This window comes from Pristis pectinata, chromosome 14 (assembly GCF_009764475.1).
Source record: "Pristis pectinata isolate sPriPec2 chromosome 14, sPriPec2.1.pri, whole genome shotgun sequence".
Classification (NCBI taxonomy): Eukaryota; Metazoa; Chordata; class Chondrichthyes; order Rhinopristiformes; family Pristidae; genus Pristis; species Pristis pectinata.
In genome coordinates, this window is record NC_067418.1 from 46,624,867 (window position 1) to 46,696,955 (window position 72,089).

A 72,089-nucleotide genomic window follows, 5' to 3' on the forward strand; every position below is an offset into this window, starting at 1 on the left:
GAGGCAAAAGGGACGGTACCACTCCCGTTGCGTGGTACGATCTGAGCCGCAGCCAGTAATTGGTGGAGACTAACGCAATGAACCGCCACCCAGTGCATATGTTTGCAACTTATCCCAGCGTAAAACCAAACTGACTGGCACTTAGCCTATTTTTGCCCTTCCATATTTTCTACACATGGCCCCTGCTCCAACCCAAGGCATTGATAAAGAAAGAGATCAATCTCTAAGGCTGATCGCTCTGAAAGACGACTGCTAATTTGTTTCCCAACCGATCATCTGGGACAGAATGGAAATGGGTTCCTCTGTTAGAAGGCTTGGTGTAGCCGGCTGTGGTTTGTACTGGAAAGGGCGAGTTGTCTTTTGAGGGAAGGTTGGACGGGCTAGGCTTGTATCCACTGAAGTTTAGAAGAAAAGGTGGGGGTGGGGGGCGCGATTTGACGGTAACATATAAGATCCTGAGGGGTCTTAACTGGATGGATGTGGGAGTATGTTTCCTCTTGTGGGAGAATCTAGATCTGGGATCATTGTTTAAAACTAAAGAGTCACTCATTTAAGATAAGAGTTGAATTTTTTTTTGCTCTCAGAGAGTCGTGAGTCTTTGGAACTGTGGAAGTGGAATCTTTGAGTATTTTTAAGGCAGAGGTAGACAGATACTTGATAAACAAGAGGTGAAGGGTTACCAAGGGTAGTCAGGAACACAGCGTTAGGATTACAGTCAGCTCAGACATGATGTTATTGAATGGTGGTGCAGGACCTACTCCTGCTCCCAAGTTGTTTGTGTGCATGAGGAACCCCTACATATTTTCTATAGACATGAACAAGTAAAAGAGTGTTACCGCACTTCAACAGCTCTTTACATCATTTTTCTCACACTACCACAGCTGAGAGAGAACATGAATCAGCACAAATTACAGTGTTACTACATTAGTTGAAAAATATATAAAAAATGGTTTTAACTACTTTCGTCGCAGAAAATTTTATGTATTAACAAGGATTCTTCAGAATAAAATAATCTTTAACCATTTCCATTTGTCATGAAATGTTGGGATCAAATCTTTCCATATGCTGTTTATATAAAAGTTCAGCCCTTGGGATACCACCCACTGTAACAGTTTGCCATTCCTGAAGCACACTTACATGAACTTGAACAACCTAAGACAGAGAAATTTGCCAATACTATGTCAGGTATGTAGTAATTAACCCACAACAAGATTCACGCTTCATATAAAATGCTACCCTATCTCCTCAGAGTGCAAATTACAGATGAAATAAGCTCAGTTGCACATCCAATCATCTCTGTGTTGTGTATCCTGATTCCCCTCATCACAGATCAACTGAGCAGGCCTCAAGCTCTGGAATCCCTCATTCTGCTCCTTTAAGGCACTTCCTTGAATTTCAAACCAACAGTTCAAACACAAGCCTTGATCTCTCTTTTCGTAGTTGGGATTCAGAAGTTTGACTGCACTCCAAAGAAAACCCTTGCTTGTTTTATAATATTGAATGCACTGCGTGATGACAGACATTCTTGCCTTGTGTTTAGTAGTCAAATTATTGCTTTTTGTTTTGGAAAATGCTTTACCTGCTCCTATTTCCTATCCGGCTATCAGGTGTCTCCCTGCAGAGCAGAGACACAAACCTAGCAATATCCTACAGTCAATGGGTGCCAGGGTTTTCATTGGTTGGAATCTGGAGACTCAATCCCCCTTCCCACCCCACACTCCCCACTGATCTCATTTCTGGCAGCAAGGTCTGGAGCGGCAGATGATAGACAAATGGAAAGGATTAACGACCAGCTTCATCATTTTTCTATACATATAAATAACAGCAACCATTCTGGTGTCACTTTCACGAGGTGGAAATCAATCCCACTGTGATCTCCAAGAATCCCGACTATCGGTCACAGTCTCTCCAACCACGAGCATTCTTTCCAAATTTATAGACCAATCTGCGGCCGTCCACCCTCTCCAAGATCTCACGCTTGTAATAATATCTGTCATACAAAAGAGATCCCATCAGTGGCTGTATATGGCTGTATATCTACCATACTGCTCACTCATTTTAACAGGGAAGCTGGAGAGAATGTACTTGGTATCTCTACTGATAAGGGCAAGTAGATAAAGACAGAATACACACTCCCCACCTCCTCTCCCCAGCATCTACTGTACTTGCAGCCTTACTACTTTCACTGTGGCTGTTTCACACCACTGCAATGTCAGGCAAACATAGGGTGGCAAAACTCGTTATCATAAGGGGTGGAAACAGGCTCTTTAGCCCACTGCGTTCCCACTGACCATCAGCCACCCACTTACACCGACCACGTTTTATTCTCCCCACAACTCCCCCCACCACCCCCAACCCACCTTCACACTAAGGACTACTTATTATGGCCAATTAACCTACCAACCTACACCTCTTTGGGATGTGGGAGGAAACCAGAGTACCCAGAGGAAACCCACACAGTCACAGGGAGAATGTGCAAACTCCACACAGACAGCACCGGAGGTCAGGATCGAACCAGGGTTGCTGGAGCTGTTAGGTAACAGCTCTACTGGCTGTACCACTGTGCCGCCCTACATAACTTTAACATTGAGATTGAGTAAGTTTGACAATGAGTACAAAGCTAATTAGTTGGCCTGTTCCAAGAACCTCATTCTGTACCACAGGATGCTCTGAAATGTTGGAGGAAATTCTTTTCCACAAAGGGAGATCAGAGCTGAGTATCCTGAGGAGAATGATTCATCCCTGCCCTTTCTTCATCTCCTACACCTTGTAAGTGTTTACTCATTAGTCAGTCACACCCCAGTATAGTGCATAAAACCCTTTGAATGCTGTAATGCAAGTTCATGTTATTTAACAAGCCCACACATTTCCAGCTTCCAATATATCAAACAGAATTTGTAAAATTATGGAGAAAATTGTCAATTTAAACGTTGTGTCATATACTTGCTGAGCATATTGTTTAATACCTCTTCACTGGATTAACATAACTCCAAGGAGAAAACGAACTAAAGGTTGGATCTGTCACAAACACTCAGCAAAATGTAATCCAAATCAAGATCATAAAAGACGCTTTAGTGAATTTAGTTGGGGCCCCTTGACTTCCTCTATCTAAATGGCGATGGAACTAGTGCCTGGGAATGTGTTCCCCTCCAAGATCCCCTTTTAACTTGGACTATTGCCTTATGGTTGCTAGGCGAGAATCTGGAATTGTAACTAAAAGAAAGAGTGCCTTCCCCACATATATTACAATGGTTCGAGAAGACCCAATAGCTTCTTCGGGAGTGAGCCTGACTTGCTTCCGCTCCAGCTTTGTGGGTGCCAAGGTGGCCAATGACATCGATATGAGACCTGCAGATTCTTCTAAGAGGCTAAGAGGCATAGATCGTGGACAGTCAGAGACTTTTTCCCAGTGCGCCGAGGGGGACATAATTTTAAGGTGATTGGAGGAAGGTATGAGGGGGAAGTCAGGGGGAAGTCAGAGGTAAGTTTTTTACACAGAGAGTGGTGGGTGCGTGGAACGCACTGCCGGCAGAGGTTGTGGGGGCAGATACATTAGGGGCATTTAAGAAACTCTTAGATAGACACATGAATGATAGAAAAATAGGGGGTTGTGTGGGAAGGAAGGGTTAGATAGATCTTAGAGCAGGATAAAATGTCAACACAACATTGTGGGCCGAAGGGCCTGTACTGTGCTGTAGTGTTTTATGTTCTATGTTCTATTCTGCTACAGAAGGGGCAGGAAATGGATGAGATGGCAGTGAGTAATCTGTAAGGTCATGCGTTCCTTCCACTGCTTAGGCAGGGCTTCTGTGCACTCCTGATGCATGGACTCAAGGTTCTTAATACATTTCCAATTGCCTCTCCTCCACATTGAGTGGTCCTGGGCCAGAGGTTCCCAGGAATCAGTAGGGATGTTGCATTTCTTCAAGGAGGCTTTAAGCACATCCTAGGATCTTTTCCTCTGTCTATCTGGTAGTCTCTTCCCACGACAGAGCTGGGAACAGTGTGCGCGTTTTGGGAGTTTGGCGTTGGGCATGCGAATGATGTGGCCTGTCCAATGGAGCTGACCAAGAGTAGTGAGAGCCCCAGTGCTGGAGGTGTTGGCATGGGAGAGCACATTGACATTGGCTGGTTTATTCTTTGGAGGATTTGGCTGAGGTTGCATTAGTGGTATTCTTCCAGTTACTCGAGATGCGGACTGGCCTCAGAAGCAATAAGAGGGCATGGATCACTGTTACCTGATAGACCATGAGTTTAGTGCAAGAGCTGAGGTACTGACCTTCAAACACCATTTCTGTCAATGTCCAAAGGCTGATTAACCCCAGCCCTAACCCTGTCCAGGACCTTCTCAAGGGCAGATACTGATGAACAACAATGTCAGTGGTGGCACCAATGATCCTTTTCTCAAGAATGGATATCTAAATATTGATCCATGTCATTATATGTCACTTATGTCCTGTGTCAATTGAAGTACACAAGTGGACCAGAATTCTTGAATTGCTTTGGATCATGAAAGGCAGATCCATTATTCCAATCCTATAAATAGTTGGAAACTAATCTTTTTATAAATCTCTTCTAAAATCGGCTCCATAATCAATTAGCAAACAATGAAGGGATTACTAGCATTTGGAGTTTCATTTCATGAGAACAATGCATTTTAAAGTATATAATTTGGATGTTGCAATGTTTACCATGTATCGAATCAACACAGTATAATGTCACAACAGGATGCTGTAACTCAGTCGTAATCTCATACAGTACACAAAAACTGAACTGTGTGGACAAGATCTTGCCGCTCACGAATCTCAGCCCCCGTCAGGAGGTGGTGACCATGGTTTGATTCACTGTCAACCTACACAGGTTCTTACTTAACAGGCGTTGGGAGCAGCAGTAATCACAGACAAAGAACCTTCCACTGGTATTGCAACATGGTATATTGTTTCTAGACTGGTGGATGAGACAGTGAGCTGAGCCATGAGTTGGCTTGGGATTAGAGCCCTCACTGAGAGACCTGGGGCTTCCATCTCTGCAGTGAATGGGTGCAATCGGACAGTCAGCTCAGGAGCTCCCACCTCATGGCCCGGCTCAGCTTCTCGTACGTCATGCTGCTGTTGTTTTTCTTCTTCCCCCAGAGCTGAGCCACAGCCTCGGACTTGAGGAAACGAAAAACCCCTTCGGATCGGTCTTCCCACTTGATCAGTCCAGGATTCTTCTCAGAGTCCAGGAGGATGTCTCGAATAAACTCCCACAGATGCGTTCCCCTAGGACCTTAACGGGGGAAGTAGAAACAGGGTTTCAGCAGGACTTTTCACAATATCAGTGCCCTTCACAGCACTTTGAAGCCAATAGAGAACTGCGGTTATTGTTGGAGAGTAGGAAACAGAGCTGACAAACTCAGCAACACTAAGGAAACAGCTGATTAAGTTCTGGCCTAGACATTCTTTAGCGCTTGGGCATAGCCAGCCATTTTTGAGGGACCGCTTACGTGGACGAGAACTGGCCATACATGGCTAATGCACTCAGCTGGACAGATTTTCCTATCAATGGGGTGTGGGAGGGAAAGGTTCAGTGTGGGGTGAGAGGGTAGGTCAGGATGTCAGTCAATAGGAAAAGGTGTGCGCACAGGGTGTCAATCTGAGCCTTGGCGCCTCAGTAATTATCTAAAGATAATAGAAAAACATGCATCAGGAGGCGAGGGTCAGACATGCATACGCAGAGGAAATGTAGTGCAGGTAAACAAGTAAAGTGCAAGGGCCACGACGAAGTAGATTGGGAGATCAAGAGTTTAAGAGTTCATCTTTTAGCATGTGAGAGGTCTGTTCAAGAGTCTGATAACAGTGGGGTAGAAGCTGTCCTTGAGCCTGGTGGTGCGTGTTTTCAAGCTTTTGTATCTTCTGCCTGACGGAAGGTGGGGGGGGGGGAGGGGAGGGAAGAGAGAATGACCAAGGTGGGAGGCGTCTGATTATGTTGGCTGCTTTCCTGAGGCAATGGAAAGTGTAGACAGAGTCCATGGAGGGGTGGCTGGTTTGTGTGATGGACTGGGCTGAGTCCATAACTCTCTGCAATTTTTTGCAGTTGTGGGCAGAGCAGTTGCCATACCAAGCAGTGATGCATCCGGATAGGATGCTTTCTATGGTGCATCGGTAAAAATTGGTATCATTGGGGACATGCTGAATTTCCCGAGCCTTCTGAGGAAGTAGAGGCATTGGCGAGCTTTTTTGGCCATAGCATCCACGTGGTTGGACCAGAACAAATTGTTGGTGATATTAACACCTAGGAACTTGAAGCTCTCAACCATCTTCACCTCAGCACCATTGATACAAACAGGGGTGTGTGCTCCGCCCTGTTCCTTGAAGCCAATGACCAGCTCTTTCGACTTGCTGACATTGGGGGAGAGGTTATTGTCTTGACACCATGCCACTAGGCTCTCTTTCTCCTTCCTGTACTCTTGAGAGGTCCATTTCTTCATTAAGTTGATCCTCCTCAAGCTGGTTCCCAATGCCAGGTTCAACAGCTGAACATGTCCCCAATAACTAACAACTAAACTGTGCTGAGGTGTGTGGTGAAAGTGTACTGAGGCTGCGCTGTGCTCTCTACTGAACAGGTGCCTGAGGGCCTGCTGCATTTGCACATCAGTGGCCAGGAGAGCACAGAAGTCCCTGATTTCCACATTATTACAACGTAATGGTCTATGGTGGATCAGGCTGGGCTTCGTGTTGAGTCAGCTGTACAAGACGTTGGTAAGGACACATCTGGAGTACTGTGTACAGTTCTGGTCACCCTGCTGTAGGAAGGGTGTCATTAAACTGGAGAGGATCCAGAAAAGTTTCCCGAGGATGTTACTGGGTCTGGAGGGTTTGGGTTATAAGGAGATGCTGGATAGGCTGGGGTTTTTTTCCCTGGAATGTGGGAGGCTGAGCAGTGACCATATAGAGGTTTATAAAATCATGAGTGGCATAGATAAGGCGAACAGAATTTACCACAGGGTAGGGGAGTCCAGAACTAGAGGGCACAGGTTTAAGGTGAGAGGGGAAAGATTTAAAGGGGACCTGAGGGGCAACTTTTTCACACAGAGGGTGGTGAGTATGTGGAACGAGCTGCCAGAGGAAGTGGCGGAGGTGGGTACAGTGACGGCATTTAAAAGGCACTTGGACAGTTACATGGTTAGGAAAGGTTTAAAGGGATATGGGCCAAACTCAGGCAAATGGGACTAGCTAGTTAGGCAATATGGTGAGCACAGACAAGTTAGGCCGAAGGGCCTGTTTCCATGCTGTACAGCTCTATGATTCTATGAGTCATAGTCATCAAGCAACATATAGGCCCTTCAGCCCACCATGTCCACGCTAAACACTGTACTTATCCATACTAGTCATTTACCTGCATTAGGTCCTTTGGCAATTCAAGTACTTGTCTGGATGCTTCTTAAATGACAGTATAAACCTTCACCGCTTCCTCAGGCAGAGCATTCCAGATCCCAAGCACCTTCCATGACTCTACTTCAACCAACTCCACCAACCGTTCAACCGACTCTACTCTGTCTATCTGCCTCATAACTGTATAAACCTCTATCAGGTCCCCCCTCAGCCTCCTCCACTCCAGGGAAAACAAACCAGGCCTATCCAGTCCCTCCTCATAACTGAAATCCTTCAATCCAGGCAAGATTGAAGGATTTCAGTTATGACTGCTCTCCAGGGCAGTCACATCCTTCCTGTAGCGTGGTGACCAGAACTGCACACAATTGGTTTGGTGGTAAGGGGATCACTGTCGAGTATCAGGTCTGGGAGACTGACGGCTTCCATCTCTAAGCATCAATTTTCAATTAAAAAGATAGTTTTTTCAAAAAAATTCAATTCTGTAGTGCACACAAACATTGTGTCATGTGAAAAAGTTTCCAGGAGCCACATTTTCACATCACATGAGGGATTTATGTTGGTTACGAAGAGAGCATGAACTTTTTTTTATGAAGTGATGATTCAGGATTTTAAACAGCAAAGTGACTGGGGACCAATGTGTGCCATAACATGGCTGGTTCACTGCTGGGAAACACACATTGAGGGGGTGGTTCCCTCCACTCCCAAGTGGCAATGAGGGACAACAATGATATTACAAATTACGTGTGTGACTCCATGCTGTAAAATGATCATTTTTAAACTGTAAGGACTGAATAATGGGTTAAATACATTTCCTTTATTAAGCCTCTGTGAAGAACAACCTGTTACACTTAACCACACAGAGTAACATCCACAAAAAACAGACATACTCACAGGGAAATACAGCATGAAAACTGGCCCTTCAGCCCAGCAAGTCTACGCCAAATGTCAACCACTAATCTTCCACCAATCTCTTGTTTACTTCTCGCCATGTTCTCCTCACCTTCCCCCCCAGATTCTACCACTCGCCCACACATTAGGGGAAGTTTACGGCGACCATTTAACCTACCAACCCACACGTCTTTGGGATGTAGGGGGGAAACCCACATAGTCACAGGGAGGAGGTGCAAACTCCACAATCCACATCGAACCCGGGTCTCTGGCGCCGTGAGGCAGAGGCTCTACCAGCTGCGCCACTGAGCCGCCCAGTAGTTGGAGGAAGTACCAGCTGGTGGCTTACTGAACAGCTGGTACGTTAAGTGCTGCGGTTAGTGCTTCTGCCTCATAGCTCCAGAGACCCGGATTCAATCCTGACCTCCAGCGCTGTCTGTGTGGAGTTTGCACGTTCTCCCTGTGACCGCGTGGGTTTCCCCCGGGTGCTCCGATTTCCTCCCACATCCCAAAGACGTGCAGGTTGGTCAGTTAATTGGCCGACGTAAATTGCCCCTCATGTAAGTTGGTGGCATGGGGGGAGTTGATGGGGATATGAGAAGGAAAATGGTATTAGTGTAGATTAGTGTTGATGGCTGGCACAGACATGACGGGTTGAAGGGCCTATTTCTATGCTGTATGACAGCCCTAAATTCCCTACTTCCTCTTCCCTAACCAGCAGAACTAGTTTATCTTTATTCAACACAATCTTCCAGATAATATTGTGAAGTATTGATCAAATTACTACTTGCCAATTTTAATGTCTCATAATATTGCATTCCAGGTAAATTTCATTTCTGGTGAATCTACGATGCATGCCAAGCACTAAATAAAGTCTCCCAGATATGGTCTAACCATGGTTTCACACAACTGTAGCACGATTTTAGTGCACATTTGTGCTCATCCTCTGTAAGTCTCTCCAGTTGTGAGCAGGTGAATAGTTCTCTCCCCATTCCAGGACAACAACCTTGCAAAGTGACACCCTGCTTGAGGGGAATGTCAGAGCGATATTATAAATGGATGAATTGAGAGCAGGTATGGAGTAATTCAGTAGCACTTCAGCGACCTTTGGTGAATGAAGTGTAGCAGTGGCCAGCTCAGATTTTGAAAGCCTGCTGATTATAGTGGGTAGAAGGACAGCGAGGTGCTCCAGTAATGGGATTCAGTAAAGAATGAATAGAGTGGGGAAATATGTGTAGTGTTTTGAATTCAAATTGAGAGGAATGATAAAAGTAGGAACTGCAAGGTGAAAATGTATGTCAATACAAAATGACTAATGAATCTTCTCTAACCCATTTTCTGGGATAGTGGAGCCTTCTCTGGGAAACGTTAACCTACATTCATTTTCCAAGGCCGCTTACTAAAGTTAAAATCGGGAACTTCAGCAGCTTGGACAAGGTAAGGGACTGGCCTTTGTGAACATTGAACAAGTCCGCGGGCCATTAACACTCTGTGGGTCAGAGAAGTTTGTTGTGTTCAAGTCGGGTGACATGCTTTGTACATTACAACCGTGGCCACACTTTGGAAGTATGTAATTGGCTCAAAAATGCTTTGAGGCAACCTTAGGCTGTGAAAAGTATTTTGCGAATCCAATTTAACTCATTTTTCCCACTTCAAAGTCTGCATCAATGAATTGGTAATATCAGATCCATTAAAATTTTATCAGTTCCTCCAGCATCTAAAGAATTTAAGTAAGATGGAGGTGCCCCATATATCATACGATAAGGACAGAGTCGAAGTACTTAATATCCTTTCCCTCACCTGATTTCCAACTTCATATTTGTCATTTTTGAGCTGGGTATGACCTCGTTTAACTGGTTTTACTTTTTACTCTCTTACTTCTTGTAAAATGATGAGGGAAAGATCGCATAACCTGTCCTATTTAAGTCGAAAAACAGGAAGGATTTTGAGGCCAATTCTATTAGCAGATGCAAAGCCATCAATATAAGTGCACAGATTCTGTCAACATCTTTCCAAGGCAATTCATCATGTGACGAGCAGGGTCTTGGAAGCTACCTAAACAAAAGGTTAATACTTGAGCAATTTAAGGTAGAACATGTTTCCGTTCCTCAATGAGCACTGAAGAAGGACAAAGTAGTTGTTGAACAACCTTAGCTAAATTCAATGGGCACAATATAGAGAGAACCGTCACTATAGATGCATGTGTAGGGCAGAAACAGAGGACTTAAAGTCCCAAATCCAGCGACATGCCAGATGAAGTGCAGTAGGTTGAATACCTGTCTGGGGTTACCAATCCTGTCAAATTGTCTGGGATACCCCAGAATTAAAGATCCATTGCATTCTGTGGCCCTACCATTTTACTAAACTGGATTCAGGACAGAATTGGCAGCTGTGGCAAGCACGAGGCACTGTGGGCCATCAACATCTCCACAAGCTGTAGCTTCATGGTCTGGCAGGGGCCTCACCAGCCACCTTCTGTCTACACTTCTCACTGCCTCGGTAAAGCAGCCATCATAATTAAAGACCCACCCACCCTGGACATTCTCTCTTCTCCCCCTTCCCATCGGGCAGAAGATACAAAAGCCTGAAAGCACGTACCACCAGGCTCAAGGACAGCTTCTATCTCGCTGTTATAAGACTATTGATTGGTCCCCTTGTATGATAAGATGGACTTTTGACCTCACAATCTACCTCGTAATGGCCTTGCACCTTATTGTCTGCCTGTACTGCATTTTCTTTGTAACTGTGACACTTTATTCTGCATTATGTTATTGCTTTTCCCTTGTACTTCCTCGATGTACTGATGTGGTGAAATGATCTGTATGGATGGCATGCAAAACAAAGTTTTTCACTGTACCACGATACATGTGACAATAATAAACAAATTTACCAATTTCAGTGAGGAGAGCAGATGGGCAGGTTAGGACCAGATACACCAGGAACTGATTGTGAAGCTACAGCAGAAGGACAAATGCATGCAAGGCACTGACATGGATCCGATTGCGGGAAGCAAACCCATATCCAGTGGATCAAAGCTCTGCAATCCTGAGACATCCAGAGGTGGATAATTCACTTCCTAATAGGAGGGGCAAGTCCGTGAATATCCCCATCCCAGTGATAACAGAACCTGGTGTTTGAGTCCAAAAGGCAGATTGCTGCGTTTGCAAACAGCTTCAGCGTTGAAGTCATACAAAATGAAGCAAATTGGCCAAAGACTGACCAATTATGATTGGCACCTCAGGAGAAGGTGAAGGTGAACTGAGATGAAGTTACGCCACTGTCCTACCACCTCTGGTGGGTCACTTCTGCCAGAGGATGGGACATAACCAGGTATCCTGCTGAAGGATGTTTGGGTGATTCCTTGAAGAGGATGACTCTGGTTATGGCTGTGTCAGGGTGTTGCTTGAATACTTGAAGGGACACGACAGCTCTTCCTAATTTTAGACATGTCCCCAGATGTCAATGACTTTGCTAGGGCAACAACACCAGATGTTCTTTCCTATGCTTGAATAAAGTATCTCAAGGGGCCGTAAGACCAGAGGAGGGAGGGGTAAAGTCACGGTGGGATTTCAGAACAAGGACGAGAATTATAAAACTGTAGTGTTGCTGGACTGGGAACCATTAAGTGTGATGAGTGAGTGAGTCTCGGTGGAAGGTATGGGGGCCGCCAGAGTTTTGATTCACTCAAGTCTGAGGCAGCTCTTCGGCTGACCGGCTGAAGTCGGGAGAGCTTCATTTCCAGCGGGCACTGAAGTTATGCCAAGAATTTGGAATTTTTCCCTTGCTCAAGCTTTTAAAATGGTTGCAGTTTGACAAAGTTGGAGAACGGTCAAGATTGTTGCTAATGGAACATAAACTCCTTTAACACTGAAATAAGATGTCAGTGGCATTAAGGCTTTTTGAATCGGAGTTTAATAAGCACAGAAAGTCATTCAGCACAAGATGTCAATGCCAGTTCTTTGAAAGAGCTACCAATAAGCCTGCTACTCCTTCACCATAGACATGCAAGCTAGCAGACATTTAACTCTCTTTTTAAAGTTTGTGTTAAATCTACCTCAGCCACCCTTTAAGCACGTGCATTTCAAATTGTAACAAGCCACTAAGTCACTGAAAATCCACTTGGATTTTTTGCCCTTTATATTAAAACTGTGTCATCTGTCTCCCAACCCTTCGGCCAGTGAGAAGACTTTCAGGGAATTAAGGAATGTCTTGAGGTGATGTTTGGGGGAAAAAAGCATGATGAGCAACTCAGTGATTGCATTTGCAATGGAAAAATTTGGCGGAAGATGTTCTGAATATTGTATTTGTGGGAAAGGTTCCAAACAGGAAGCAGTCTCTGAATTAAATCAGAAAACTCTAAAATATAGAGCTCCTGTTTTCATCTGAAGGTGGCCCTGATAAAGGCTGCTATTTATTGGCATATGGTTAGGTGAACTATCCATTAGATATGGTTACTATTGTATTTAGCGGACCAGACTAACAAACACAGTAAGATAAGATAAGATAAGCTATTTTTATTGGTCACATGTACATTGAAACACACAGTGAAATGCACCTTTTGTGTAGAGTGTTCTGGGGGGCAACTTGCCTGCGCCAACATACCATGCCCACAACTTCCTAACCCATACGTCTTTGGAATGTGAGAGGAAACTGGAGCACCTGGAGGAAACCCACGCAGTCACAGGGAGAACATACAAGCTCCTTACAGACAGCAGCCAGAATTGAACCTGGGTCGCTGGCGCTGTAATAGCGTTACGCTAACCGCTACACTACCATGCCTACCCTCACACTACCGAGTCATAGAGTTGAACAGCACAGAAACAGGCCCTTTGACCCACCATGCCCACGCCAACCTTTTTCCTGAATCTTTACACAACTGCACAAAAAGTACCCTGCAGCTCTCCATCTCAGCTCTCCTTAACTGATGGTCCAAGACACCACTGTATTAATGCAGCTTAACTCAGATTGGAGGTTTTGAGGTCAGTGCTAATAAAATTTAAGGATACCCAGATGGAGTTAAATGAAATAGAACGTGGAGAAGTTCCCACAGAATGGAAACACCAGCCTAGTGAAGACAAATCAAGTTATCTGTCCTTATGCCGTAGATTCTGTTAGTCTATGTAATTTAAGTTTGATGCTTCCAGGGAAAAGCACATATTATCTTTAACACAACTCTTCAATTCCAAGTGGAACTTACAGGGCAACTTTGTCTCTTGTGAGTACCTCACACCATAGGCTGAATTTCTGCTCTGTAAAACCATTGAAATTATAGTGCTTGGAGTGTTTGAAAACCATTAGGTGTTTGGAAAGGTACAACATAAGAAATCGGAATATCTCACAACTTTCAAGGAACATCTGGAAACTACACAACACACACACACACACACACACACACACACACACACACACCTTCCACTTATCGCGTTTCAGCTTGAAAAAGACTACAATTTGTTGGTTTATTGCTAGGTGATCTACTCATTAGAAATGATTTCTGTTATACTTGGTGGATACATGTTCACATTATAGAGTCATAGAGTTGTACAGGACAGAAGTAGGCCCTTCGGCCCACCGCTTCTATGCCAACCTTTTTGCCCATCTACACTAATCCCATTTCCCCGCAAATAGGTCTGTATCCTTCTTTGCCTTGTCTATTCAAGTGTCTGCCTAAATGTCTCGTAAAAGTAGTGATTGTATCTGAATCCACCACTTCCTCTGGCAGTGAGTTCCAGATATCAACCACTCACTGTGTAAAAAAAAAATTCTCCTCAAATCCCCTTTAAATCTTCTTCACCTTGCCTCAAACCTATGCCCTCTTGTTTTTGATATCCCTACCATGGAAAAAAGATTCTGACTATTTACCCTACTATGCCTTTCTAATTTTATAAACCTCTATCAGGTCACCTCTCAACCTCCTTCGCTCCAGGGAAAACAAGTCCAGCCTATCCAATCTCTCGCCATAACTGAAGTCCTCCGATCCAGGCAATGTCCTGGTGAAGGCAAATAAAGACTGTAGGTGCTGGAGTTTGGAACAAAAAACAGAACACTGGGAGAACTCAGCAGGTCCAGCAGCATCTGTGGAGGCGAAAGGTCTATGTTGATATTTCGAGTCAAGACCTTGCATTGGGACTGAGAAGAAAAACAAATCCCCTTAGCACAGGTTCACCCAGTGCAGGTTTGAGAGACAGACACTTCCCAGAACAACAACCACAATAATAACGCGCATTTATATGGAGCCTTCATATAAGGTGCTCCACAGAAACACTAGCAAAGAAAATTTGATTCTGGCTTCATAATGAGATGCGAGGAGACAAGGTGACCTAATATCAAAGACGTTATTGAGTGTACTAAAAGAAGAGACCGTAGTAAAGATGTGTAAAGTATTCATTAGGAAATTCCAGAGCTCCGGAGCTGGTGGAGTTGAAGACATGGTTGTCAATAGCGCAACAAAAAATATGGTGATGTTCAAGTGGCCAGATTTGGAGGATGCAGAAATCTTGTAGGGTTGTTGGCTGGAGGAGCTTACAGAGCCAGAGAGGAGTAGGGCTCTGGAGGGGCTTCAAAACAACTGAGAACAAATGCAGGCAAATAATAAATGAGGGCTCATGGTTATGAACGATAGGAGGCTAGCTGAACTGTTGTGTCTGGTCCATAGCCTCAGCCTGTTGTTCACTGTCCCACCATCACCAAAGCACCACCTGCCCAGTCCGGCATTCTGGGAGATATCTCCACGATCCAAGGATCCTTGAGGATTGCTCCCGAGCCCCTCGCAGTCAGGATTCACACATGCATCTAGTTGGAGTCTGATAAACCCATTGAACAACAAGGCAATTTGAACAGAGATGCTTGAATCTTGATAATGGATCAAGTTTATACATTTACTTACTGTGTTTTTTCCCATTTGGTCTCTGGGACTGGACTTGGTGTTCTTTACCTTGACAATCTATGAGGACACAATGATTATTGGGAAGAGTTTTTACTTTTGTTCAATTGGTTAATCCACTAACTCAGGCCCAATTACTGCAAATGTGGAGTCAAATAATTAGCCAGCACCCATTCCCATCTGATAGAGTCATACAGCACGGAAACAGGCCCTTTGGCCCAACTGGTCCATGCCGACCAAAATGCCCATCCAAGCAAGTCCCATTTCCCTGCGTTTGGCCCGTATCCCTCTAAACCTTTCCTATCCACGTACCTGTCCAAGTGCCTTTTAAGTGTTGCCGAATTTTAGCACTGCCGCGGCTGGAAATCTGGACTTGACTTCAGTGTACGTGTCACTGCTGACGACATCATCACTGCCTCAGGGCGGGGGCCGCTTGTTGTCAACAATTGGAGGAGCCTGGTGGAGCCACACTAAGCCCAAGGACTCTTCATCTCTTCTTTCCCCCCTCATAACGGCATCGTTTCAGGGGTCAAAAGTCCCACTCCCTCCCACCACCAAACCACCAAGAGCAACCCACCACTTGCCTTACGTCAGGAATCACGTGGTCCTCTCTGTCCCCTGCAGTGTGGCTGGCTTGCATCTCAATACCCCCACCCGTCCAAGCCCCCCACCCTCCAGGTCACTGTCACCAACTTCACGGCAGATGATGGTGTCAGGTGGGCATATCTGTCCACTACGCCACAACTAACCGGGTCTCGCCACCTTTGATTCGAAAGCCATGTCAACTTCCCGAGTTGCCATTACCTGGAGTGTCCTGGGTGATAGGCTTCAATTCAATCTCTGCTCTCCCCACCTCTCCCTCGTCAGCAAGATCTGAGGCAATGAGAATACCAAACTTCAGGTCAGGGCCTAGGCTTCCAGCATGGAGAGCTGCTAATAAAATGTACTCTCCAAACTTCCATTGTTACTGTCAAATATCCATCTTCCTTCTAAGTCATGTTGGCAGTTAGTAAACTCAAACCAGACTTAAAAAGTCATTGATATAGCTAACTGTGATCCTGTGTCTTTTTTATTTTATATCTGCTTATAGACTTCTATAGAGACACTGGAGGCCACAGATGCTGGAATCTGGAGCAACACACAAGATGCTGGAGGAACTTGACAGGTCAGGCAGCATCTGTGGAGGGAAATGCACAGTTGACATTTTGGGTCAAGACCCTTCATCTGATCCAGCCTGTCCATTTCCCTCCACAGATGCTGCCAGACCCGCTGAGTCCTCCTCCTCCAACATCTTGTTTTTTTTGCTGTAAACTTCTGTAATCGGGCATAGTGTGACAACAGTTGTCATACCGAATCACCTTCACCATAATTCCACTGATGAGTCAAAGTGTAACCAAATACGACAACATAGAAGGAGGCCATTTGGCCCATCAGATCCATGCTGGCTCCCAGCAGAGCAATCCCAGCAGTCCCGCTCCCCCTCTCCTTATTTCCTTTGCGGACCTGCAGCTTATTCTCCATCACACATGCCAATCAACTTTCCTTTGATTGTGTTTGCCAACTTACCTGCACTAGGAGTAATTTAGAGAGGCCAATTCACCTACCAACCAGCATATTTTTGGGATGTAGGAGGAAACTGGAGCATCCCGGGGGAAATCCATGCGGTCAAAGGGAGAACGTGCATATTCCATGAAGGCAACACCCGAGGTCAGGATTGAACCTGTGAGACAGCTGCACTACCTGTTGCACCAGCCAGCCATGGAGCCACTTAATCATCTGAGCACAGCAGAAAATTTACAAATAGGTAAAACCCAAATCTTAACCTACAGTATCTTACTTTAGCTTGGCATATATTGCATCAACATTCAGCATAACATTGCTTTGTATTGTATTGCACTGGGCCTCACTTTAAGAAACAAGTTGTCATAATGTTACATGCATGGAGGAAGACAGAAAGAATTAAACAAGTTAAAATGAAAGAAAGGTATAAAATTGTGCAGGGCTTTGATTCAACAATAACTTGAATACTTTTCCCAGTTTGGGCACTGAAACACAAGGGAGACATTTCAAACCCTGGCTTCAGCATTGGAGGCTGAGGGGAGACCTAACAGAAAGTTATAAAATTATGGGAGGCATAGATAGAGTAGATACTCTTTTTTCCAGGGTGGAAATGTCAAATACAAGAGGGCATAGATTTAAGGTAAGGGGGGAGGAGTTTAAAGGAGATGTGCGGGGCAAGTTTTTTACACAGAGAGTAGTGGGTGCCTGCAATGTGCTGCCAGGGGTGGTGGTGGAGGCAGATACGATGGAGGCATTTCAGAGGCTTCTAAACAAGCACATGAACAGGCAGGGAATGGAGGGGTACAGACCACGTGCAGGCAGGTGGGATTAGTTTAATTTGGCATCATGGTTGGCGCAGACCTCTTGGGCCAAAGGGCCTGTTCCTATGCTGTACTGTTCTATGTTCTAGACTCTATCCCTTGTAATGAATGATGGTATGAGAGAAAGCTGGGCTCTTTAGCTTTGAAAGGAAGCGAATGAGAAGGTTGAAGAATGAGAAGAATGAATTTCATAGCTGACCATGAAATAATTAACCACAGCCAACTGTGAGATAGTTAACTGCTCTGTGAAGGTGAACTGGGAAAGCTGGTTCAAACAAGAAGTTCAGGTTCAGAGAAAGGCGAATGTAACGCACACAAAATGCTGGAGGAACTCAGCGGGTCCGGCAGCATCTATGGAGGGAAATGAACAGTCGTCGTTTCGGGTCGAGACCCTTCATCGGGACTGGAAAGGAAGAGGGCCGAAGCCAGAATTAAAGGGTGGGGGAACACGAGCTGGTGGGTGATAGGTAAATCCCGGTGAGGGGGTGGGGGGAAGGTAGGTAGGTGGGGGAGTGGGGTGGGAAGTGGGAATGATGTGAGAGGCTGTAAGACTTCAAAGGAAGGAGTGAATTCTCCGATCTCAGTGCTATGGTGTGTTTGGAAACAACTGAGGCTTCCCGGTGCAACAGTCTTACTGACCTTAGCTCCACACACAGCCTTTGAGTAAGACTTATCACCAGGAGTGTGAGGTCCCTGATGGGCATTGGAACCCATGGAGTTCATTTCTTTGAGGTGGGGAGGAGATCAGTCATGGGGTCTGTTAAGTGGTGGAGAGGCTGTTGTTTCCTGCAGTGTGGTCAATGTGGACTGAATGCCTCATGAGTCTCAGCATGAAGGAATCCATTACCATGAATATTCACCCAAACACAATCCAAATATGGGCATTCTGCAAAAGACAAACTGCTGGAGGAACTCAGCGGGTCAGGCAGCATCTGTGGAGGCAGAGGGATGGCCAGCATTTCGGGTTGAGACCCTGCATCAGGACTGAGAGTGTAGAGGGGGGACAGCCAATATAAAGAGGTGAGAGGGACGGGCGAGAGCCGGTTCTGTATACACAGAAGGAGGTTCTTGGGATTGTGCAAGCCGCTTTTGTCAATGAAGAGGTGGTTGGGTGTGGGTGGGGAGGTGTGTGTGTGTGTGGGGAGGGGCAGTGCATGGGTGCGGGGGGGGGGAAGAATGTGGGTGGGGAAGGGGGCACGTGTGGGTGGGGAGGACTAAGTACGTGGATGGAGAGAGGGAAGTGCGTGGGTGGGGAAGGTTCAGTGTGTGGGGATTGGGAAGTTTGTCCTATGGATAAGGAGCATTGTCCTGTCTGCATTGGGAACGTTATCCTGTGGATTTGGGAACATTATCCTCTGTGGATTTGTTTGGTTACAGTGTGTGTAATCAGGTAACACTTGTGTTTTGATTGATATGTTCCTTGTAGTTTAATAACGCTGTTAATTTCTTGAAATTTATTAGTTGTAATAATACACCAGAACAATGAATGAATTGAATGAGTGGGCGGGTACTTACCGAATGCCTGTGATTTAATTGTGTCATTCACTGGGAATACCATGTCAGTGATAAAGGAACCTAAATATAAAAGCACAAAATTACTTCCTTCATTCTCCAAAGTTGATGACAAATACATGTTAAAGTTTCCTTGACGTCTGCACCATTTTTGGCCCTCTATTGCGACTAATACCTTCAAATCGATTAGTTTCTCCAAGAACCCAGACAGAAAATAAAATTATATTAGCTAACAAACTATTTCCACTGATGGATTTTGGAATCACAAGGGGAATGTGTGTAAGCAATGACCGCCCTCTATTAGAACAACACAGAGCAGGGAGCCACTTGACACAAGTGATCTGAAAACCGATCATGATATTTATACAGACAATGATAGGATCTTCATGTGTAGAGATACATTTGTTGGTAGAAATTTGAGGTGGGCCAATCTTGCGAGGGCAGGGATCCATGGATTTCCTCTGGTTGCTCCAGTTTCCTTCCATGTCCTAAGATGTGCAGGTTGGTCGATTAATTGGCCACTGTAAATTGCCCCCAGTGTGTCGGTGAGTGGTAGAATCTGGGGGGAGTCAATGGGAATGTGGGGGAGAATAAAATAGAATTAGTGTAGGCGTGGTCTAAATGGGCACAGACTCAGTGGGCCGAAGGGCCTGTTTCCATGCTGTGTGACTCTAAAACAATACAAATACTCAACAGAAACACGTCATCCCTCCTGATCAAGATGCCTCATGACTGAAAAATGAAGGGAGCATTATTATTGGCTCACATTGGATTGGTATTAATCCAAATTCAGCTGCAGCCTAGGTTAGCGTCACTGACAAGCCACCCCACGTCAAATACTTCACATCGTGAATCACCATGTATACTCTGACTTTGCATTCTTTGTTTGCTTATAGTTTGGAAATAGCATAAGGATAAGGTTCGGTTTTTCTTCCCCTGCTTGTATAAGCCGAGCCTGCCACCTAACCATTAACAACTCATTAGACAGCTTAACTACCCTCATTTTGACTCACCCTATCACAGACATTCCCTTCCACACAACCATCTCCCACCTTCTCCCCGAATGAAAACCAACTAACATCCCTCCCTTTCACAGTTTTGATGACACGTCGCAGACCCAAATCATTGACTGTTTCTCTTTCCACAGATGCTGCCTGACCTGCTGAGCTTTTTGATCATTTTGTTTCAATTTTAGACTTCCAACAGTTTTTCTGTCCTGATTTTCAAAAGAATTGAGTCACCGAAGCACTTAATTCTGGCTCGGAGCTGAGGTCATTCACAACCCTCCCACTCCTGAACGCCCCAGAGATCTCTCAGGCCCACATCCGGATTCTTGCCACAGAGCTAAATTGGTACAGATGGACCCACCTGTACTTCTCATTGACTTTATGTTAAGGATTCCATTTCAACTTGTCACCTCCTCTTCCCACAATAGACCAACTAGATTTCAAAATGTCCATAGTTCGAACCAGATGTGAATCACGCTAAAAACCTGTCAGAAAGACTTTGTAACAACTTCTCACATAAATTTATCAAATTGCGTGTTGTGTTGAACAATGATGAAGAAACAGAGGCTAGGATCAGAGACACTTTGTCCTTGAGAATAACTAGGCCTCAGTGGTCGCACTTTTCTCTCATGGTTATAAGGTTGTAGCTTTACCTTTATTGCTTGGGTACAAAATCTAGAGCTTCAAGATCCTTGGAGTGAACATCACCAATAGCCTGTCCTGGTCAAATTGTGTAGATGCTACGGCCAAGAAAGCTCACCAGCGCCTCTACTTCCTCAGGAGGCTAAAGAAATTCGGTATGTCCCCTTTGACATACACCAACTTTTATCAATGCACCATAGAAAGCATCCTATCTGGATACATCATGGCTTGGTACGCCAACTGCTCTGCCCAGGACCGCAAGAAACTGCAGAGAGTTGTGGACACAGCCCAGCGCGTCACGGAAACCAGCCTCCCCTCCTTGGACTCTGTCTTTACCTCTCGCTGCCTTGGTGAAGCAGCCAGCATAATCAAAGACCCCACCCACCCGGGTCATTCTCTCTTCTCTCCTCTCCCATCAGGTAGAAGATACAGGAACCTGAGGGCACGTACCACCAGACTTAAGGACAGCTTCTACCCCACCGTGATAAGACTATTGAGTGGTTCCCTTATACGATGAGATGGACTCTGACCTCACGATCTACCTTGTTGTGACCTTGCACCTTTAAGCAACTGCACTTTCTCTGTAGCTGTGACACTTTACTCTGTACTGTTATTGTTTTTACCTGTACTACATCAATGCACTCTGTACTAACTCAATGTAACTGCACTGTGTAATGAATTGACCTGTACGAACGGTATGCAAGACAAGTTTTTCACTGTACCTCGGTACAAGTGACAATAATAAACCAACACCAATACTTGCCTCTCTGCTCTATCATTAATGGCTGCCCCATTGGCTGCAGGAACTTGCTGCTCCACTTTAGGTTCTCGAGGCTGCTGAAGAGCAGTGGGCCCAGAGGTCCGGTCGCGTGGCTGAAGATCTCGAAGGACATGGAGCACAGCTGCTCGCCGGTGACGTCGAAGTCGTGAAAACGGATGCAGTTGGCATCCAGCTGGTTGGCATCCAGAGTGTGCTGGAGCCACTCCCATACGTGGCACTTGGTCCATAGATGGGGAGGTGTCTGCAGCCACGAACCCCCACAATACCCACCTGGAGCTGGAGGATACAAAAGGGATGGAAACGTTATGCCAAATTTTGGAATACGTCGAGCACCTGTCCTGAAGAAGGGTCCTGACTCGAAGCATTGACCGCCCTGCTTTTCTCCACGGATGCTGCCTGGCCTGCTGAGTTCCTCCAGCGTCGTCGTGTTTTTCATCCCGGTTCCGGCATCTGCAGTCCTGTTGTTTCTCACCTGCCCTCAGTCACCAGGGGTGACCCAGGGCTTCCTGTTCCCTGCCACTTTAATTCTCCATCCCACTCCCACTCTGAGCTCCCTGTCTGGGACCTCCTGTACTGTTACAACGAGGCCCAATGCAAACTCGAGGAACAGCCCCTCCACTTCCGTCTGGGCACGTTCCAGCCTGCAGGACTCAATATTGAGACACTAGAGGCTGCATGAAGTCATAGAGTCATACAGCACTGAAACAGGCCCTTCGGCCCAACTGGTCCATGCTGACCAAGATTCCCATCTAAGCTAGTCCCATTTGCCTGTATTTGGCCCATGTCCCTCTAAACCTTTCCTATCCATGTACCTGTCCAAGTGCCTTTTAAATGTTGTTAATGTACCTGACTCAACCACTTCCTCTGGCAGCTCATTCCATATACTGACTACCCTCTGGGTGAAAAAGTTGCCCCTCAGATTCCTATTAATTCTCTCCCCTCTCACCCTAAACCTATGCCGTCTAGTTCTTGATTCCCCAACCCTGGGAAAAGCCTGTGTGCATTCAACCTACCTATGCCCCTCATGATTTTATACACCTGTGTAAGATGACCCCTCATTCTCCTACGTTCCAATGATAACAGTCCCAACCTGCTCAACCTCTGTCCATAACTCAGTCCCTCAAGTTCCAGCAACATTCTCATAAATCTCCTCTGCAGTCTTTCCAGCTTAATGGCATCTTTCCTATGGCAGGGCAACCAAAACTGAACACAGTGTTCCAAATGCGGCCTCACCGACGTCTTGTACAACTGCAACATAACGTCCCGACTCCTATGCTCAATGCAGATGCTGGAATCTGGAGCAACACATAAGAAAGCTGGAGGAGGGAAATGGACAGTCAAGATTTTGGGTCGAGACCCTTCATCTCGACTGAAAGATAGGCAGTACAGAATGGTGAAGGGAAAGGGTAGAGCAAGAGCTGGCAGGTGATAGGTGGATCCAGGTGAGGAGGGGGTGATGGGCAGATGGAGAAGGGGAGGGCGGGAGTGGCGACAGAGGCCGGGAGGTGATTGATGGAGGTTACAAAGATGAGGGAGTCTGATAGGAGAGGAAAGTAGACCATGGAACAGAGGGAGGGAGGTGGGGAGGGGAACCAGTGGGAGGATGAAGGGCAGATGTAGAGAGTGGGGGAGGGGAAAGAGACGTGGTGACGGGGGCTAGGTAGACCAGGAGGAGAGAGAAAATGGACAGAGGGGGACCAGTGAGAGTTCTTGTTTTGCTTTCGGGCAGCAGGGGTAAGCCTGCAATCAATTTTTAGTGTAGTACTAAGTCGATTCTTGATAAGGAAAAGGGTGAAAGGTCACCAGGCGAGGCGGGAATGAGAAGAGAAGATCAGCCATCGTTTTATCAAGGGAGCTGCTCCTGTTCCAGATTCAAACCATAAAACAGGAGGCACAGTTTGCTGAACTCTACAGAGGAGGGACACGGGCACTCACTGGTGCCTCACGGTGCCTCAGCTTTTGTTCCCTCAACTGCAGATAAGAGCCCACCTGAGGAAAACTAATCAAACCTCCAGAATTTGCCTGAAGCCTCCAAGAATTAATCTTCAGAACATTGGTTTTAGCCATCCAGGGGGAACATTATCAGACAACTATCATTTTGCATCTTTCTTGCAGGCTTTCATTGATTAGTTTAAAAAACAGGTACCAGCACTGTGAAAAAGAGGTGGTCCAGCCAAGTGTCAAAACTCATGCAATTGGCTCAGGGTGTATTAATGTTCCAAGTGATGGGACCAACTGGTGTACCCCATAGGATGGTTGCATTGGGTGGTCAGGAGAGCTTGGGGTGGAGTTATGTGGCAGCCATAGGCCGGAACTCTGGTGATAACTGGAGGAAGGTATAAGGGGGATCTCAGGGGTAAGTTCTTTTACACAGAGAGTGGAAGGTGTGTGGAACGCACTGCCGGCAGAGGTTGTGGGGGCAGGTACATTAGGGACAATTAAGAGACTCTTAGACACATGAATGATAGAGAAATAGGGGGCTATGTGGGAGGGAAGAGTTAGATAGATCTCAGAGCAGGATAAAATGTCGGCACAACATCGTGGGCCGAAGGGCCTGTACTGTGCTGTGTTCTATAACCTGAATTGCAGTAGCCATATACAGGTAGTTCTCCTATAATGCGATGGTTGCATTCCTAAGAAACCTTGTGTTATAGAAAATCGCATTATTAAAGCAATTGGGTCAATTGGAAAAGGGGCCGGAGAGTTTCAGACTTGCAATAACAAAGTTATTTTTCCCATAGGATTTTCAAAAATAGCGGTGTTTTTTTTAATATCTGTGGGTTGTTACAGCAAGCTGAAAATACCAAAGGCTGTGTGTTACATTGTTTAATGGAACATCACAGGTATCAGTGGAAGGGAGTGCTTGTCAATTTCCACTGGTCTCCCAGGGTGAGACTAGCAGCCTGTGTTCTTAGAGGCAATGGCCTCTGATTGCTGTGGGGATGTTACGTGGAAAGAGGTATTTTTTCAAGACAGTTTTTTCTCTTGATTGTCAATTTGCAAAGTAACTCTTCAGTGGTTCTCTAGTTTCCAATCAAAATTGTGTTGTAACCAATCCGGCCCACGTAATACAAATAGTGTTCCCTAATTCATCAGTCGTGTTGTATCCAATTTGAGTTAGCCCATGTTATAGCAGGATTACCTGCACACAATGGGGCTACAAGAGCAGGTCAGAGGCTAGGAATCCTGTTGTGGATAACTCACCCCCTAACTCCCCAAGGCCTGTCCACCATCTACAAGGCTCAAGTCAGGAGTGCGATGGAACACTCCCCACTTGCCTGGGTGAGTGCAGCTTCAACAACACTCAAGAAGCTCGACACCACACAGTCACTCGATGGGCACCCCATCCTCACCCATTCACTCACTCCACCACCGACGCACAGTAGCAGCAGTTTGTATCATCTACAGGATGCACTGCAGCAACTCACCCAGACTCCTCAGTCCCACCACCTCTACCAGCTAGAAGGACAAGGGCAGCAAAAGCGTGGGGTACCCCCAACTGGGAGTTGCCCCCCCAAGCCACACACCGTCCGGACTAAAATCGCTGTTCCTTCACCGTCGCTGGGTCAAAACCCTGGAACTCCCTCCCGAACAACACTGTGGGTACACCCACACCTCAGCGGTTCAGGAAGGCAGCTCACCACCACCTTCTCAAGGGCAATTCTGGATGGGCAATTAAATGCTGGCTCAGCCTGTGAAGCCGACGTCCCTTGAATGAATAAAAAAAACTCTTCTGGTTACTTAATCTGCCCCCACCCCATCACAGTCTTCTCTGGTTCTTTCCTCCCCTCTCTCTGTATCTCACAACAGTGGAGGTGCAGGTTACTGAGGGAGTGACGTGGGCACCCACTGGTGCCTCGAAGGTGCACAGGTTTTTTGCACCATCAGATCTCTGCACATTCGAGGCAAACCGAAGGCAATGGAGTTATCAAACTTCCAGGGTTTTCCTACAGCCTCCAGGAATTAAAGACCGACCTCCAGGACATTCCAGACCGCCATCCAAGGGAAACTGCAGGGTAAGAGCTACCTTTTTGAATTGGTTTCATCTTCAACTTTCCCCCGTTCTGATGAAGGGTCTCTGATCTAAAACGTTAACTCTCTTTTGTGTTCATTCTCTGAAATATTAACTCTTGAAAGGTTTCTCTCTCCACAGATGCTGTCTGACCTGCTGAGTGTCTCCACCCTTGTTCTGCCTTTCATTCGGATTTCCTGCATTTGCAGTAATGTGCTATTAGTCCTTTGAAACTGGGTCCTGTTTACTGCTGCTCTTGCAATAATTATCAGCAGGGGGAGATTATGCTGAGTTCTTCTGAGCTCATCCTGACCTCCACTGTCCTGAAGGATCAAGGGTTTGTATCAAGCAATAAGGATTGGTTCAACTCACTTTGCTGAGTGAGAGCATCACATGGTTCTTTGCCACTGCATGACTATGCTGCAGGAGACGGGATCAACTTACGGAGTATAGAGTCATAGATTCGTGGAGTTATACAACATGAAAACAGGCCCTTCGGCCCAACTCGTCCATGCTGACCCAAGATGTCACCCCACTTGACACATCCGACTGAACGCCTCTGCCTTGGCTAGTCATGTGCTGCGTTCCATCGCCTTGGAAGACGGGGAGGTTCTTGAAGCCGCCACTCCCTGTTTAGTGGCCTGCTGCTAATCCCAACAGGGTCTGCTGTGGAAACCCTTCACTCTGTCTACTGCATGTGGCTTTGGCTGCTTAACATGCATGCAGTCCTTTGCAAATGCTTTGCCAGCCTTTGTTTTATTCATTTATGGGAATGATGGCATCACTGGCAAGGCCAGCATTTATTGCCCATCCCTTAATGCCCTCGAGAAGGTGGGGGGAGGGGGAGGAACTATTATCTTGAACCGTTGCTGTCCTTCTGGGGAAGGTGCTCCCACAGTACTGTTGGGGAGGGAGTTCCGGGATCTAGACCCTGTGATCATGAAGGAGCAATGACATATTTCCACGTCAGAGTGGTGTGCAGCTTGCAGAGGAAGCTGCAAGTGGTGGCGTTCCCCTGCGCCCATTGCCCTTGTCCTTCTTGTTGGTGGAGGTGGTGGGTTTGGGAGGTGCTGTTGACACTGCACCTTGTAAATAGTACTTACAGCAGCCACTGTGGGCTGATGTTGGAGTAAATGATGCAGAGTGATGGAATGGGTGATAACCAAATGGGTTGCTTTGCCCTGTATATAATTTCATAGATTTTTCATATTTTTTTATGACATAGAAGGAGGCTGTTCAGCCCATTGTGTCTATGCCAGCCATTGGAGCAATCACATGAATCTCATTCTCTCACTTCCCTGTATCCTCTCTCACTGTGTGTTTCGATGTACATGTGACTAATAAAGGTATGTGACTTATCTTATGTCTCTGGGATGTGGGAGGGATCCATATGGTCATAGGGAGAACACTGCAAACTCCACATTGTTCTGGATGGTGTCCAGCTTCTTGAGTGTAGTTAAGAACTGCGCTCATGCTGGTAAGTGGAATATGTACCATCACCTGGTGTCTTTAGAAGGTGATTCATTTGCTGCAGGATATCCAGCCTCTGAACACATCAGCACCCCTTTGTTAGGTGTGCCTGATGCTGCTCTGGCATTCCCTTCATTGGGTAGTTCCCTTGGCTTAATAATAATGATAAACTGGGGGATACGTTGGGTCATTCGCTGTTCTTATTTATACATCATTGCCACTGGGTTTTCAAAATTCATACTTTTAGTAAAGGTCTTGCACATTCAGCTGGATTATGTTTTTGATTCCTTTTTTCATGTGAGTATTGATCAAAGCTGAAGTGAGAGCAGCTGATATCAGTTCATTGGTTTGGTTTGACTGATAGGCTGTTTGCTGAAAAGATTCATTGATTTGGTTTGGTTCACTGGTTCATTGTTTGCTGAAAAGATTATGAGCAAATTGGGGTGCGGGGGGGGGTGGCAGACAGTATAAATGGGGGGGGGTGGAATCTCATCGAAAACTACTGGATACTGAAAGGCCTGGATAGAGTGGACGTGGAGAGGATGTTTCCATTGGTGGGAGAGTCCAGGATCTGAGGGCACAGCCTCAGAATAAGGGGACGTCCTTTTAAAACTGAGATGAGGAGAAATTTCTTCAGCCAGAGGGTGGTGAATCTGTGGAATTCACTGCCACTTGTGGAGGCCAAGTCATTGGGTGTATTTAAGGCAGAGATTGATGGGTTGTTGATTGGTAAGGGGGTTAAGGGTTACGGGGAGAAGGCGGGAGAATGGGGTTAACAAAAAAATCAGCCATGATTGAAAGGTGGAGCAGACTCGATGGGCCGAATGGCCTAATTCTGCTCTTGTGGTCTAAATGAGCTGGACAGAAAAGTGAATGTGTGTTGGCCGATGGGGGAAGGGACTTAATGGCTGTTTTCTGTTGCCAGCTCTCCTCTGGGTCAGAGCTTGATGCTCCGCGATGGGATGAATTGGATAAGTAACAAACTAGCGACTCCCCCTCACATCGCTCCCAAATTTTATTTCTAATGAAACCAAGGGAAATGAAAGCCAGAAAAGACATAAAATGAGCTTCCAATTTGCTTCCAAATGCACGCTGACCCCCGACTAACAAATGGGCACCATTTTTTAGTCGATTTTGTTTCGTAAGTCGGAAAACACACAGAAATCACTCGATAAGGAAGCACATAAGACTGATATGAGAGAACAATTACTAAAAGTGGAGAGAGTGAGGGAACTAGTTCTGCCATTTGTAGGAATTGAGGTATGTACGTACGTCAGACTTTTGAATGTAATAATATTTTAGGAGCTCGCTGGCATGTAGGGATGTCCATTAGCTGGGCATTGGTAATCTGGGAACGGCCAGTTACCATACAGTTGTCACACTCATGTTCCAAATTTTCAACGGGTGTTGTGAATGTTCCGTTTATTTAGCATTATTACATAATCCTACCGTTGCTTTCGAGGTCGAGGTTACTCCAAGCGGATGGTACTTGCTGTGGTGTAGGGTGGTTTCTGAACTGAGCATTCATAATGCTTCTGTCCTGCACCATCATGATCTGGAAACACATGGAGAGAACCAACTTAGCAATGAGCTCCTCTGGGCGGCCTCCCTGTAAAGATGGTTGAAGTCACCGCAACAAAAAGGAGAAAGAGTTACAACAGCTTAGAGGTGAGCAACCAACCAGGTCACCCACAGCATCAGGCAGAGGTTCTGCTGCCACCATTAGACCTGCCGATGATTCTTTCTTTGTCCCAGTAGCGCTGATCCTCTGACCACCATTTCATCTCTCCGTTCTTTCAGAGAATTTTCCTTTCACCTCTTAAAGAAAGACAAAATACACTGGAAACACCCAGCAGGCCGGGCAGCAGCTGTGGAAAGAGGAATAAGAATTCCAGCTGCCTCTTTCTCTCTCCACAGATGCCGCCTGACTTTCTGAGTATCCCCAGCATTTTCTATTTCCATTTCAGAATTGCCGCTTGTTTTCATTTTGGCTCTTTGTTCTATTCTTTCCCCTACCTACCCCCTCCCCTCAGTTTTTCTGCAGGGTAAGAGCTTGTTGGATCTCTAACTTTTTCCATTTCCAATAATGAAGGCTCCATTAGAGAGTAGAGAGACATAGTCAGAGGGTGGATGAGAACCACTGATGTGAGCAAGGACCAGTCTTTAAACCACTTCTATTGACCATCATAGTAGCACTGTCTTGTATTTATACTTGTGAGCAGTGATCGGCTTTCAATTCACAAAGCGCATCTTGTGTAAGTAAAGGCCGCTCTCTATTAGACCATCTACTGTAATGCTAGTCAGTGAGCAACCACTTGACATTAAATCATCTGGCAAGCTAACCATGGTATTTATACAGGCAATTATTTGTTCCTTAGCACATGATATCTGTACAGATGTATTTGTTCAATATTCAGACAAAGCAAGTTTGATGTGACCCTGAGACATTCTGGGATGGTTGGCCAAATGTGTAGGGGTGATGTGGAGACAGATGAGGTGATAGACGTCCATCGAAACTCCAAGACATGATACTCTGATTAGATCAGGGAGAAGAACAAATGGATGCATTGGCCCCGCCACACATTTAGATTCAATGTTGACCCTGGTTCAATCCCGACTTCTGGTGCTGTCTGTGTGGAGTTTGCAATGTTCTCCCTGTGACCACCTGGGTGCTCCGGTTTCCTCCCACATCCACAATGATGTGTGGGTTGACAGGTTAATTGGCCACAGTAAATTGGGGCGGAACAGTGGCGTGGCGGTTAGCCTGACGCTATTACAGCGCCAGTGACCCGGGTTCAATTCCCACCGCTGTCTGTAAGGAGTTTGTACGTTCTCCCCGTGACTGCGTAGGTTTCTTCCAGGTGCTCCGGTTTCCTCACACGCTCCAAAGAATGTAGGTTAACATGGGTGTAATTGGGCAGCGCGGGCTCGTTGGGCTGGAAGGGCCTGTTACTGTGTTGTATAAATAATGTTTAAAGTTTTAAATTGTCCCTAGTGTATAGGTGAGGGATAGAAGCTGGGGTGAGTTGATGAGAATGTAAAGAGAATATATAAAAAGGGGCAAGTGCAAAATGGGTGGTTAATAGTACAGACTTAGTGGGTGGAAGGGCCTCTTTCTGTGCTGACTTACTCTGTGACTCTGACTCTACACAAGTGACCTCTGATTCGATCTTGTGCTCAGGATGTGAAGTCCCAGGTAGCCTCCTGGCCACCCCACCTCACCACAAATGGTCAAGGCTACATCTGATGGGCCGTCAATCACCTCTCAAGCATTACCATGGGATTTAAAAAGGAATATAAAACAATGTACTTTTATTCCTGGGGAGATAGGTCTCCCTTGCGCATTTGATTGTGCTAAGATTGATTGCATCTATGGGTCCAGATCCTGAGGGGGTTCTTGGACCACAACGAGGTCACTGGCATGTTTTCCTCTCCATGGATGCTGCCTGACCTGCAGAGCATTCACAGCGTTCTCTGTTTTTGTTTCGGTCAGTTTGTCAGCCAGTTTTGGCAATGGATTCCAGAATCCAAATTAACAGGACTGGCAAAGCAACAATAAATGTCAAGATTCGCCTGAGTGCTACTACAGTTGTTTGCACATTGCCGGATCAAACATGCTATTTGTCAACTTTAACCAGACCTGCCAGACCTGTTACTTAAAGTCAGAGAGTGAGAGAATCATACAGCACAGATTCGGCCCAACACATCCAAGCCGACCTTTTTGCCCATCTCCACTGATCCCATTTGCCCGCATTAGGACCATGTCCATCTATGCCTGTTTAAGTGTCCGTCCAAAATGTCCCTTAACGCAGTGATTGCGTCTGACTCCACCAACTCTTCTGGCAGCGAGTTCCAGATATCAACCACCGTCTGTGTGTAAAAAAAAACTTAGGTCCCCTCTAAAGCTCCTTCCTCTCACCTTAATTCTTTAATACCTCTAACATGGGAGAAAGATTTTGACTATCGACACTATCTGTGCCCCTCATAATCTTACATATATCTATCAGGTCAACTCTCACCTGCTTCGGTCCAGGGAAAACAAGCCTGGCTGACTCAATCCCTTCCCCTAACCAAAGTCCTCCAATCCAGGCAGCACCCTGGTAAATCTCCTCTGCGTTCTTTCCAGCGTGATCACATCTTTCAAGTAGTGTGGCGACCAGAACTGTACACAGTCCTCCAAGTGCAGTCTAACCAGTGCTTTGTAAAGTTGGCACTTATCTAGTAACTTAACAACTTATCTACTACAACACAGAAGAAGGCCATTTGGTTCATCAGGTTGATGCTGGCTTCCAGCAGACCAATCCTACTGGTCCCAACCCCCCTCCCTTCTTTATTCCCTGTTCCCCTGTGAACTTACCCTCTCCCACTTGCCTGTCTCTCCTTAACTAAGTGTAGATTTACAGTCGCCGATTAAAACCATCAGCGCACCCTTTGGGATGTGGCAGGAAACCGGAGCACCCGGAAGAAACCCACATGGTCGCAGGGAGAACATGCAGACTCCGCACAGACAGCTGCAGAGATCAGGATCGAACCTGGATCCCTGTTCTCGTCTAATTTGTGCATCACTGTGCCGCCCCTGCCATAATGCAATGATCTATAGAAACCGACCCCACACCTTTCACTCCACAGAGAAACAAAGGACTGCAGATGCTGCAATCTAGATGAAAAACCCAACGATGCTGGAGGAACTCAGCAGGCCAGGCAGCATCCGTGGAGAAAAGCAGGCGGTCAATGTTTCAGGTCAGGACCCTTCTTCAGGACTGAAGATAAGAAAAGGGGCTTCTTCAGGACTGAAGATTAAAGAAAGGGTATCTTCAGGACTGAAGATAGGAAAAGGGGAATCTTCAGAACTGAAGAAGGATCCTGACCTGAAACGTTGACCGCCTGCTTTTCTCCACGGATGCTGCCTGGCCTGCTGAGTTCCTTCAGCATCGTCGTGTTTTTCACCTTTCACTCCATCCTGTGCACATTCCCAAGGAAACTGGCTTTAGTCCAAAAAGCTGCAGATGCCAGAAATCGGAATTAAAAAATCAGAAGATGCTGGAAACACTCAGTAGGTCAGACAGCATCTGTGGAGACGGAAACAGATTTAATGCTTCAGGTTGAAAATCCTTCGCTACAACTGGGAAAGAGAAATAAAACATCAAAACTATCTTTTTGTCTCTGTCTTCTCCGGTTCTGACAGACTTTGACCTGAATATTAACTCTGTTTTTCTCTCCATGGATGCTGCCTGACCTGCAGAGCATTCACAGCGTTCTCTGTTTTTGTTTCGGTTAGTTTGTCAGCCAGTTTTGGCAATGGATTCCAGAATCCAAATTAACAGGACTGGCAAAGCAACAATAAATGTCAAGATTCGCCTGAGTGCTACTGCAGTTGTTTGCACATTGCCAGATCAAACATGCTATTTGTCAACTTTAACCAGACCTGCCAGACCTGCCAGACCTGTTACTTGAAGTCAGAGAGTGAGAGAATCATACAGCACAGAAACAGGCCCTTCGGCCCAACACATCCAGGCCGACCTTTTTGCCCATCTCCACTGATCCCATTTGCCCGCATTAGGACCATGTCCATCAATGCCTGTTTAAGTGTCCGTCCAAAATGTCCCTTAACGCAGTGATTGCGTCTGACTCCACCAACTCTTCTGGCAGCGAGTTCCAGATATCAACCACCGTCTGTGTGTAAAAAAAAACTTAGGTCCCCTCTAAAGCTCCTTCCTCTCACCTTAATTCTTTAATACCTCTAACATGGGAGAAAGATTTTGACTATCGACACTATCTGTGCCCCTCATAATCTTACATATATCTATCAGGTCAACTCTCACCTGCTTCGGTCCAGGGAAAACAAGCCTGGCTGACTCAATCCCTTCCCCTAACCAAAGTCCTCCAATCCAGGCAGCACCCTGGTAAATCTCCTCTGCGTTCTTTCCAGCGTGATCACATCTTTCAAGTAATGTGGCGACCAGAACTGCACACAGTCCTCCAAGCGCAGTCTAACCAGTGCTTTGTAAAGTTGGCACTTATCTAGTAACTTACCAACTTATCTACTACGACACAGAAGGAGGCCATTTGGTTCATCAGGTCGATGCTGGCTTCCAGCAGACCAATCCTACTGGTCCCAACCGCCCTCCCTTCTTTATTCCCTGTTCCCCTGTGACTTACCCTCTCCCACTTGCCTGTCTCTCCTTAACTAAGTGTAAATTTACAGTCACCGATTAAAACCATCAGCGCACCTTTGGGATGTGGGAGGAAACTGGAGCACGCAGAGGAAACCCACGTGGTCGCTGGGAGAACGTGCAAACTCCACACAGACAGCGCCGGAGGTCAGGATCGAACCTGAATCACTGTTCTCGTCTAACTTGTGCATCACTGTGCCACCCCTGCCATAATGCAATGGTCTATAGAAACCGACCCCACACCTTTCACTCCACAGAGAAATAAAGGACTGCAGATGCTGGAATCTAGATGAAAAACACGATGATGCTGGAGGAACTCAGCAGGCCAGGCAGCATCCGTGGAGAAAAGCAGGCGGGCAACCTTTCGAGTCAGGACCCTTCTTCAGGACTGAAGATAGGAAAAGGGGCTTCTTCAGGACTGAAGATTAAAGAAAGGGGAATCTTCAGTCCTGAAGAAGGGTCCTGACCTGAAACGTTGACCGCCTGCTTTTCTCCACAGATGCTGCCTGGCCTGTTGAGTTCCTCCAGCATCGTCGTGTTTTTCACCTTTCACTCCATCCTGTGAACATTCCCCGGGAGACTGGCTTCCGCTCAAAAAACTGCAGATGCCAGAAATCAGGATTAAAAATCAGAAGATGCTGGAAACAGATTTAACACTTCAGGTTGAAAATCCCTCGTCAGAACTGGGAAAGAGAAATAAAACGTCAAAACTATCTTTTTGTCTCTGTCTTCTCCAGTTCTGGCAGATTTTGACCTGAGACATTAACTGTTTTTTCTCTCCACAGATGCTGCCTGTCCCGCTGAATGTTTCCAGCAATCTGTGTTTTTATTTTCTTGAGAGCACATACCATCAGGCTCAAGGACAACTTTTGTTATAAGGCTCTTAAATGGACCTCTTCTATGATAAAGATGATTTCTTTAAGGGCCTTCAATAAGGGCCTTGCACCTTATTGTCTGCCAGCACTGCACTTTCCCTGTAGCTGTAACACTATATTCTGCATTCTGTTTCTCCTTTTGTACTACCTTGATGTACTTACGTATGGAATGATCTGTCTGGATGGCATGCCAACAAAAGCTTTTCACTGTATCTCAGTACATGTGACAATAATAAACCAATTACCAATGACCATTCTCACTGTATGTATTACACCAAGTTACATCTTATCACTACCTGTTCCACACCAGGGTTTGAAAACCCTGACATGGGACAGTTATATTTTGCACAGACTTCTGCCTGAGGAATACCTCCACTCTATATCTTGGCAATTATACTTCAGGGTGTTTCGTGGCAAAAAAGGTATGACTTGCAAAATCATTGATCCAGTTTCATTGAGTAATGGGATGTTGAGTGATCTTGTTGGGTAATGTCAGCACAGCCTCTGTCCTGACACTTCCAAAGGGAGTGGTTGTAGACTATAAAGCATTCATCTGATGTTCCCTTTCCCCACTGTTTGTGTGGAGAATGCAACAGTAAAAGCTTATGTCACACAGCAGATGGATCTGAGGCTGGGAATCCGTGCTGGGACACAACAGGGAGCTGCAGGAGTACTGCAGGTCCTCGGAACATGGTGTTATTGGCAAGGATGGCTGAAGATTCAGATCTGTGGACAATTGTGTGGTAATCGTTGGGGTGGGGGTTGCGCAGCTCCTGCAGATCATTGTGTGAAGGCAGGGTAAGTCTGGCCAAATGGTGAGCATAAGGAAAAGGAGCAGTGCTAGGCCATTCACCCCTCCGTGGCTGAACCACCTTCCCAGACTCTCTCCGTGCCCCTTGACCCCCTGTCAATCACCACCCTGAATATATGCAATGGCCCTGCCTCCACAGCATCTGCGGTGGAGAATTCCGATACACAATCCCCTGAGGGAAGAAATTCCTCCTCATCTCCGCCTTAAATGGGGGAACCCTTAATTCTAAAACTCTCCCCTTCCTAGTACCAGATACCCTCACCAGGGGAAACATCCTCAGAATATGACCTGGCAAGCTGCCCTCTCAGAATCTTACAGGCTATCCCCAGGTTATGGACACCCAACTTATGGATATCCCTGTGTACGATCGAGCTCCCGTAATAGAACATAGAACAGTACAGCACAGTACGGGCCCTTCATCCCACAATGTTGTGCCGACCTATATAAACACCTGCTCCTTGATCAATCTAACCCTACACAGCCCACAACCCTCCATTTTTCAGAGTCAGTTAAATTTGCCGATTATTATCAGCCTCCACCACCACCACCCCCGACAGCGTGTTCCAGGCACCCACCACCCTCTGTGTGAAAAACCTACCTCTGACATCTCCCCTCTGACCTTAAGCTGACGTCCTCTGGTATTGGCAAAATAATAATATTAAATTCAAAAGTCCGACGTACATACTTATGCTCATTCCTACGGACAACAGGACTACGTTCCTCTCTCTCTCTCTCTCTCTCCACATTTAGGAATTGTTCTTTCTTCTCAGTCTGATGTGTATTTGATGCCATTCACTAGAATACTGTGGTGGTAAGGTTACTGTATCAAGTGAGTTACGTGTATTTTTCGACTTATGGACAAAATCAACTTGAGGATGTGTGTAAAAACAGATCCCATTCATTATGTGGGAACGGACTGCATAGATTTCGATAAAGTCACCTCTTATTCTTCCAAATATTGTTCCAATTTGTTCACTCGTTCCCCCGAAGACAACCCCTTCATTCCAGGAATCATCTTGAACTCTCTCTGAACCGCCTGCTTTGTGTTTATTGAACCTTAAATAAGGAGACTAAAATGGCATGCAAGGTGGATAGTGGGAGTCACTGTGTGAAGAGTGGCACTGTGGTTCACCCATTAAAGCCGCTGCTTCCCAGCTCCAGTGACCTGGGTTCGATTCTGACCTCGGGTGCTGTCTGTGTGGAGTTTGCATGCTCTCTCTGTGACCAGGTGCTCCGGTTTCCTCCCATGTCCCAAAGACGTGCAGGTTGGTGGGTTAATTGTTATTGAGAACGAGGGGGGAGTAAAAGTGTGATTAATATAGAATTAGAATAAATGAAAAAACACAATGATGCTGGAGGAACTCAGCAGGCCAGGCAGCATCCATGGAGAAAAGCAGGCGGTCAACATTTCGGGTCAGGACCCTTCTTCAGGACTGAAGATTCCCCTTTTCCTATCTACAGTCCTGAAGAGGCTCCTGACCTGAAACGTTACCCGCCTGCTTTTCTCCACGGGTGCTGCCTGGCCTGCTGAGTTCCTCCAGCATCAGAGTGTTTTTCATCTCGATTCCAGCATCCGCAGTCCTTTGTTTCCCTAGAATTAGAATAAATGGGCAAGGGACAGTCAGCACAGATTCAGTGTACCAAAGGGCTTGTCTCCATTCTGTATCGCTCTCTGAGTCATGGAAATGTACAGCGCAGAAACAGGCCCTTCGGCCCACAATATCTATGCCGACCATTGTGCCGATCGATACTAATCCCACCTGCCTGCATTAATTCCATATCCCTCTGTGCCTTGTTCATTCAAGTACCTGTCAAGATGCCTCTTAAATGTCGTTACCGTCCCTGCCTCCCACCACCTCTTCTGGCAGCTCATTCCAGACACCAACTGCAGCGTCACACCGACTGGGAGAGTGTCCAGGGATCAGCCTAACCTGGAGCTGGGTGGGAGTGTGAAGGGGTAGGGGTTGGTGGTCAAGGTATCACGTAGGTCATCGTGCCTCACGGGGCTGGCCTGGAGACCTCCTTGTCACCGAGGTAAGTCCAGGCGTCAGGGTGCGCCCAGTCTTGCAATGTTACCATAACAAACCAGGTTCCCTTGGGCACTGCGGTTTCCTGTCACATCCCAAAGACATGCTGGGAGAGATTTGGTCGGGTACATGCATAGAGAGATACAAGCCAAGTGCAACTAGCTCAGGTAGGCAACATGGCCAGCATGGACGAGTTGGGACCAAGGGCCTGCTTCTGTGCTGTATAACTCTCCATAATTAAGTTGTGGGAATACAGGGAAATGAAATGGGAATGACGGGATTGCTCTGTTGGGAACCAGTATTGACTCAATGGGCTGACTGTCCTGAATAAGTAAGTAATCTCGATAATGAATATCTTCCAATCTTGGGCTGGTCACTACAGGCAGAGTTTACCTGAAGGTTACATCTCAATAGACTGCCTCACTTCCTGAGCCATGGTACAGATTGCGAGTGTCTCCAATGTCTGGCTTGAGATTCGATCAGAAGTGATGGGACAGACCTGGAGGTAATGCTGCCCACTCTAGCCCTTTCTAGTTCTGAGGGTCATAGACGTGAAATCCTGCTGAACTTCACACTCTGCTCTGAGAATCCTTGCACCTTTGCAGTGTGGGAAATGTGGCCTTCAGTTAGAGGACAGAAGGACCCCCAATAGCAATGAGATACATCGTCAGGTAATTGTCCTTTTGTTATTGGGCAGGCACGGTAGTGTAGCGGTTAGCGTGACACTTTACAGCGCCAGCGACCCCGGTTCAATTCCGGCCGCTGTCTGTAAGGAGTTCTCCCCGTGTGTCTGTGTGGGTTTCCACCGGGTGCTCTGGTTTCCGCCCACATTCCAAAGATGAACGGGTTAGGAAGTTGTGGGCGTGCTATGTTGGCACCGGAAGCGTGGCGACACTTGCGGGCTGGCCCCAGAACTCTCTATGCAAGAGATGTATTTCACTGTGTGTTTCGATGTACATGTGACTCATAAAGATATCTTATCTTATCTTAAGTGTTGGCCTCCAGAGTGAGGAGCCCTCTACTTCATCGTGATGTCCAGGGGGAGCTCCAATTCTCCTCAATGAGCACACAGGGCCACAGTTTAACCTCTTCTCCTCAAACATTGGCCAGTGAAGCTCAGGGACCAGAATAAATTGGTAAATTATACTGGTAAATTGGTTTATTATTGTCACATGTACTGAGGTACAGTGAAAAACTTTGTTTTGCATGCCGTCCATACAGATCATTTCATCACATCATTACATTGAGTTAGAACAAGGGAAAAGCAATAACAGAATGCAGAATAATGTGTTACAGTTACAGAGAAAGTGCAGTGCAGGCAGACAATAAGGTGTAAGGCCATGACGAGGTAGATTGTGAGGTCAAGAGTCCATCTTATTGTACTAGGGGACCGTTCAATAGTCTTATAACGGCGGGATAGAAGCTGTCCTTGAGCCTGGTGGTATGTGCTTTCCAGCTTTTGTATCTTCTGCCCGATGGGAGGAGGGAGAAGAGAGAATGTCTGCGGTGGGTTGGATCTTTGATTATGCTGGCTGCCTTACCGAGGCAGCGAGAAGTGTAGACAGAGTCCGTGGAGGGGAGGCTGGTTTCTGTGATGCGCTGGGCTGTGTCCACAATTCTCTGCAGTTTCTTGCAGTCCCGGGCAGAGCAGTTGCCATACCAAGCCGTGAAGCATCCAGATAGGATGCTTTCTATGGTGCATCGATAAGAATTGGTGAGGGTCAAAGAGGACGTGCCAAATTTCTTTAGCCTCCTGAGGAAGTAGAGGTGCCCACAGGAGTGAACCCTTGAGCTTCAGAGTTACAGAGGAACTTGAAACTAACTCAGCTGTAATTGTCACTTAAGGGATGGTGGTGAGGGGAGTGCGTGGGTGGGGGAGGGGGTGTCACAGAATACTGAGCAAGTCGGCAACCCTTAAAGGTATATACAGCTGGCCAATTTTCCAAAGACCTTGTTGGATCAGAAAGGAAATGGAAAAGAGACCTGTAGAGTAAGTGACTGCAAATGGGTGTGGGGCAAAAATAGAATGGTCCCTCTGTGTTTGGCTTACCCCTCCCTTACAACCCAAGGGGATCTTACTACCAATGCATCAGCAGGGCTGTAGGCAACACATCAGGTGGGTCCAGTCCTCACTCCACCAGAGACCAAGAAACAGGACACCGAACCCTCTCAATCACTGCACAACAAAACCAGCTTTCTTTTTTAAGTTCGGTTGTCACTTCCCTTTCACCCCTTTCAACTGTGCAAGGGAACCAACCGGTCACGGCAGAGATATCTGCTAATGCGTTGCAACCACAAAACAGTATTTGCATTTGGATAAACAGGAACTGCAAACCATAAAGGACAACAGTTCTCCAAAATCAAGGGTACACCCATACCACTCTATTAAGAGAATATAGATTGGAGGCTTGATTTTCAATATTAGATTTATTCTCAAAAGCCAATCAGTGGAGAACAACACCAAGCAGAACGCACACCCGTGAATAGAAGGCATCGGCTGCAAATCAAACCCACATCCTTGGATCTATATCTGTGTCTGTGATACCTCTCTGCAAACTGCCTCACTTCCTGGGCCCAGTTTCTGCTACGCCGATCACTGGCTCAGGGGTTAAACCACGGGGAAGTTGATGTCATTACTCCTTCAGGTAACATTGTCACAGAAGGAACCACTGTAGGAACTCAGCACCGTCAGGGTAGAGCAGCTTTCAGTGTTCCCAACTGCATTATGGTTGCTGGGTGACACAGACACTATTAAGGGGACAAGGAGGCGGGCATGTATTGGCATTGGTACTGGTTTATTATTGTCACTTGTACCGAGGTACAGTGAAAAACTTGTTTGCATACCAATCATACAGGTCAGTTCATTACACAGTGCAGTTACATTGAGTTAGTAAAGAGTCCACTGATGTAGTACAGGTAAAAACAACAACAGTACAGAATAAAGTGTCACAGCTACAGAGAAAGTGCAGCGCAATAAGGTGCAAGGTCACAACAAGGTAGATCATGAGGTCAGAGTCCATCTCACTGTATAAGGGAACCGTTCAATAGTCTTATCACAGTGGGTCACTACTTGCTAATTAGGTGCACTGTGGCGATATGAACTGCAGAAGTGGCAGTCAGCTATTGGCAGTGCTACCCTCAGGTCAACTGTTCTTCCATAACACACACAGAAGGAGGTGGGAACATGGGAAATAGGAACTGAGGAGGCCATTCAGCCCCTTGTATCTGTTCTACTGTTCACTGCCATCATGGCTGACCTCTGGCCTCGTTCCAAGTACCTGCCTTTGACAATTTTACTAAATATCCTTCATCACAGAAACTCAGTTTAAGATAAACAATTCACCTCGTATCACGTCGTTCACCCCACCAGTTGCCAAGAAGATGTGCAACAAAATCACCATTTTTATCTTTTAAATTCCAGCTCTCGTTACTCAACGATTCAGGAACAGCTTCTTCCCCTCCGCCATCAGGTTCCTGAATGGTCCATGGACACCACTTCATTATTCCTTTTGTTTTACACAATTCCTTGATTTTTTTTGTAACTAATCGTAATTTTATGTCTCTGCACTGCACTGCTGCCCCAAAACAACAAATTTCACGTCATCTAAGTCAGTGATAATAAATCTGGTTCTGGTTCTGACAAGAGACGGCAGAAACTGGAACCTGGAGCAACAAACAATCTGCTGGAGGAACTCAGCAGGTCGAGCAGCATCTGTGTGTGGGGGAGGGAGAGGGGAAGGAAATGATGTCCTTCCCAATGCTGCAGACCTGATGCAGGGTTTTGACCCGAGACATCAAGTCCTTTCCCTGCCCCGCAGATGCTGCTCGACCTGCTGAGCTCCTCCAGTGGATTGCTTGTTGCCTATAATCCCTTTCCATAAATAATCTCTTGAAATCTGAGCAGCATTCCAGTAAACCATCCCTCTCTTGGACCAGATCAAATTCTCTCTTCAAAGAGAGAGCCCAGAATATTCCGGGTGTGATCTGATCATAGCTCCGTGTAGCTGTAGCAAACTGCCTTGACGCAGTTGCCTCGTATAAATTTGCAATTCCCTGCCCTTTTCAAATATCTTATGCACCCTTCCTGACATTAATGATTTATATTGCTGGACCCCCCCCTTCCCCATTCACCAGCACCCCACTCCCCAAGTCTCACTGTACATCCACATCACTAACCTTTCGCTTTTTCGAAAGTACCGTTCCATTCTGTTGAAAGACAAAGCTTAAGTGTGCCTATATTGATATCCATTTGCTAGTTTCTCCCCCTGTTTGCAATGCTTTCCTCCACACTGCATACAACAACACTTCTCATTGTGTGACTGGAAACACGAGTCTTTCTGCCCCATCATCGAAGTCATTCAGTACTTTGTGGCTTCGACACAGATCCTTGTCTGACCCCATGAGCCGCATCCCTCAGGTCTGAGTACTTCTACTTTCTGTCACCCGTCATGCAGCCAATTTCCAGGTGAGCATCAGGAGCCAACAGTCTCTTAAGAGGGACTTTATGAAATGCCTCCTGCGAGGTCCTTTATATAACTTCACCTTGTCCACTATAAAACCACCTCTTCAATAAAAACAGAAAATGTGCAGCAGGTCAAGCTGCATCTGTGGGAAGAGAAACAGAGTGAGCATTTCAGGTCAAAGATCTATTGTCAGAGGTTCTTAACTGCTGGGTTGCTGGAAGGAAGGGTGGAATTAACAAGTCCTGGGAACAGTGATACTAGCAGAATCTTTCTCAGCAGAGTACAAAGCCTTTAACTGATGTGATTTGGATTGACTTCACGTTCTTGAGAAAGTTGAGAAAGGCAGGAAGGCAGAACTTGACCATCGAAGCAAATTCATCCCATTTGAATCCACCTGCCACCCACACTTCCCTCCTTGCAGTGGGAACCCAGTACCACCTATTTACTGAAGTGCATTCTGTAAGATATCTCCCCATCCTCTTCACAGAATGAAATCAGCAAACTCTTTCCACTACTACCTAATTATATTTCCTGATGGGCTATTTACAACTTGGAGCCAGCAGCCAAGGATGGAACCCATGATAAGCCCCAAAGAATTATCTCTGCCTCTAGTGACCGACAAAGTCCTTCGTCATTTCCCCAGCCGGGTATCCAGCCAACTTTTACCGAAGCAATATTTCAAATGCTTCTTTAACTGCTGAAAGGAAGAAGGACGTTGACGGACTACCTACTGATCGTGGTCGGAGCAGGTGAAGCTGAAAGGGTCAGCGCTTGAAGAGCTGCAGAGCTTACCTGAAGCAGGTCCACATGTATTCCTCCAACAGCATCAGGGCAATGGGTAGACCAGTAGATACCGAACCGTCCGTATAACTGAGAGAGCAGCTAGTTTAATAAATCGAATTATTCCGTTTGCACTGTAACCAGATAAAAATTGGGCCAGATGTAATTTAAATAATACAGAGGCCTCTTAAGGACTTTGCCTCCCATGGGGAGTTCCCCCCGCCTTCACTTCCTTTAATTTGATTGGCCGCAGTTATGAACTAAACAAAAAGGAGCTTGTTAATTTGCATCTTTTGTGCTTTACATAAATTGCAAGTTCACCTGATCACTGCAGTTGCTACACACGGCAGTGACCACCGTAAACAAAGCATTGAGTCCCCTACGATCGGTCTCCCAGCTTCACCAGAGGAGAGTACTTTTATAGATAAATATAGTTTCTGTGCAGGAAACGGATGATTAAAATAAAAGGGATGTGCCTGGCTTTGCCTGAGGTGTATGTGGTGTCTTAACTATTTTATTCTTTTACAGTGGCAATACGACAAATAGTTAATTGTTAACCAGCCCCTTGTATCAACAGTAAAACCAGTCCTACTGGTTGTCCTGACTCATGTTTATAGCAGACGGTGAGAAAACAGGTGTCAGTTTTCTGATTAAAAGTGCAGATCCAGTACCTCATAGCAGGGGGTTGTTAAAGTGGTCGGTTGGTTGGCCTTGGGTGTTATCACCCCCACCCCTTGATCCGGCACTGCGTGATGGTGGGAACAGGATCCACACACGTGCTTTGGGTCCTTCTCTCTGCCGCTGATCTCCCTCCCCTTTCCTCCCCCTCCCTGTGCCCATGCTGTCGAACCCCTTGTTGGAGCAGGCCTTGATGGAGCGAAGTGACCCCTCTTGGCTTCACTGCTCCTCCCCTAGCACCATGCCACTGTGGCCCCCATCAAGAGCCTTCCCCTCCTCACCGCTTCCACAGAAGGATGCCATAGAGTATGGCCTGTGTGACATTACCTCCAGAAGTGTGGCAAAGATAACTCCAGCAACAGAGAGCATTTACTAAACCCTCATACTCCACCTTCTGTGTCCTATGTAGCCCATGTTTCTCAGACAGTCAACCAGAGGGCAGCCTCCACTTTGGATTGGTACTGACAATTGGTTTATTAACGTCACGTGTGCCAAGGCACAGTGAAAAACTGCTGTTTGTGTGCCATCCAGGCAGATCATTCCATACGTAAGTACATTGAGGAGGTAAAGAGAAAACAGAACGCAGAATATTAGTGGGGCAACCCACAAGATGCTGGAGGAACTCAGTGGGTCAGGCAGCATCGACGGTGGGAAATGGACGGTCAACGTTTCGGGTCAAGGCGCTTCATCAGGACTGGTGGAGGGTCTCGACCCGAAATGTCATCCGTCCATTTCCCTCCATGGATGCTGCCTGACCCACTGAATTTCTCCGGCATTTTGTGCGTGGCTCCAGATTTCTAACGTCTGCGGTCTCTCTTGTGTCGGCAGAATATAGTGTTGGAGCTGCAGAGAAAGTGCAGCGCGGGTCAACAAATAAAATGCAAGGGTTACGACGAGGTTGATCGGGAGATCAAGTTTACACAGTATGACCTTAGGCAGGCACAGTAGTGTAGCGGTTAGCGTAACGCTTTACAGCACCAGCGACCCGGGTTCAATTCTGGCCGCTGTCTGTAAGGAGTTTGTACGTTCTCCCCGTGTCCGCGTGGGTTTCCTCCGGGTGCTCCGGTTTCCTCCCACATTCCAAAAGACGTACGGGTTAGGAAGTTGTGGACGTGCTATGTTGGCGCCGGAAGCGTGGCGACACTTGTGGTCTGCCCCCCCAGTACACTCTACGCAAAAGGTACATTTCACTGTGTGGTTTGATGTACATATGACTAATAAAGAAATCTTATCTCATCTTATCTTATACCGACGTATGAAAGCCATCAGCAAAAGTCGACACACGTCACAATCTTCTCATTAAGCTGACAGGGTTCATGTGGCAACATTATTTTAATTAATTTCAAAAATATTCTTCATTTATAGAAAAAATTACGTAAGAAGTACAAAAAATCACTGGACATCTTTCTTTGCATTCGTTGTGCTATCAAACTATGCCATTCCTCTTGGCTGATCTTCTACCCCAGTGCCATTTTCCCGCATTATCCCCATATCCCATGCATAAAACATCGGATAGGCGGCAGTTGGAATACTCCGGTCGCTGCATATCGGAAAGGATGTGGGGTCTTTGGAGAGGATGCAGAGGAGGTTCACCAGGATGTTGCCTGGATTAGAGAGTATTAGCTGTAAGGAGAGGTTGGACAAAACTTGGGTTGTTTTCTCTGCAGGCTGAGGGGAGACCTGATAGATGTTTATAACATTATGTGAGGCATAGATAGGGTAGGCAGCCAGAGTCATTTTCCCAGAGTAGAAATGTCAAATACAAGAGGGCATAGCTTTAAGGTGAGAGGGGGAAAGTTTAAAGGAGATGTGCAGGGCAAGGCGTTTTTACACGGAGGGTGGTGGGTGCCTGGAACATGCTGCTGGGGTTGGTGGTGGAGGCAGACACGATAGTGGCATTTCAGAGGCACATGAACACGCAGGGAATGGCGGCGTATGGATCATGTGCGGGCAGAAGGGTTTGGTTTAGTTTGACATCATGGTCGGCACAGACATCGTGGGCTGAAGGGCCTGTTCCTGCATTGTACTAGTCTATGTTCTAGGTTCCATATCTCTTTGTTCCTACAATGCCCTGAAATCTATCCATCTCTATCTTGAATAAACTTCCAGGACAAAGAATTCCAAATATTCATCTCCACTGGAGTGGTATAATAGACATTGCTGCCGCAGATTTTATCTTTATAATGAGATTACATTTTATTTATCATTTTTTCAAGATGGTTGACAGTAATTGGATGGATTGTATCTAATTAAAGCCTGACTGTCATTTGCATTGACCTTTACAAAACACTTCGAGTATTGTGTGCAGTTCTGATTGCCAGACTATAGGAAGGATATGATTGCACAGGAGAAAGTGCAGAGGTGACTCACCAGGATTGGAGGACATTATTTAGGGGAGAGGTTGGATAAGCTGGGCTTGTTTTCCCTGGAGCAAAGGAGGCTGAGGGATGACCTGATACAAGCATATGACAGGCAGAGACAAGGTAGAGAGTCAGAATCTCTTTCCCATTTGAGGTGGTGGTGGGGTGGTGGGGGGGGGGTGGTGGTGGAGATTATCAAAAACAAGGAGGCACAGGTTTAAGGTGAGAGAGAGAGTTTTATAGGGGATCTGAAGGGTAGGTTTCTTTCAGCAGAGAGGGGCTGATACCTGGGACGCTGCCAGAGGACGTGGCGAAATTAGAGACAATCACTTTGTTTAAGAAGCATTTGGACAGACAATAGGCAAGGCACAGAAGGATACAGTCTTAATGCAGGCAAATGGGATAACGTAGGTGGGCAGAAGGGTTAGTATGGGCATGATGGGCTGAAGGGTCTATTTCTGTGCAGTACGACCCCGTGACTCCATCATCTTAATTATGGGGATTGTGCTGGATTGATTGTAGTGTTTTTAATGGAGTATTGTTGATTTCCACTCTTTTTAATCATTTGCAGCTTTGTTTTAGAGAGAGTGAGCGCGGAAAGCTGCCCTTCCCTGGAAATCCGCCCTTCCCATGCAAGTCCTGCCCTCGTTCATTTTATTCTCCCCAGACTCCCATCAACGCCACCTCCCCGCCCACCACTCCCTACACACCTACACACTGGGGCCAGTTCAACCTGCAACGTGCAAGTCTTTGGGACGTGGGAGGAAACTGGAGTGCACAGAAGCATGGCTAAATTTTGCATTTGGATTTATAAACATGAAAGGCCGGTCTGCGTAAGTTGGAAGTTTCAAGGGTTGCAGTGTTGTGTGCTCTGAGATTGATGACTTTGTCGTTTTCGGCATGTCCCCTTTGACACTCACCAGCTTTTATCAATGCACCATAGAAAGCATCCTATCTGGATGTATCACGGCTTGGTACGGCAACTGCTCGGTCCAGGACCGCAAGAAACTGCAGAGAGTTGTGGACACAGCCCAGCACATCACGGACACCAGCCTCCCCTCCTTGGACTCTCTGTCTTTACCTCTCGCTGTCTTGGTGAAGCAGCCGGCATAATCAAAGACCCCACCCACCCGGGTCATTCTCTCTTCTCTCCTCTTCCATCAGGCAGAAGATACAGGAGCCTGAGGGCACGTACCACCAGGCTTAAGGACAGCTTCTACCCCACTGTGATAAGACTATTGAACAGTTCCCTTATACAATGAGACGGACTCTGACCTCACGACCTACCTTGTTGTGACCTTGCACCGTATTGCACTGCACTTTCTCTGTAGCTGTGACACTTTATATTGTTATTGTGTTTACCTGTACTACCTCAATACACTCTGTACTAACCCAATGTAACTGCACTGTGTAATGAATTGACCTGTATGATCAGTATGCAAGACAAGTTTTTCACTGTACCTCGGTACAAGTGACAATAATAAACCAACACCAATACCAATAATAAGATGGATATCAATGAGGGGCTTTGTTCCCTGAGCGGCGCTGTATGGAAGTAATGCCTGTAAAATTGTGAGGGTCTTATCAGAGTTTCTTGGGATAGATCCCGATCTGCACAAAGCAAGAGAGGTACAAAACCCCTTGTGGTAACCACAGACAGACAACGATAAGGTGCAGGGGTCACTGGCCAGTCTCTCTCAGTGATCCACCTGCTCCAGCTGAGGTCCTTCCAACTCTTTCCGGGAGTCGGAAACCGAATTGAGATGTTGAACTGGAGACACGAGAGGCGGCAGATGGTGGCATCTGGAGCGACACTCGATCTGCTGGAGGAACTCAGCGGGTCGAGCAGCATCGGTGAGGGTAGAGGAACTGTCAATTGTCAGTATCTGGGATATTGTCCTCCCTGTCTCAGTAATTCAGCTGCACACTATTGGGTCAGTTTTCCCCATTGGAAGCAAAGGGGGTTGCTCCCCTCCAACATTTTGGCTGATGGTTCCCCTTCAACCCACAGTAGATCAGCTGCTCCCTCACACACTTCCTGTCAGCGAGGTGACTGGTGTGCCAGGGGCTGTACTCTTAACGTGAACCACTGGGTGAACCAACTGGTGGTATTTTGGCATAGGCTAGCGATAAGTTTAATCATCGCCAATCGGCTGTCAGGTGACAGTGGAAGATGCTCCTGCACAGTGGGGCTTGTTGGGAAGGTGCTGAGCTGTGGCCAATTGATGACCTTTTCTGGGTGGACGTTTGAAGAAGTCGTGCTGCCACCTGGAAGGAGAACATTGAAACGGTCACAACAGTTAAAAGCAGAAAGAACCGAACTTCCTGAATTCTGCTTCGTTATCTCTGTTGCCGATGTACCCTATGACTCTATGTGCTCAGATTATGAGGGGGGACAGATAGGACAGGTAGTGGGAAACTTTTCCACGCGGCAGAGTTGTCTAAAACTAGGAGGCGTAGGTTTTGGGTCAGGGGTATGAGGTTTAGAGGGGATCTGAGGGGGAACACTTTCATCCCAGGTTGGAATCTGGAAGGCACTGCCTGAGGGGTTGCTGGAGGGAGGGACTCTCACAACAGCTGGGAAATATCGAAATGAGCACTCGAATTTTCAAGGCATGGAAGGCTACAAGGCTACAAGCCAAGTATTGGTAACTGGGGTTAACAGGGGGCGTGTGTGTGTGTGTGTGTGTGTAAATGTGTGAGTGTGAGTGTGTGTGTGTAAATGTGTGTGAGTGTGTGTGTAAACGTGTGTGTGTGTAAATGTGTGTGTGTGAGTGTGAGTGTGTAAATGTGTGTGAGTGTGTGTAAACGTGTGTGTGTAAGTGTGTGTGAGTGTGAGTGTGTAAATGTGTGTGAGTGTGTGTAAACGTGTGTGTGTGAATGTGTGTGTGAGAGAGTGTGTAAATGTGTGTGTGTAAATGTGTGTGTGAGTGTGTGAGTGTGTACGTGTGTGTGCACGTGTGCATGTGCAAATGTGTGTGAGCGTGCGAGTGTGTGTGCACACGTGTATGTGTGTGAGAATGTGTGTGAGTGTGTGCTTGTGTGTGCATGTTTGAGTGTGTGTGTGCGCACATGTATGTGTGAGAATGTGTGTGGTGTGTGCACGTGAGTGTATGTGAGTGTGTGCGTGTGTGTGTGTGTGTGTGTGGGTGTGTGAATGTGTGTGGGTGTGTGTAAAATTCCTCAAGGTTGGTCACTATGAAGACTGCGTTCATTTAGACCAAAGCCTCATGTGTAAACCTGAGGGCCCTTAAATTGTGGGATTCTGGACTCTTTAAACGGAAGCAGGGAGCTGGGAACAGGGAGCAGTGAGGCTGGGAGCTGGCAGCAGCCCGTGTGTAAGGCTGCTGAGTCAAACCGAAGTGCTGGCCACCTTGAGAATGTGACCGTCCTCGGAGGGAGGAGCGACAGAAACGGTTCACTGATGTGGAGATGCTTGGATTGTTCCCTTGGAGAAGAGAAGGTGGAGAGGGGGCTTGCTGTGGTGAGGAGAAGGAAGCCCTCTCCATTGGCAGATGGTTCAAGGACCAAGAGGCACAAATAGGAAACAACAGGTAAAAGGTATCAGTTGTTGTGGGGAAGCATTTTTTAAAGGCAGGAAGTAATAATGAATTGGGGCAGAAGACAAACTGCTGGAAGAGGCTCAGCAGGTCAGAGGGATGGTTGACTGAAGCAGGTTCTTGACCTGAAACATCAACCATCCCTCTGTCTCCACAGATGCTGCCTGACCTGTTCCTCCAGCAGTCTGTCTTGTGCTCCAGATCCTAGCCCCTGCAGTCTCTCATGTCTTCAGTAATGATCTGGGACTGGAGCTTTTTTGATCATTTCAGTGGAGGGATAACTATTGGCTGGGACCACTCCCCTGAACTCAAAACTCACTGTGGGTTTTTTTTACATCTACGCAAGAGGATAGGCAGGGCCTTGGTTTAACAGCCCAAAGGTGGCACGTCCAGCAGTGTGGAACCCCCTCAGCACCATAAGACGCTGTACGATCATAAGATGTAGGAACGGAATTAGGCCATTCGGCCCATCAAGTCCACTCCTCCAATCAAACACGGCTGACATTTTTTTAACCCCATTCTCCCTCCTTCTCCCCCCCCAATCCTTAACCCCTTTACCAATCAAGAACCCATCAATCTCTGCCTTAAATATACCCAGTGACTTGTCCTCCGCAGCCTTCTGTGTCAACGGATTCCACAGATTCACTAACCTCTGGCTGAAGAAATTCCTCCTCATCTCAGTTTTAAAAGGACACCCCTTTATTCCGAGGCTGTGCCCTTGGATCCTGGACTCTCCCACTACTGGAAACATCCTCTCCAGGTCCACTCTATCCAGGCCATTCAGTATCCAGTAGGTTTCAATGAGCTCCCCCCCCACCCCCCTTCATCCTTCTAAACTCCAGTGAGTACAGGTCTAGAGCCATCAAACACTCCTCATATGTTAACCCTTTCATTCCCAGGATAATTCTTGCAAACCTCCTCTGGACCCTCTCCAATGCCAGCACATCCTTCCTAGGATACGGGGCCCAAAATTACTCACAATATTCCAAATGCAGTCTGACCGCTACACTACCGGGCAGGCACAGTAGTGTAGCGGTTAGTGTAACGCTTTACATCGCCAGCAACCCAGGTTCAATTCCGGCCGCTGTCTATAAGGAGTTTGTACGTTCTCTCCATGTGTCTGCGTGGGTTCCCTCCGGGTGCTCCGGTTTCCTCCCACATTCCAAAGATGTACGGGTTAGGAAGTTGTGGGCGTGCTATGTTGGCGACACTTGCGGGCTGCCCCCAGAACACTCTACGCAAAAAGATGCATTTCACTGTGTGTGTCGATGTACATGTGACTAATAAAGGATATCTTAAAGGTACCAACACCTTATAAAGCCTCGGCAATACATCCTTGCTTTTATATTCTAGTCCTCTCGAAATGAATGCTAACATTGCATTTGCCTTTCTTACTACCGACTCAACCTGCAAGTTAACCTTTAGGGAATCCTGCACTAGGACTCCCAAGTCCCTTTGCACCTCTGATTTCTGAACTCCCTCCCCGTTTAGAAAATAGTCTACGCCTCTATTCCTTCTACCAAAGTGCGAGACCCCACACTTCCAGTGGGCAAAACGTCAGCCTTAGAGTGGCAAAGAAGCCTTCAGACCTCATCATTGTGATTGGCAGTGAGGCACTCTAACTCTTGTTGGATTCCAGGTAATGCAGACAAATTGTGAATCAGGTAAGCACATGGAACGGTATGTCGCGCTGTGACTGACGACAAGTGAATGTCCTGAGGTCTATATTTTCGAGTCATATTCCGGGGGTGAGAAAAAAAAAGCCTCTCGCTGGATAGGTGCCTTGTGTGAGATTGTCCCAGAGGCAAGAGGAAACGGGTCCCTTTATACAGCCTGTATGATGTAAAACCGGTGCATGTGGTATTTGAAGCGCTGTGCTAATCCCCGGCCTGACACCTTCTCCCACAGTGGGATGTGCAAAGCTGACTTGTAAAGTGCATAATCAGGCTGCAAAGTGGGAACAAGATGTTCAGGAACTCAAGTTCTAACCATTTAGTGGATGATCACTATTAAGAACATTGCATCTTACATAAACAAATTTTAATAATATTAATTTTATGAGGCTATGAAATGAATAATAATAATAATCCTCTGCTATAGTGGTACTACAAAAGGTAAAGAATACTAATTAACCTAATTGGAGGCAATTATTTTAAACTGGACAAATCAGAGTCTCTTAAACAGCAGAGGAGGTTACATCAATCAAAGGTGATTTTAACTATGGGAGTCAAAGGTTTATGCATAGTCTGAGTTTGTCTATGAGATTTAATGAAAATCAGAAGAACTATAGATGGTGGAAATCTGAAATAAAAACAGAAAGTGCTCTAAAGATTCAACAGGTCAGGCAGCAAATATGGAGAGAGAAACAGAGTTAGTGTTTCAGCCTGGAGACCCTTTGTCCATTCTGAATTGATGAAGGGTTTTTAACCTGGAATGTGAACACTGTTTTCTTTCCACAGATGCTGCCTGAGCTGATGAGTGTTTCCAGCATTTTCTGTTTTCCCTTGTCAGTGAGGAGCCAGGCTTCAAGCATCGGAGAGAAGGAGGGAGGCAGAGGTTAGTGCTTAAATTGGACGGGTCTGAAAAGGTATAAGGGGATCGCAGATCGCAATCCGCAACGACCGTCCCAAGCTCCCAGTTGCATGCCGTTCCAACTCCCCTTCCCATTCCCACACCGACCTGTCCATCCTCGGACTTCTTCACTGCCAGGGTCAAGCTGCAGACTGGAGGTACAACACTGCCCAGGTAGTCTACAGATCAATGGCGTGGAGTTTTCCAATCTCAGGTAACCCTCCCCTCCGGTGGGTTTTTCCTCCCTCCCTCCCCTTCCAATCCACCTCCGGTCCTCCCATCACTCACAGACCCCTCCCAGTTCCATCCACCTAGTACCCTCCCCCACACCCCACCTGGTTCTATCTGCCCATCACCTCGCCCCTAATGGTTCCTCTTATCATTCCCCGGGAGACAGCTAGAAGCGTGAAAAGCAAAGCTGTCTCCACCTGCACCCTTCCCTTTCCCCACCTGGCTCCAAATGCCCTCCGCCTCTCACCCACCTGCCACCCAGTCTGCCAACTCCGCCCCTCCCCGTCCCCATCCCCCTCCCCCTCTCCTACCCAGCTCCATCCGTCCACCATCCTTCACCCATCCTCCATCCACCAATCACCTGCTGGCCCCTGTCTCACACCACCCCCCTCCTCTTTATACTGGCTCCTTCCCTCTCCCCTCTCAAGGTCTTGACCAGAAACACCGGCAATTCCTCTCCCCCCACGGATGCTGCTCGATCTGCTGAGTTCCTCCAGCAGATTGTTTGTTGCTCCAGGTCCCAGCACCTGCCGTCTCTTGTGTCACCTCAACTAACATATTTCTGTTGCATTTAAGATAAGATCTCTTTATCAGTCACGTGTACATTGAAACACACAGAGAAGTGCATCTTTTTGCGTAGTGTTCTGGGGATCAGCCCGCAAGTGTCGCCGCGCTCCCGGCGCCAACATAGCACGCCCGCAACTTCCTAACCCGTACGTCTTTGGAATGTGGGAGGAAACCGGAGCACCCGGAGGAAACCCACGCAGACACGGGGAGAACGTGCACACTCATTACAGACCTTTTGATCCACTCTTAGCCCAGCAGGGCACAAGCCTATTCCTAACAGAGCAGATCTGAGAAACTCTCATCAGTATAAAAAAATCCCGACATTTTCAGGCAAACACTCTCTTTGCAAATCCCAGGCCGCATTAGACACTTTGATTGGACCCTGGACTGGGAAATGGGTCCAGATTCAATGGCAATAGAAAAGTGTCAGCTATAGGGGGCACACCACACTGCAGGCAGGTTCTGATTTAACATCACGTCAATTATATTTAAATGTTCCATTTCATATTTGTATTTAATCATCTCAGATTTAAAATAGATTCAGGTCGCTTTCCAGTCCAGGAATTCTTGAGGTCAATTTGAAATTGTTCCTGATTACTATTCAGATTTAGCACGGGGATTACTCCTTGCTGCCTCGGTGAAGCAGCCAACATAATCAAAGACCACACCCACCCCGGACATTCTCTCTTCTCCCCCCCCCCTCCCATCAAGCAGAAGCTACAAAAGCCTGAAAGCACGTACCACCAGGCTCAAGGACAGCTTCTATCCCACTGTTATAACACTACTGAACAGTTCCCTAGCACGATAAGATGGACTCTTTTTTTCATTTTCTTACAAAATACATTGTATCGAATCACGCTTGAAATCACAATACCTCATATTGATAAACAGAGTTGATAACTAATTAATATTAATAAATTGGAATAAGTTTATTATAAAAAAAATCTAACCCCACTACCAAAACTGAAGCTGTTTGATTAAAAAAAAGACAAAAAAAAACACCTTAAAGACATAGTATTAGCCAATATCTGTACTTTAAGCACCAAATCAGTGGTTCTGAAAGTAGTTCAAAAAAGGTCCCCATAATATTTGTAAATTCAGAATAGATCCAGAAATAGAACAATGGATCTTCTCTAAATTTGGATATGACATAACATCCCTTAACCATTGAACATGAGTGGGGGAGGTAATTTCCTTCCATTTAAGCAACACAGCCCTCCTGGCTAAACGAGAAACGAAGGCCAATATGTGTAAGTTGGAAGTCTCCAGAATTATATCTTTTTCTCCAACAATCCCAAATAATGCAGTTAAAGGATTTGGCTTAAAATGTATTTTAAAAAGCATGGAAAAGGTTTGAAATACCTCTATCCAGTATTTTTCCAGACTCGGACATGACCGGAACATATGAATTAAAGAAGCCTCTCCATTATTGCATTTGTCACAATAAGGAGATATATCCGAATAGAAACGTGATAACTTGTCTTTGGACAGGTGAACTCTATGAACCACTTTAAATTGAAGGACGGAGGGACGCGCACATAATGATGAAGTATTTACCAGTTTAAAAATTTGATTCCAAGTTTCCTCAGAAATTGAAATCTGCATCATGTCCCCAAGCATTTTTAATTTTGTCTAAAGGAACCTTATCCGTTCCTGATAACTTACCATAAATCTTGGATATTGAACCATCATAAAAAGGCTTCAAATTAACAATTGCATCTAGTAAATTCTTATCAGGACTTATGATGGACTCTCGACCTCAGAATCCTCCTCGTTATGACCTTGCATATTATTGTCTGCCTGCACTGCACTTTCTCTGTAACTGTAACACTATATTCTGCATTCTGTTATTGTTTTCCCTTGTACTACCTCAATGCGCTGTTGTAATGTATTGATCTGCATGGATGGCATGCAAAACAAAGTTTTTCACTGTACCTTGGTACATAGAACATAGAATATTACAGCACAGTACAGGCCCTTCAGCCCACAATGTTGTGCCGACATTTTATCCTGCTCTGAGATTTATCCAACCCTTCCATCCCACGTAGCCCTCCATTTCTCTATCATTCATTTGGCTATCTAACAGTTTCTTAAATGTCCCAAATGTGTCTGCCCCCACCACCTCTGCCGGCAGTACGTTCCATGCACCCACCACTGTGTAAAAAACATACCTCTGACATCCCCCCTTACACCTTCCTCCAATCATCTTAAAATTATGTCCCCTCATGTTAGCCATTTTCACCCTGGGAAAAAGTCTCTGACTGTCCACTGGATCTATGCCTTTTATCATCTTGTACACCTCTATCAAGTCACCTCTCGTCCTTCTTCTCTCCAAAGAGAAAAGCCCTAGCTCACTCAACCTATCCTCATAAGACATGCTCTCCAATCCAGGCAGCATCCTGATAAATCTCCTCTGCACCCTTTCTGAAGCTTCCACATCCTTCCTATAATGAGGCCACCAGAACTGAACACCATACTCCAAGTGTGGTCTGAACAGAGTTCTATAGAGCTGCAACATTACCTCGCGGCTAATGAAATCAATACCACGACTAATGAAGGCCAACGCACCATACGCCTTCTTAACAACCCTTAGCAACCTTGAGGGTTCTATGGACGTGAAGCCCAAGATCCCTCTGTTCCTCCACACTGCTTAAGAGTCCTGCCATTAACCTTGTATCCTGCCTTCAAATTCAATCTGCCGAAGTATATGACTTCACACTTTTCCCGGTTGAAATCCATCTGCCACTTCTCAGCCCTATCTCTGCATCCTATCAAAGTCCTGTTGAAACCTTCTACACTATCCACAACACCACCAACCTTCGTGTCATCTGCAAACTTACTGACCCACCCTTCCACATCCTCATCCAAGTCATTTATAAAAATCACAAAGAGCAGGGGTCCCAGAACAGATCCCTGCGGAACACCACTGGTCACCGACCTCCAGACAGAATACGCTCCATCTACCACCACCCTCTGTCGTCTGTGGGCGAGCCAATTTTGAATCCACGCTGACAAGTTTCCCTGCATCCCATGTCTCCTGACTTTCTGAATAAGCCTTCCATGAGGAACCTTATCAAACGCCTTACTAAAATCCATGTACACCACATCCACTGCTCTACCTTCATCAATGTGCTTTGTCACATCCTCAAAGAATTCAATCAGGCTCGTGAGGCACGACCTGCCCCTCACAAAGCCACGCTGACTGTCCCTAATTAGCCTATGCTTCTCCAAATGCCCATAAAGCCTGTCTCAAAGAATCTTCTCCAGTAATTTGCCCACCACTGAAGTAAGACTCACTGGTCTGTAATTCCCAGGATGATCCCTACACCCTTCCTTGAACATTTGCCACCCTCCAATCACCTGGCACTACTCCTGTGGCCAGTGAGGACGCAAAGATCATCGCCAAAGGCGCAGCAATCTCTTCCCACGCTTCCCGTAATAACCTTGGATATATCCTGTCTGGCCCTGGTAACTTATCTATCCTAATGTTTTTCAAAAGTTCCAGCATATTCTCTTTCCTCACATCAACATGCATATCAGCCTGCTGTACGCCATCCTCACAAATGTCAAGGTCTCTCTCACTGGTGAATACTGAAGCAAAGTATTCATTAAGGATTTCCCCTCCCTCTTCCGACTCCAGGCACAAGTTTCCTCTTTCATCCCTGATCGGTCCTACCCTCACTCTAGTCATCCTCCTATTCTTCACAAATGTGTAAAACGCCTGGGGGTTTTCCTTAATCCTACTCGCCAAGGCATTCTCATGCCCACTTCTAGCTCTCCCAAGTCTATTCTTAAGCTCCCTCCCGGCTATCTTGTAACTCTCCAGAGCCCTGTCTGATCCTTGCTTTCTAAACCTCAGATAAGCTTCTTTCTTCCTCTTGACAAAATATTCGACATCTCGTGTCAACCACGGTTCCTTCACTCTACCATCCTTACCCTGCCTCAATGGGACAAACCTATCTAGAAACCCATGCAAGTACTCCCTAACAACCTCCACAATTCTGCTGTGCTCTTCCCCAAAAACATTTGTTCCCAATTTACACTCCCAAGTTCCTGCTAATATCATCATAATTTGCACTCTCCCAATTTCCCATATCGTCTGCTCCTATTCCCTCTCCAAGGCTTTGGTAAAGGTCACTATCTCCAAAATGCTCTCCTACCGATCTGAAACCTGATCAGGCTCATTGTCTAGTACCAGGTCCAGTATGGCCTGTCCTCTAGTCAGCCTGTCAACATACTGTGTCAGGAATCCTTCCAGGACACACTGAATAAACACCACCCCATCTATCCCCTTTACACTAAGGAGGTGCCAACCAATATTAGGGAAGTTGAAATCACCCATGAGAACAACTCTGTTATTTTTGCACCTCTGTAAAATCTGCCTCCCGATCTGCTCCTCAGTGTCTCGGCTGCTATTGCGAGGTCTGTAGAATACACCCAATAGAGTGATCGCTCCCTTCCTGTTTCTGACTTCCACCCACACCGACTCAGTAGATGATCCCTCCAGGACATCCTCCCTCTCTACAGCTGTGATCCTCTCCCTGATCAGCAAAGCCACTCCCCCAGCTCTTTTACATCCGTTCCTGTCCCTTTTGAAACATCTAAGCTCTGGTAATAACAGCAGCCATTCCTGCCCTTGTGACAGCCTCTGTAATGGCCACAACGTCATAGTTCCACATACCTACCCACACTGTAAGTTCATCAGCCTTGTTCCTGACACTTCTTGCATTAAAGCAGACACACTTCAGCCCATCCAACTGACTGCAATTTTGCCCTTTCAACTGCCTATCCTTGCTCGCAGTCTTTCTACATGCTGCATCTACTTGTACACTAAATGCACCAACCTCTGATCTATCACTCTGGTTCCCATCCCCCTGCCAAACTAGTTTAAACCCTCCCCAACAGTTCTAGCAGACCTGCCCACAAGAATATTAGTCCCCCTTCAGTTCAGGTGTAACCAGTCCCTTTTGTACAGGTCGTACCTTCCCCAGAAGAGATCCCAATGATCCACAAATCCGAAACCCTGCCCGCTGCACCAATTCCTCAGCCATGCATTCATCTGCCAAATCATCCTATTCTTACCCTTACTGGCGCGTGGCACAGGCAGCAATCCAGAGATTACTACCCTTGAGGTCCTGCTTTTTAGCTCCTTCCCTTTATTCCCTCTTCAGGACCCTACCTCTTTTCCTACCTATGTCATTGGTACCAATATGTACCATGACTTCTGTCTGTTCACCCTCCCCCTTCAGGATAACAATAATAAACCAATTTGACAATTGACATATGACAATAATAAACCAATTTACCAATTTTATTCTGCAATATTTTTGCTTCCTCAGCTCATTTACCATTCTTCTGCAGTGGTAAGAGTGTATCTCAGTGTAGGAGACACAAGAGAAGGCAGGTGCTAGGATCTGGAGCAAAACACAAACTGCTGGAGGCACCCTTGACTCCAGATGAAGGGTCTCGACCCGAAACGTCGACTGTCCATTTCCCTCCACGGATGCTGTCCGACCTGTTGTGTTCCTCCAGCGTTTTCTGTGTTGCTGGAGGAACCATGCAGGCCAGGTAGCATCTGTGGAGGCAAAGGGATGATCGATGTTTCGGGTCGAGACCCTGCATCAGAACGCAAGGTCCTGATGAAGGGTCTCCAACCGAGTTGTCGACCGTCCTTCTGCCTCCGCAGGTGCTACCTGACCCGCTGAGTTCCTCCAGCCTCTTGTTTCTACCTTAATGTTGGTTTCCTTTTTCACTGTGAAAACCCAGGAATGAAATCTTCAACCTCTCATTCAAAATTGTAACAAGACTGAGGGGTCTGCAGGAAATCACTTTCCCTCTTTCCAGAAGGCAGCAGTGTGTACAAAGACTGCAGCAAAATTCCAACGATCCGATATCCGATTGTTCGGAAATTCCGATGGTTTGGCACCTGGCTCTGTGCTCCATTTCCATGCTCCTTTTAAAAGAACAGTGACACAATCGGTAGACAGCTCCAGAGGCCCAGGTTCAACGTGGACTTTGCACGTTCTCCCTGTGATCGTGTGGCTTTCCTCCGGGTGCTCCGGTTTCCTCCCACGTCCCAAAGACACGCTGGTTGGTAAGTTAATTGGCCGCAGTAAATTGTCCCTCGTGTGCGGGTGAGTGGTAAAATCTCGAGAGCTGATGGGAATGTGGTGAGAATAGGTTACAGGGAAAGTTATTGGGGGAATGGGATTGTTCTGTGAGGTGGCATAGATTCTGTTGCAAGTAGACATGGAGCAATGGAAGTAAAAAAATTCACCTGGGCCTCATTTGTCATTCTCCCTTTAAACTCATCAACGCCCCATTTCTCCTGGTCCCTTTTACTTCACGGGGCCCTTTTTCCCATGTTCCCTTCAAACTCACCGGGGATCCATTTCCCGTGCTCCCTCTAAACCTCCTGGGTCGACTGGAAAATTTATCGTTGGACTATGTAGCGTCTCAGGTTACAGCGTGGCAAGGGCTTGAAAAACAAGAGGGCACAGGGTTAAGATGAGAGGAAGGAGTTAAAGCGGATCTGAGGGCAAAGTTTTTTCACACAGAGGTTGGTAGAAATCTGGAACGCACTGTCAGAGGAAGTAGTGGGATCACTATGTTTAAGAGATGTTTAGGTAGGCATTTGAATAGACAAAGCAGGGAAGAATAAGGACCTGGAGCAGGCAAATGTGATTAGTGTAAGGGCCTCGTGCAGGCAAATGTGATTAGTGTAAGGGCCTCGTGCAGGCAAATGTGACTAGTGTAAGGGCCTCGTGCAGGCAAATGTGATTAGTGTAAGGGCCTCGTGCAGGCAAATGTGACTAGTGTAAGGGCCTCGTGCAGGCAAATGTGATTAGTGTAAGGGCCTCGTGCAGGCAAATGTGACTCGTGTAAGGGCCTAGTGCAGGCAAATGTGACTAGTGTAAGGGCCTGGTGCAGGCAAATGTGACTAGTGTAAGGGCCTAGTGCAGGCAAATGTGACTAGTGTAAGGACCTGGTGCAGGCAAATGTGACTAGTGTAAGGGCCTCGTGCAGGCAAATGTGATTAGTGTAAGGACCTGGTGCAGGCAAATGTGACTAGTGTAAGGGCCTCGTGCAGGCAAATGTGATTAGTGTAAGGACCTGGTGCAGGCAAATGTGACTAGTGTAAGGGCCTCGTGCAGGCAAATGTGATTAGTGTAAGGACCTGGTGCAGGCAAATGTGACTAGTGTAAGGGCCTCGTGCAGGCAAATGTGATAGTTGGAAATGTATAAAATTATGAGGGGCACAGATAGGGTGGACAAGCAATATCTTTTTCCCATTACTGAGTGATCCAATACCAGAGGGCATGCATTTAAGGTGAGAGGGGGTAGGTTCAGAACAGATGCGAGGGGTATGTTTTTTCACTGAGAGAGTGGTGGATGCCTGGAATGCGTTGCCTGATAGGGTGGTGGAGGCAGATTCATTGGGGGCTTTTAAGAGGGGCTTGGATGAGCACATGAATGAGAGGAAAATGGAGGGACATGGGCATTCTGTAGGAAGGAGGGAATAGCTATGTTGGCACAACATTGTGGGCCGAAGGGCCTGTTCTGTGCTGTACTGTTCTGTGTTCTATGTAGTAGAGACGGACAAAAAGGTCAACATGAACGTGGTGGGCCGAAGGGCCTGTTCTGTGCTGTATGACTCTGTGACACTTTCGAAAGCAAAACGTGAATTAAAAGTGTGTTGGGTATTAAAAGGAATAATATCCAATCGTCTCTAAAATTTGACAGTCCAGCACCATCAAAGCGCCGAGGGTGTCCGATTATCGGAGTTTTATTGTACTTGGCATTGACATTCGTGCCTACAAATGGTACGTGTACATAGATCAAGAGAGGATCTAATCAGCAACTGGGAAACATGAAAGCATTGCGTTGGTGCAGAATTAACAGACAAGGAGGTGGCTGTTTCCGATGTCACCTCTGGGCCTTGTGGTCAGTCAGATTCAATTAACTTGATGGAAAGAAGCAATTTCACAGATGTGGCAGGTTGCAGGAATTGTCTGCCGTACCTGACAAGCAATTAATGAAGCAGGAAGCCAGACCATTAACCACGTGAAAGTCAATATCCTCCGTGCACTTGGAGAAAGGGAAATGTGTGGGGGAATTCCCGAGAGACGATACGTACTGGATGCTGATTGGCAGTGCTGTGGAGAGCAGATGAAACAGAGCTGGGGCTCCCAGCTGACTCCCAGCCAGTCCTCTTGTTTCGAAAATAGACTTTATTCATAATAAACAATATATACAAAGGAAGAAAATGGTGCAAAAAACTTCCGCATTCGTGGTCATTACATTCAGTGGTGTAAACCTTTAAAGAGATTTAAAACATAGCACCCTGCCACTCACATGGCTCCCCAAGGTGATACTCCTTTCATTGTCTGAGGGGCTTCCCCACCCAAATCTGCCCCTCCATATGTAGTAACGGAAGAAGCCTAGACTGTGGTCCTCCCCACAGAGCCTTAGTGTTGGCTGCATCGAGCTTCAGTGCGTCCCTCGGCATGTACTCCTGCAGCCCGGACTGTGCCATTCTGCAGCATTCCCTTATGGACGTCTTGCTGTGCTAAAAAACCAACAAGTTTCAGGCAGACCAAAGGGCGTCCTTCACTGAGTTGATGGCCTTCCAGCAGCACTTGATGTGTGTCCCCGGGAACAGCCCGTAGACCAGAGAGTCCTCTGTTAATCAGCTGCTGGGGATGAACCAGGACACGGACTCTTGCATCCATCTCCACACCCTCTTTGCAAATCCACAGTCTGCAAAGAGGTGGGTGATCGTTTCCTCCCCACTACAACCTTCCTGAGGGCAGCGTGCATTGGGGGTGATGTGTCGTCTGCAGAGGAAGGCTCTGACTGTGAGGGCACCTCTCACCGCCAGCCAAGCGAGGTCTTGCCGCTTGTTGGACAGATTCTGCCACATGGTTTGGACCATTTGCTCAGGGAACAAACCCACAGAATCCACAGTGTCCCTATCCCGCAGTGTCTGCAGTACGTTCCGCACTGACCACTGCCTGATGGACTTGTGGTCAAAGGTGTTTACTTGGAAGAACTCTTCCACAAAGGACAGATAGTGCGGCAACATCCAGCTGACCGAGATGTTGTGCAATAGAGGGGCCAAGCCCATCTTCCGCAACACCGGGAACAAGTAGAACCTCAGCACATAGCGACACTTGGTGCCCACGTACTTTGGGTCCACACACCGGCTGATACAGCCACACACAAAGGTGGTCATCGGGATGAGGGCAACATTGGGTACACTTCTGCCCCGAGTCTCAGGGGACTTGTGCAGAGTGACTTGTCGGACTCGGTCCGTCTTGGACCCCCAGATAAACTGGAAGATGTCCCGGGTGATTACCGAGGCTGAGGAGCGAGGAACGGGCCACACCTGCGCCAAGTACAGCAGCCCTGAGAGCACATCGCACCTGATGACCAAGTTCTTCCCAGTTATTGACAGAGAACTCCGAAGAGCACAGCTTCACTCTTCCTGTGGTTGACTCCGGCCCCCGATGCCAACTCGAACTGGTTGCAGATGCTAATCAATCTGCGAACTGACCATGGATCTGGGCAGAAGACGGCAACATCGTCCATGTACAGGGAGGTTTTGACTTGTGGGCCTCCACTGCCTGGCAACGTCACCCCTCGTGTGCTCTTGTCCTTCCTGATGGCAAAGGGTTCTATGCAGCAGACAGATAAGACGGGAGAGTGGACAACCCTGCCTGACTCTAGACTTGATGGGGAAACTATCTGTCTCCCACCCATTGATTTGGACTGCATTATGGATGTCTGTGTAGAGCAGTTGGATCCAATTTCTGACTCCCTGCCCAAAACCCATTTTGGAGAGCACGTCCAGCATGTACATATGCAATATCCTGTCGAAGGCCTTCTCCTGGTCCAAGCTGACCAGGCAGGCATCCACCCCTCAAAAATAAGCCGTGAGCTGTTCATTGGCATGTTCCACCCAGAGGAAAGCTGGCTCTTGTGTTGTCTCCCCTGCACTGTTACCACTCCTTTGTTACCACGGTATTACACAAGCTTCCTAAATCTCAGGGTGCTTCATTACCGTAATAGCTAGTTTAACACTCGCACCAGCAGGCAAGTCACTGACATACTGACAAACTCCATTAAGCAATACAAGCGACATCTGCGAAGCAAAAAGGACAATAAACTCCCCACTGATGTTGCACTAGCAAAACTGTCCTATCAACATAATGAAAGTGTACACTTTTCAATTGAACAGTCATCCCGTTTAACATGTAACCAAGAGGGCTTGACTTATTCAGGTTTTATTTTTGGTTCTGTCTGGGGATGTTTTATTGGCTGTCAGCTTCGCCCAAAAAGGTCACTGTAATATTGGTTATTAAAAATAAACCTCAGGCAAGTGAATCCACTTTCTGTTTCGATAACAAGCTGCAATTAAATTGCCAATGTATAATTTATAATACCTTATAACCTATGTTTGACAAGGTCTCTCACGGGAGGCTCATCCAGAAGATTAGGGTGCATGGGATCCACGGTGAATTGGCCGTTTGGATTCAGAACTGGCGTGCCCGTAGAAGACAGAGGGTAGGGGGTCGATGGAACTTATTCTGGCTGGAGGTCCGTGACTAGTGGCGTTCCTCAGGGATCCGTACTGTGTGTGATGTGTACGAATGATCTGGATGAAAAATGTACATGGGTGGGTTAGTAAATTTGCAGTTGATACGAAGATTGGTGGTGTTGTGGATAGCGTAGAAGATCGCCAAAGGATACAGCGGGATGTAGATCAATTGTAGATATGGGCAGAGAAATGGTGGATGGAGTTCAACCTGGCCAAATGTGAAGTGTTGCACCTTGGGAAATCAAATGTAAAAAGACAGTTCACAGATAATGGCAGGACCCTTAACAGTGTTGATGAGCAGCGGGATCTTGGGGTCCAAGTTCATAGCTCCCTGAAAGTGGCTGCACAGGTGGGTAGGGTGGTAAAGAAGGCGTACGGCACGCTGGCCTTCATTTGTCAAGGCAAGGAGTTCAAGAGTCAGGAAGCTATGTTGCAGCTTTATAAAACTTTCGTTAGGCTGCATCTGGAGTATTGCATTCAGTTCTGGTCGCCCCATTATAGGAAGGATGTGGGAGGCTTTGGAGAGGGTGCAGAAGAGGTTTACCAGGATGCTGCCTGGATTAGAGGGCAGCTAAAAGGAGAGGCTGAACAAACTTGGGTTGTTTTCTCTGGAGCAGCAGAGGCTGAGGGGAGATCTGATAGAAGGTTGATAAGATTACGAGAGGCATAGACAGAGTAGACAGCCGGTATCTATTCCCCAGGGATTGAAGTGTCTAATACCTGAGGGCATGCGCTTAAGGTGAGAGGGGGAAAGTTTAAAGGAGATGTGCGGGGCAAGTTTTTTACAAAGTTCCTGAAATGCGTTGCCAGGGGTGATGGTGGTGGAGGCAAATACGAGAGGGACGTTCAAGAAGCTCTTGGGTAGGCGCATGAATGTGAGGGAAATGGAGGGATATGGAGGGTGTGTAGGCAGAAGGGGTTAGTTTAGTTGGGCATTTTATTATTAATGTAATTGGTTCAACACAACATTTGTGAGCCGAAGGGCCTGTTCCTGTACTGTACTGTTCTATGTTCTATGTATAATTTATGTTAACTTACGTTTATGTTAACTTACATTTGTCGTATTAGTAATGTAACCTCATAAGACCATAAAACATAGGAGCAGAATTAGGCCATTCGGCCCATCCAGTCTGCTCCCCCATTCGATCATGGCTGATTTATCTTTCCCTCTCAACTCCGTTCTCCTGCCTTCTCCCCAATGTTCAGACTATAAAAACATCGTACATTTATACCACGTATGCCCATGACAACAATAAACTTGAACTTGAACAATGACAATAACACAACGTGAACGTTCAGAGTTGCCCGTTGCCGTTGCACTTTTGCTGTTTCAGATGGCACACAGCCACCCCCTCTCCCCCATCCCCACCAACCCTGCCCCACGAGATCCATTCACAACAGACGCTAAACTTAATTGGTCAGTTTTGTAGGCATATTTTGGAACTTGCAACTTCTAAAACAAACTGCAAATCTATTGCAGAATGAAAATTGAATTTTCAAAGTACTTTTTTCTTTGAATTAATTTCTGTTTTTAAACCCAAAAAGGTTCAAGCCCTAATTACAGATAATGCTGTACTTGAAGCAATGCAATACTCTGCAACGTTCACAGAAGAAATGGAAGATTGTAATTAGCCTTGAATTCACTCACCTTCCCCTGAACAGAGAACACTGAGGTCTGGGTGCATCTATGCCGACCCGTCAATCCATCAACCCATACTTCACCGTTTTCACCTGCTGAGTTGATTCTCAATGATCGGAGCTAGCTATAATGGTGAGCGTATTTTGTAGATGGCACACACTTGTAGTGATGGTACACAACAAATGGAAGGAATGAATGCTTAGGATCTGGGTGGGTTGCCCATGTTGTTGGGGCTGCATTCAGTCAAGCCAGTGTTCCCATCACACTCCTGACCTGTAGCTGGTGGAAAGACTCCAGTTGCTACCATCTTTATGTAGCTGGTCCATTTGAGGTTCTAGTCAATGATGACCCCCAGGATGTTGATGCTGGGGTCCCAATGATAGGAATGCCAAGGGTAAATGGTTATACAGTTATAGAGCCATAGAGTAATACAGAACAGAAAGAAGCCCTTCAGCCCCAAAGTGTCCATGCGCATCCAAGCCAGTCCCCTTTGCCTGCATTTAGCCCATATCCCTCTAAACCTTTCCTATCCATGTACTTGTCCAAATGTCTTTTAGTTGTTGTTATTGTACGGTGGGGAGCATCACACCCTGGTAGGGAGGATCCAATGCACGGGATCACAAGAGGCTGCAGAGGGTTGTAGACTCAGCCGTGAAAAACACTGTGACGCTGGAGGAACTCAGCAGGCCTGGCAGCATCCGCGGAGAAAAGCAGGCGGGCAACGTTTCGGCTCAGGACCCTTCTTCAGGACTGAAGGTAGGAAAAGGGGAAGCCCAATATATAGGGGGGGGGATAAGCAGAGCAGGGCTTCTTTCTGTTCTGTATTACTCTATGGCTCTATAACTGTATAACCATTTACCCTTGGCATTCCTATCATTGGGACCCCAGCATCAACATCCTGGGGGTCATCATTGACTAGAACCTCAGTGATAGGTGGACAGAAGAAGGGAGGCGGGGTGGCCACAGGGTGATAGGTAGGTGCAGGTAAGAGATAGTGATGGGCAGGTGCGGGGGAGGAGGGGAGAGCAGATCCACCGGGGGTGGGGGGGGGGGGGGTGGGTCAAAGGTAAGGAGAGAAAGGAAGAAAAAAGGTAGAATAAAAGGAGGCTAGGAATGGGGTGTGGGGAAGGGGGATGGGGATTACCTAAAGTCGGAGGATTCACTGTTCATGCCGTCAGGCTGCAAGGTTCCAAGCCTCTTTCCTAGCCTCTTTTTTTCTATTTCCTCTGTCTCCTTGCCTTTGACCCAGGAGCCTGAAGACCCACACTCAACCATTCAGAATAGCTTCTTCCCCTCCTCCATCAGGTTTCTGAAAGGTCCATGAACCCATGAACTCTACCTCATTATCCCTTTTTTTGCACTATTAGTTTTTGTAATTTATAGACCTGTACTGCTGCCGCAAAACCACAAATTTCACGTCATTTGTCAGTGATAATAAACCTGATTCTGATTCTGAGCCTCAACCACTCCCTCTGGCAGTTTGTTCCATATAATCCACCATACGGTGAAGAAGTTGCCCCTCAGGTCCCTTTTAAATCTCTCCCCTCTCACCTTCAACCGACGTCCTTTAGTTTTTGATTCCCTTTCCCTGGGAAAATGTCTGGGGGCATTCACCCTATCGATGCCTCTGGACTCTCCCTTGTTGGAGACGGTCACTGTCTGGCACTTGTGTGTCACAAATGTTACTTGCCACTTATCAGCCTCAGCCTGGGTGTCACCTGGGTCATGCTGTACATCGGCACGTTCTTAGCAGACGAGAATGGGACAGAACCTTGTACGTTCATCAGCGAATGCCCCTGCATCTGAAGTTATGGTCAAGATGGGGGCACTGGTGAAGCTGATTGACCTCCGCTAACCACATCGACCTTCCCGTGTGGGAGGGATGGGTCCAGCCAGTGGAAGGAGCGCACAGTGGAACGAGGTGCACGAGGGGAGGGCGGAGCGAGGAAGGGAGGGGGTGGGTAACAGAACAAAGGAGCAGAGTTTATCGGGTGGCCTTGTCGGCTTTAGGTGTGACAGAGCTCTTTCCTGGGGTGTGTCATTGGACGTCTGGCGGAGGAGAGAAAAGAGAAAGAAGAAGTGAAGTGAAGGAGGAAGAGGGAGAAGTGAAGGAGGAAGCGAAAGAAGTGAAAGAGGAAGAGGAGGAAGTGAATGAGGAAGAGGAGGTGAAAGAGGAAGAGGAGGAAGTGAAGGAGGAAGAGGAGGTGAAAGAGGAAGAGGAGAAAGTGAAGGAGAAAGAGGAGGTGAGAGGAAGAGGAAGTGAAGGAGGAAGAGGGAGAAGTGAAGGAGGAAGAGGAGGAAGTGAAGGAGAAAGAGGAGGTGAAAGAGGAAGTGAAGGAGGAAGAGGGAGGTGAAAGAGGAAGAGGAAGAAGTGAAAGAGGAAGAAGGATGAAGAGGAAAAAGTGAAAGAGGAAGAGGAAGTGAGGGAGGAAGAGGAAGAAGTAAAGGAGGAAGAGGAGGAAGTGAAGGAGGAAGAGGAGGAAGTGAAGGAGGAAGAGGAAAGCGAAACAGATAAGAGGGAAGTAGAAAATGGAGGAGGGAGGGAGGGACAAACAGAAATCCGGAAGGAAGAGAGGGGTGACTCAGTGTGAGTTCAACGGCAATAAGGATGTAGAGAGTTGACTCCCATTGTCTGCAGCTCAAGCTTTCACAGAGATCTAGACCAGAGAGCAGAGAAGGAGAAAACCGAAATAAGGAGAGAAATTGGGGAAGGAAATTGCAACATACAAAAACGAATGTCCTACGTGTATGGCAAGTGCGTAAGTACACACGTGTATGGGTGAATGAGCCAGTAGCACATGTTCTCCGCACCTCTTCCTGTTTCTCTGTAATCTCTGCATGGTCCGGGTCGGAAGTACTTTACAAACTGCTCACCAGGAGCAACTAATGTGGCGATGGGGAGACAGAGGCAATGAAAACTTAAGTGCCATCATTGAGTCTGTCAAAGATGGTGAGTGAGCAGTCCATGCAGTGAGTTTGGAAACCCACAACCACTCATTTACATGATGTAACTTAACTCAAGACTAAAACAAACGACAAACGATTCTGGTATATTGGTTATCGGCACAACTGATTTATTAAATACGTCGCATCCAGTACAAAGAAGCAATAAAGATGATGGTCACTTTCTCCTCCTTGAAACCTCAGAGGCCAGATGTCCGAGTGACTGCCGTACAGTCTCATTTCTTCCCGCTTTGCCTGTTGACTGCAAGTTCTCTTGCTCTGGTTGTGCTGCTCTCTCTCTCTCTCTCTCTCTCTCTCACTCACTCTCTCTCTCGCTCACTGTCCGTCTCCCTCTCTCTCTAATCCTATCCTTTATACACTGTTTCTCATTGATTTTAGCTGCCAAGAGTTAGCTTTCCCCATTCCTTTCAAAAGTACATTTTATGTTTCACTTATCACTTGCCCTGGCTCCCTTTTGGCAGACTGAGCCGTTCCTTATCATCCCAGTTTACTTCGTTGCAGTCTGAGCTACTCCTTGAATTGCCTGGAACTCCGTGACAAACAGCAGCAACTTGGCCTTTTGGACTGACAAACAATCTGCTGGGGGAACTCAGCTGGTCGAGCAGCATCCGTGGGGGGGGAGAGGGAGGAATTGTTGACGTTTCAGGTCGAAACCCTGCATCAGAACTTGTTCCAACCCCTCCTTTGCCCTCTGTATCTTGACATCAACAATATGATCCAACTCGTTTCAAGTACTATTCTTCATTAGCATGTTCCTGGGGATTTATTGATGATGTTCTGTCCTAGGCTATCTGTCTGCTTCCAACATAACACCACAATCCCACAGTCTAAATTAACGCTTTGGCTTTCACACACTGCAGGTTTTAAACACAATCATGTTCCGGCACATTCTTTGCGGCTGGTGTTATTTCTGACTTCATTAACCATGGCGTTTTGCTTCTTAACCTTACACCATTTTAATTGAGTTAATACATGCCCTAACAAACTTTACCAATACTGCAGCAACAATATTAAACCACGAAGAAAGACTTTAAAATAAGTTTATACGCTTAAAGAGCTTTGCTGTTTGTTGAAGCATCCTCTTACACTTGCCAAACAAGGAGGCATAGATCGGCAACCTTTTAGCTGAACTAAAGAACAGTGTTATTTTCCCCAACAGCTTACACTCCTGCTGAGTTACTAAGAGGTCGGAGACTGAACACGATTGATCTCAGACAAGCCAAATCTTGAGGGGAGAGTGGAAAGGAAGGTAGTTGAAGCCAAAACCAAATTATGACTCCAGTCACAGTGACCAACAGGTCGAACAACATGGTGGGGTCAGGGTGTTAGGACAACCTAGCACATCCGGAGCAACACACAAAATGCTAAGAGGAACACGACGGGTCAGGCAGCATCTGTGGAAGGAAATGGACGGTCGACGTTTCAGGTCGAGACCCTCCATCCGGACTGAGTGGGGAGATGGCCGGTATAAAGAGGAGAGGGGGAAGGGGGTGGAGCAAGAGCTGGCAGGCGATAGGTGGATCCGGGTGAGGAGGGGGTGATGGGGAGGTGGAGGAGGGGAGGGTGGGAGTGGCGACAGAGGCCGGGAGGTGACAGGTGGAGGTGACAGTGCGGCGGACGGTGGAGTCTGACAGGAGAGGAAGGCGGAGCGTGGGATTGAGTGAGGGATCGAGAAGTGGAAACAAGCCCATCAACACTAGTTCCATCCAGATGACTAAAGTGTGACTCAGAAAACCCGTCAACAGGTCAAACCTGCAACAACGTGTTTGTGTGAGTCATTTGTTCCTAAAAGAGGAGCGCGGGGTATTGTATACAATGTGTGATGCGGAAAGTGCGATGTGTGTGCGTATACGCACAGATGCTCAACTTTCTAAGAGAGTTGAATCAACCACTCACACATGAGCTCCTTATCTCTTTGTGTATCTGTATGTAGCTGTCTGGCTTGGGCTCCAAGAAAGCACGCACACACACACGCACATACACGCACATACACATGCACACACACGCACACATACACGTGCACACGCACATACACGCACATACACATGCACACACACGCACACACACACATGCACACACACATGCACACACACATGCACACACGCGCACACGCACGTACATACACGTGCACACACACGCACACACGCACATACACGTGCATACATACACACACATACAGATACACAGACACACATAAACACACAGAGACACACACATGCACACACAGTCTCACACACACACACAGGCATACACACAGACACACACGCGCACGCACACACACACTGACACAGACACACGCACAGACATACACAAATGCACGCAAACACACATACAGATACACACACACACAGATACACACACACTCACAGACACATACATGCACACACACACCCATACACACAAACACACACACACACACACACACACACACACACACACACACACACACACACACACACTATCAACAGTGAAAACCTTCCCTTCTCCATGACTGCAATGGATAATCCAAGCTCCAATGCTTGTTTCTTGGCTGAGGTTAGCCATAGTTTAATACAAAGCTGGACTGATGCCCCTGTGCAGTGCGGAGGGAGTGTTGCATTGTCTTTCAGCCAGAAAGCTTTACTTGACTTCTCTGGTGGATGTGAAAGATGCCATGACACAATTGCAACGAAAAAAGATGGAAGCAGTCCCCAGTGTGTCAATCACGGTTAATTCTGCAACCAACATCACAAAATCAGGTGACCTGATCACTTTTTCACCATCTCAGATGAAGCAGTGGAGACCAGCACAGAGGAAACAAGTGTTGCAGGGGTGCTCACGTTTACCCAGGAGACATTGCTTACCAAACCTTGCACTGAACCGCAGAACACATCCCATTCCTGCTGAGTTACTAACAGGTGGGAGTCTGAGAAGATCATTGGCCTCAGTTCGGACATATCTCGGGGAAAGAGCAGAAGAGAAGCAGTTGAAACAGAAGCCACTAATTTTAGGAGCTTGCTTTGCACAAATCACCTGTCAGGTTCCAATGAAGCAACAACTACACTTCCAAGGAACTTCACAGGCTGTGAAACCCGATAGGGTGACTTAAGGCAGGAGGAATACCGTAAAAATGCAAGCCTTTTCATATATCAGTGGAGGCCTTGGCTCAAACAGGATACATCTGGACTGGTGATTCAGTTACATGTGGAGTAAATGACCTTTCTATAAGGCTTTTAGATTAGTAAAGGTGATTGTTGTAGGATTCAAACAGAGATCTGTCCTCAAAGAGAGCCAACAACTGTCTCCATAACAACAAGGGTATCGATCGTTTGAGAGAAAAGTTTCTTTCTCGTTCCTGTAAAAATTATTTAAATGTAGACCCGTCTTGCTCTTGCTTTGTTATTCCTACAACAGCGGACAAGGAGCTTGAGTTGAATAAAATGGAAGACTACAGTTGGATTCACCCTGAAACACATCATTTTCTGGAGAGCTTCTTTGGAAGAATAAGGCCCAAGGTTAAACCTCATCCAAAAAGAGAGTGCCGACAGGGTGGCGTGGTGGCACAGTGGCAAGAGCAGCTGCCTCACAGCTCCATCAAGCCCAGTTCGATCCTGACTTCCGGTGCTGGCTGTCTGTGTGGAGTGTGCACGTTCTCCCCGTGACCACGTGGGTTTCCCCGGTTCCTCTCACATCCCAGTGATGTGCTGGTTTGAAGGTTAACTGGCCGCTGTAAATTGCTCCTAGTGTGTAGGCGAGTGGTAGGATCTGGGTGGGGGGGGGGAGTTGATGGTAATGTGGGGGAGAATGAAATGGGATCAGTGTGGGATTAGTGTACATGGGTGGCTGATGGTCAGTGAAGACCCGGTGGGCCGAAGGGCCTGTTTCCGTGCTGTATGACTGCCTCACTAGAATATGACCCTTGATCTTTCGATACACAGAACACAGAACAGTACAGCACAGGAACAGGCCCTCTAGCCCACAATGTCTGCGCCAAACATGAAGCCAAATTGAACTAAATCCTTTCTGCCCGCACATGATCTGTATCCCTCCACTCCCTGCATCTAAAAGCCTCTTAAACGCCACTATCGTATCTGCTTCCACACTATCCCCGGCAGCCTGTTCCAGGCACCCACCACTCTCTGTGTAAGGAAACTTGCCCCACACATCTCCTTTAAACTTGCCCCCTCTCACCTTAAATACATATCCTCAAGTATTTGAGATTTTACTCTGTCTACCCTATCCATGCTTCTCATCATTTGAAAACCTCCATCAGGTCTCCCCTCAGCCTCCAACCCTCCAGAGAAAACAACCCAAGTTTGTCCAACCTCTCCCTATGGCTCATGCCCTCTAATCCAGGCAGCATCCTGGTGAACCTCTTCTGCACCCCCTCCAAAGTCTCCACATCCTTCCTGTAAACGGGGCGACCAGATATTCCAAGTGCAGCCTAACCAAAGTTTTATACAGCCGCAACATGACTTCCTGACTCTTAAATTCGATGCCCCGACCAATGAAGGCAAGCATGCCGTACGCCTTCTTTACCGCCCCATCTACTTGGGTGCCCACTTTCAGGAAGCTACGGACTTGGGCCCCAAGATACAAGACACAACCTTCTGAGAGAGGAGGGGGAAATGCGAGACGTGATGAGGCCAACCCAGTTTACCGCCCAGAATCACCCACCCACCTCACTAAAGCAAGCCAACGCTTGGTAGAAATTGGTCGGCCGACACTGCGTCATACTTCAGTGTTTTGGATTTTTCTTTTGATTGTTCTATTTTGTCCGTGCTTTAGGAGCTGCTTGGAAACAAAGCAAGTTCACTCAGGCTTGGAGAGATAAGCCGCAGACTGATGGTTTGAAGATTATGCAT

General features: G+C 46.8%; 1 protein-coding gene across 2 annotated transcripts; it reads right to left on the bottom strand.

Annotated features, from left to right (window-relative positions):
- Window positions 1–1,735: 1,735 nt before the first annotated feature.
- Window positions 1,736–42,534, bottom strand: LOC127577928 (ETS homologous factor-like). Of its 2 annotated transcripts, XM_052029619.1 has the most exons (9): window positions 42,397–42,534; window positions 42,088–42,209; window positions 28,396–28,501; window positions 21,447–21,740; window positions 19,038–19,097; window positions 15,946–16,014; window positions 15,145–15,201; window positions 5,073–5,268; window positions 1,736–1,990 (listed from the first exon to the last, which is right to left on the bottom strand). In XM_052029619.1, the coding sequence occupies exons 3-9, from the start codon at window positions 28,496–28,498 to the stop codon at window positions 1,891–1,893; spliced, it is 879 nt and encodes a 292-aa protein (XP_051885579.1). In that variant the 5' UTR covers window positions 28,499–28,501; window positions 42,088–42,209; window positions 42,397–42,534; the 3' UTR covers window positions 1,736–1,890. The 2 variants fall into 2 exon arrangements, with proteins under 2 accessions (XP_051885579.1, XP_051885578.1); XM_052029618.1 differs by lacking the exon at window positions 42,397–42,534 and having other exon boundaries at window positions 42,088–42,373.
- Between the last annotated feature and the right edge of the window lie 29,555 nt (window positions 42,535–72,089).

Coding starts and splice junctions, on each gene's coding strand:
- LOC127577928 (XM_052029619.1), bottom strand. CDS start 28,498: ATGATGGTGCAGGACAGAAGCATTATGAATGCTCAGTTCAGAAACCAC. Junction 19,098..21,446: donor ATTAATGATAGAGCAGAGAG/GCAAGTATTGGT, acceptor TTTTATATTTAG/GTTCCTTTATCACTGACATG. Junction 15,202..15,945: donor TATCACCCAGGACACTCCAG/GTAATGGCAACT, acceptor GTGTCCTCATAG/ATTGTCAAGGTAAAGAACAC.